At 38.4% G+C, this 72,089-nt stretch overlaps 2 protein-coding genes across 2 annotated transcripts; one reads left to right on the forward strand and one right to left on the reverse strand.

Moving 5' to 3' along the window:
* Window positions 1-11,430: 11,430 nt before the first annotated feature.
* Window positions 11,431-16,714, forward strand: LOC142172704 (uncharacterized). The gene is made up of 11 exons (XM_075236375.1): window positions 11,431-11,739; window positions 12,345-12,926; window positions 13,078-13,188; window positions 13,247-13,324; window positions 13,558-13,824; window positions 13,870-13,935; window positions 14,029-14,193; window positions 14,560-14,699; window positions 15,151-15,283; window positions 15,869-16,398; window positions 16,486-16,714. The coding sequence occupies exons 1-11, from the start codon at window positions 11,431-11,433 to the stop codon at window positions 16,712-16,714; spliced, it is 2,610 nt and encodes an 869-aa protein (XP_075092476.1).
* A 12,382-nt stretch (window positions 16,715-29,096) lies between these two features.
* Window positions 29,097-29,405, reverse strand: LOC142172705 (uncharacterized). Its single transcript, XM_075236376.1, has one exon. The coding sequence runs from the start codon at window positions 29,403-29,405 to the stop codon at window positions 29,097-29,099; it is 309 nt and encodes a 102-aa protein (XP_075092477.1).
* Window positions 29,406-72,089: the final 42,684 nt, after the last annotated feature.

Consider the following 72,089-nt stretch of genomic DNA (forward strand, 5'->3'; position numbering starts at 1 on the left):
TGCTAGGTATTGCCCTCAAGCTTCGAGCAGTTTTCCGCATCAGGATTCCCATGCTATGGTTCAGGCACCAGGTGTCCCACAGGCCTCCCAGCCAGCTAGAGGTGGGGGTGGATATGCTAAAGGTGGAGGTAGAGCTGCTAGAGGTGGAGGCCAGCCAGCTGCAGGCCGTCCCAGAGATATAGTTCAGGGTAGTGGGGTCCAGCCCCAATGTTATGATCTCCTAGCTAGGCCCGAGGCCGAGACTTCAGATGCAGTTATTATAGGTACTGTTCTGGTTTGTGATAGAGATGCTTTAGTGTTGTTTGATCCAGGGTCTACATACTCGTATGTGTCATCTTATTTTGCACCGTATTCGATCATGCCTAGTGATTCATTGAGTGTCCCTATTTATGTGTCTACACTAGTGGGTGATTCTATTGTGGTCGATCGAGTCCATCATTCTTGTGTTGTGGTGATTGAGGGTCTTGAGACTTGTGTAGATTTGTTGCTTTTAGACATGGTCGATTTCGATGTTATATTAGGGATTGACTGGTTATCACCTTACCACACTATCTTGGACTGTCATGCCAAGACTGTGACCTTAGATTTACAGAGTATGCCTCGTTTAGAGTGTAGAAGGACTCCTGATCATTCTACCTGTAGTGTTATCTCTTATGTGAAGGCTCGGTGTATGGTCGAGAAGGGGTGTTTGGCCTATTTGGCATATCTTCGTGATTCTAGTGCCGAGGTTCCTTCTATTGATTCTGTGCTCGTTGTTCGTGAGTTTTCTGAGGTTTTCCCTTCAGACACGCCGGGTATGCCACCCGACAGGGATATTGATTTCTGCATTGATTTGGCTCCGGGCACTCAGCCCATTTCTATCCCGCCATATCGTATGGCCCCGCCTGATTAAAAGAGCTGACGGAGCAATTGCAAGACTTGCTTGATAAGGGTTTCATTAGGCCGAGTGTTTCGCCTTGGGGTGTGCCGGTGTTGTTTGTTAAGAAGAAGGACGGATCAATGAGAATGTATATTGATTACCGGCCTTTGAACAAGGTTACAATCAAGAATAGGTATCCATTGTCGAGGATTGATGATTTGTTTGATCAGCTTCAGGGTGCCAAGGTATTTTCGAAGATTGAGCTACCATCGGTTGAGGATTAGGGCATTCGATGTCCCTAAGACAGCTTTCCGCACTCGGTATGGGCATTATGAGTTCTTGGTTATGTCATTCGAGTTGACAAATGCCCCAGTATCTTTCATGGATTTGATTAACCGATTGTTCAGGACTTATTTGGATTCGTTCGTGATAGTCTTCATTGATGATATTTTGATATATTCCCACAGCTGGGAGGAGCACGAGCAGCATCTTAGAGTGGTTCTTCAGACCTTGAGGGATAGTTAACTATATGCTAAGTTCTCGAAGTGTGAGTTCTGGTTGAGTTCAGTTGCATTTTTGGGTCATGTTGTATCAGCGGAGGGTATTTAGGTTGATCCGAAGAAGATTAAGGCAGTCAAGAACTGGCCTAGACTAGCATTAGCTACAGAGATTCAGAGTTTCTTGGGATTTGGCAGGCTACTATCGCCGGTTCGTGGAGGGGTTTTCATCTATCGCAACCCCGATGACTAGGTTGACCCAGAAGGGTGCCCAGTTCAGATGGTCGAACAAGTGTGAGGCGGGCTTTCAGAAGCTCACGACAGCTCTGACTACGGCACCAGTGTTGGTTTTGCCCGCAGGTTCAGGGCCTTATACAGTTTATTGTGATGCATCTCGTGTTGGGCTTGGTGCAGTGTTGATGCAGGATGGCAAGGTCATTGCTTATACTTCGCGACAGTTGAATATTCATGAGAAGAACTATCCGGTTCATGATTTGGAGTTGGCAGCCATTGTTCACGCATTGAAGATTTGGAGGCATTATCTGTATGGCGTGGCATGTGAGGTGTTCACGGATCACAAGAATCTTCAGTATTTGTTCAAGCAAAAGGAGTTAAACTTGAGGTAGAGGAGGTGGTAGGAGTTGTTGAAGGATTATGATATCACTATCTTATAACACCCGAGAAAGGCCAATGTGGTGGCCGATGCCTTGAGTAGGAAATCAGCCAGTATAGGCAGTCTTGCTTATATTCCGGTCGGTGAGAGACTGCTTGCTTTGGATGTTCAGGCTTTGGCCATTCAGTTCGGAAGGTTGGATGTTTTTTAGCCCAGTTGGGTGTTAGCTTGCACGGTTGCTCGTTCTTCTTTATTGGAGCGTATCCATGATCGGCAGTATGATGATCCCCATTTGTGTGTCCTTAGAGACACGGTGTAACACGGCGGTGCCAAGCAGGTTACCTTAGGTGATGATAGAGTTTTTAGATTGCAGGGTCGAGTTTGTGTGCCTAATGTAGATGGGATTCGAGAGTTGATTTTAGAGGAGGCCCATAGCTCCCGGTACTCTATTCATCCGGGCGCCGCGAAGATGTATCAGGATTTGCGGCAGCATTATTGGTGGCGTAGAATGAAGAAGGATATTGTTACATATGTGGCTCGGTGTTTGAATTGTCAGCAAGTTAAGTACGAGCATCAGAGGCCTGGTGATTTATTTCAGAGGATTGAGCTTCCCAAGTGGAAGTGGGAGCGGATCACTGTGAACTTTGTTGTTGGACTCCTACAGACTCGAAGGAAGTTCGACGCAGTATAGGTCATTGTTGATCGACTGACCAAGTCAGCGCATTTCATTCCTGTGGCAGTATCCTATTCATCCGAGAGGTTAGTTGAGATCTATAACCGGGAGATTGTTCGTTTTCATGGCGTGCCTATGTCTATTATTTCGGACCGAGGTACGCAGTTTACCTCGCGTTTCTGGAGAGCAGTTCAGCGAGAGTTGGGCACGCAGATTGAGTTGAGCATAACATTTCATCCTCAGACGGATGGGCTGTCCGAGCGGACAATTCAGATTTTGGAGGATATGTTCTGAGCTTGTGTCATTGACTTTGGAGGCTCGTGGGACCAGTTTTTGCCTTTAGAAGAGTTTGCCTACAACAACAGCTACCAGTCGAGTATCCAGATGGCTCCTTATGAGGCTTTATATGGTAGGCGGTGTCGGTCTCCGGTTGGATGGTTTGAGCCGGGGGAGGCTCGGTTGTTGGGTACGGATCTGGTTCAGGAGGCCTTGGACAAGGTCAGGATTATTCAGGATAGGCTTCGTACAGCTCAGTCCAGGCAAAAGAGCTATGCAGGCCGCAAGGTTCGAGATGTGGCTTTTATGGTCGGTGAGCGGGTATTTCTCCGAGTGTCGCCTATGAAGGACGTGATGAGAATTGGGAAGAAGGTCAAGCTTAGCCCTAAGTTCATTGGCCCGTTTGAGATTCTTGATCAAGTGGAAGAGGTGGCTTATAGACTTGCGTTGCCGCTGAGCTTATCAGTCGTGCATCCAGTGTTTCATGTGTCCATGCTTCGGAAGTATCACGGCGATTCATCCCACGTGTTAGATTTCAGTACTGTCCAGTTGGACGAGGACTTATCTTATGAGGAGGAGCCGATGGCTATTCTAGACCGACAAGTTCGTCAGCTGAGATTGAAGAGTTTTCCTTCTAATCATGTTCAGTGGAGAGGTCAGCCTCCTAAGGCATCGACCTGGGAGTCCGAGTCCGATATGCAGTCCGGGCGCATAGCCGGAAAGCTTAAATGTAAAAATCTATGAAAAATGATAAGTTTTGACTGTAAAATGAATAAATTTGATTTCGGTCAACGTTTTAGGTAAATGGACCCGGACTTGTGATTTGACGGTCCCAGAGGCTCCGTAGGAAAATATGGGACTTGGGCGTATGCTCGGAAATGAATTCCGAGGTCCCAAGCCTTAGAAATCAATTTTTGAAAGAAATTATTTTACTGAATTATCTAAGGAATAAAGAAAAGAATTAATGTTTGAAACCATTGTTATCGGGCCCGTATTTTGGTTCCGAAGCCCGGTACCAACTTGTTATAGTATTTGAAAGATAACTGTGAAATTTGGTGAAAAACGGAGTTTATTTGAGGTGAGTTGGACTTCCGGTGGAGAGTTATGAACGATGAGAGTTCTTGATGAATATGTTAAGTTTCGAGGTTGAATTCATGATTTTACATGTTATTTTGATAATGTGATCGCGCGAGTAGGTCCATACGATGTTTTTGAGGATTTTGTGTATATTTGGTTTGGAGCCCCGAGGGCTCGGGTGAGTTTCGAGTAGGTTCTGGGATGCCTTAGGCCTAAAAACATAGTTGTTGCAGGTTCAGAGAAATTTGCAGATCTCTGAACTCGCCAGTGCGGTCCGCACGAAAATGTGTGTGACCGCGGAAGGGGGCCAGTGCGGTTCGCGGTGAAGGCCTGTGAGGCCGCAGTCCATTTTGTATGGACCGCACAGGGCAATGGACCACAGTACCCTCAGGAAGGCCTGTGCGGTCGCAGTCCATTTTGTATGGCCCGCACTGGGGGTCTGAGAGGGGTATAAATAGACGAGATTTTCAGTTATTGTGCATTTTTCAAAACCCAAAAAAAAACATAAGAGGCGATTTTTCAAACAATCTTTCTTCTCCAAATCAACTGTAAGTCATTTTAAACTAGTTTTCTTCAATCATTAACATCTTTTAACATGATTTCAACTTCAAATCAATGATTTTCATGGGGGAAATTGAGTGTTTTGGGTAGAACCTAGGTTTTTCAAAAATTAGGGATTTGGACCTCGATTTGAGGTCCAATTTCAAAACAAATTACATATTTCAGCTCGTGGGGGAATGGGTAATCGGGTTTTGGTTCGAACCTCGGGTTTTGACCACGTGGGTCCGGGTGCAATTTTGACTTTTTGGGTAAAAACTTTTGAAAACTTATTTTCATGCATTCAAATTGATTAATTTAGCATTTATTGATGTAATTAAGTAACTTGTGGCTAGATACGAGTGAATTGGCGGAGGAATCAAGGGGTAAAGCTATAATTGAAACTTGAGTTGTATTCGAGGCATTGAGGTAAGTGTTTGGTCTAACCTTAGCTTGAGGGACTATGAGTTGTGTCTTATTTGCTACATGTTAATTGTGGAGTACGACATATAAGCATGGTGACGAGTATCTATACGTTGGTGTCAAGCATGCCCGTGAGTCTTGTATTATAGTTGTTATGACTCCGTTGTGATTTATTGCGCTTCATATGTTATTATCACCATTGTTCCCTTGCCAGGATGTTTGTTTGATATTAATGATCCCTTGCCGGGATGTTTGTTTTGATAGTATTGTTCCCTTGCCGGGATGTTATTGAAATATCATTGTTTCCTTGTCGGAAAATTGTTATATTGCTTTTGTTCCCTTGTTGGGATTCCTTGTGATTATTATTGGCTTGAAATGGGAGCGGGTGGTACGCCTACCACAAGATAAAATAAAATGAGAGCGGGTGGTACGCCCACCAAAAGATAAAATAAAATGGGAGCGGGTGGTACGCCTACCACAAGATATAATGAAATGGGAGCGGGTGGTACGCCTACCACAAGATATAATGAAATGGGAGCGGGTGGTACGCCTACCACAAGATATAATGAAATGGGAGCGGGTGGTACGCCTACCACAAGATATAATGAAATGGGAGCGGGTGGTACGCCTACCACAAGATATAATGAAATGGGAGCGGGTGGCACACCTGCCACGAGATAAAGGAATCGGGATCGAGTTGCACGCCTGCAACAAGATGTGAAAAGAAAGTGAAACCTGTCTTTGTTTTTCCTCATTCTTGTTAGGGGTTGATTTTGATTCCTTTATAATTCTCTTGATTTTCTATTTTACCTGTTATTCCCCGAAGAATGTTTCCCCCTCCTATCTTTATTTCTTTATTTGTGTATTTCTTATATATATATATAATTGCTCAGGTTTATCTGCAGTCTGGTCCTAGCCTTGTCACTACCTCGTCAGGGTTAGGCCAGACACTTACCAGCACATGGGGTCGGTTGTGCTGATGCTACACTCTGCACTTATGTGCAGATACCGGATTAGCACTGGGTCAGAAGCAGTAGCATGGGAGCCCGCCTTCAGTCCACCGAGATTCCGAGGTAGTCCTGCAGGCGTTCGCAGGCCTGGCGTCTCTTCTATCAGTTATTTTGTTCTGTTATCATTGTATCCGAGACAGACAGTGTTCCTTCTTTCAAACGTTTGTATGTAGTAATCATAGATAGTCCGTGAAAGTTGTGACACCAGTTTCTAGGTAGAGGCATATGTTGATTTTCGTATTATTTTGGTTTATTTTGTTTAATTCTTCCGTTTAATCTCATATTCCGCTATTATTTAACTGTTTATCACATGTTAATGCAAGTTGTTAAAAACGATTAAAACGAAGAAGTAAAGAATTTTCTAAATTTCGTGGCTTGCCTATCTTCTACGAGTAGGCGCCATCACGACTCCCGAGGGTGAGAAATCCGGATCGTGACAAGTCATAACATACAACTTAAATACAAATTTTATACAATATGTCTTTTGTATATTTTGTATCTAATTTATACATAGTAAAAACAAATTTCATACAACTAATTATATATTATACAACTTATCTATAATTTGTCTACAATTTTCATACATTATTTCTACTTAGTTATATACAACTACAATATCATACAACTTAAATATAATTTTTGTACAATGTTGTTCAACTTTCATACAATAGTTAAATAAATAAAAGAAAAATATATAAACAACAAAATATAATTTTCTACAATTTTACTACAATTTCTGCAGTTTAATGTATGTCATGTCTTCTTCTTCTTCTTCTTCTTCTTCTTCTTCTTCTTCTTCTTCTTCTTCTTCTTCTTCTTCTTCTTCTTCTTCTTCTTCGAATTTCAATCTGAAAGTCAACCAAAACCAAGTCTAATCTTCACTAAAATCCCTCAAAATTTAGATATAAATTCCAAATCATATTCCCAATTATTTGCAACAACACTCAATCCAAACAAATAATGATTTTTGAAAATCCAAATTCGAATTCAAAGCTTCAAAGTTTTTTAATGGTTGTCAATGGTAGAATTGCTGCTCTATTTTTCTTTGCTTTACATTACTGAAAGTTGGGATTGAGATATAGAGCGAGCGACGTAGAGAGAATTCTTAATTCTTACAGCAACATCCAATCCAAACAAACAATATTTTTTGAAAACCCAAATTCGAATTCAAAGTTTCAAAACTTTTTAATGGTTGTCAATGGTGGAATTGCTGCTCTCTTGTGCAAGATACGTGGGGAGGGGGTGGGATGTGGACAAAGAAACGTGGGGGAGTGGAATATATGTTAGAATAATTTTAGGACATTAATTATTATCATTAATTCCCTTAAATTGTACATAAATGATAATTGGGTATATAAAATATAATTATAGTAAAACTTGAGTAGGGAGGATAATAAAATTTTATATAGTGTATAGGAATGTAAAAATTCCTATTGAAAAACACAAAGGTCCTCACTCCTTTGAGCATACTCTTATTTTTGGAAATTTTTTGGGGTATTTTCGTTTGGATTTTTTTCTTATTATATTCTTTTTGTGTTTAAGGACATTCTTATACAACATTTTTCAAATAAATTCTTTGGGAATCGAACAAACATATTTTAATTCGATAAATACTCAAATATGCTATTGAACATCATGGGACACTGAAAAAATTTGTCCGTCATTAATATTTTGGCACCAAAATGCCTCTATCGTTCAACACTTGCTTCAAATAAAGCCCTTATTTTAAACAGCACCATATGAAGTATATAGGGGTGTTTATAAAAAAATAAACCAAACCAGAACTGTCACACCGATTAAAAAATTGATAATTTTTTAGTTTGATTTTGAATTATAAAAACCAACTAAACTTGGTTTGGTTTTAAGTTTAAACAAAAAATAACCAAAAATATCGAACCAGAGGAACTATAAAAATACATATTTAAAACTTGTTATTATCACACACACATATATCTTATGTGAAGTAAAAGGTTGTTACATGTTCATCATTTGTTAACCCCCTATTTATTTAAAAGAAATATTATTTAAATAAATTACCTCCTATAGATATGTTATATGATTTATAGCAAAATTTTTAATTTTGGTATCTCCTACACTTAAGCCATTTTACACGCTATATTTTATTTTCCTCTCTCCATTCTCATATTTTCTCTCTCATAGACACCTGTTTTCCATACAACTTCTCAATACAAGTTCACCCTCTCTATCTAAATTAATACAATATATTTTCATTCCAAATCCCCTGTAATCGTGCTAAAAATCAGAATCCACCTCACTGTCACAATCCTAATCCCCGAACCCGGTCGTGATGGCGCCTTTCGTGAAGACAAGGCCAGCCAGTCCAACACAGTACACTTTTTTAAGCAGTTAATTACCATAAAACAGTTTAAAGCATGATTTAATAGCAATAATTCGCGGAAATATAGATAACAATAGAAGAAATCATCCGACACAGCCCAAACCGGGGTGTCACAAGTCATGAGCAACTAATGATCCTGATACGAGTCTAATAGGTACGATATCTGGTACAATAGTTTGAAAGACTTAGAATTAATAAGATAGAGGGAGGCACGGGGCTGCGGACGCTAACAACTACCTCGTAGTCTCCGAAACACCGCCTGGACTGGAAGGATCAGCACTCAGGAGCAGGATCTGCTATGCCTGAATCTGCACACATGGGTGCAGGGAGTAAAGTGAGTACTCCAACTCAGTGAGTAACAAATATAAATAATGGCTGAAAGCAAGAAAGCACGTGAAAACACAAAGCAATCTATACCGAAGCAGTAAAATCACTTAAAACAGTAAATCAGTGAAATATAAAGTAAACTTCCTTTTTCCAACCAGTAAAAACAAGTAATTTGGCAGGTAATTAACAAATAGAAATCCGCCCCTCGGGCACAATGTCAATCACTCAGAACAGTATCAGCCCTTAGGCTCACTCTCAGTACAATATCAGCCCTTCGGGCTCACTCTCAGTACAATATCAGCCCCTCGCGTTCACTCTCAGTACAATATCAGCCCCTCGTGCTCACTCTCATATCATGATGGGTACCCGCGCTCACTATGGGTGTGCAGATTCCGGAGGGGCCCCTTACGGCCAAGCGCTATATCAAGCTACATCGTGGCATCATCTCTCAGCACTCGGCCTCATATCACTCATGCCACCTCGTGGCATATAAAGTATCTCAGGCCCTTGACCTCATATCACTCAGTGTATCCTCACATCTGGCCATTGGCCGCACTCAGTCAGAAAATCATCACAAGCCCCTCGGGCATTAGTAAAACAGTAGTTCTCAGCCCAAAAAATCATTTAGAAATATCATTTAAGTTTTCAAATCTGAGTAAAAGTGGCTGAGTTTGTAAATAGTAGATATCAACAGGACTGAGTTCAAATAATAAGTCAAAACAGTGAGGAGAACAGTGATAAAAATCCCCGAAGGGTTTATATAGTTTGCACGAAGCCCAAATATGGCAATCAGCCCAAATCATGATGATGACAAATAAGTTTCAGTCAAATACGTGGTAAAATCATCAATCGGGATGGACCAAGTCACAATCCCCAATATTACACGACCCCACGCTCATCATCAAGCGTGTGTCTCACCTCAATATAGCACTACGATGTGCAATCCGGAGTTTCAAACCCTCAGGGCATCATTTACAATCATTACTCACCTCGAACCGGCTAACTCTCTAGCTCGCGATGCCTTTTCCCCTCGAATTGGCCTCCATGCGCGTCGAATCTATCCAAAATCAGAACGAATACGTCACAATATGCTAAGGGAACAAAGCCCAAGCGAAAAAAATTGAATTACCACAAAATTTCAGAAATTGGTCAAACCTGACCCCTGGGGCCACATCTCGGAATTTGACAAAATTCACAAAACTAGAATCCTTATACTCTCACGAGTCTATCCATACAAAAATTATCCAATTTCGATAACATTTGGTCCTTCAAATCATCATTTTATATTTTGAAAGATTTCACAATTTTCTTCCCAAATTCCATCCCAAATCACGAATTAAATGATAAATTCAATGATAGATTCATGTACTCTAGCCAAATCTGAGTTAGAATCACTTACTCCGATGAATTTCTTGAAAAACCTTCGAAAAATCGCCAAAATCCGAGCTCTCTAGGTCAAAATATCAAATAAAACCCAAAACCTTGTATTTATAGAGTACTCCATAGATTTCCACCTCCACGGGCCGAACAAAATCGACCGCGGTTCGCCCAAAACCAGTGCGGTCCGCACAAAAACGACCGCGGCCGCACATGCTTTCCTCTGCAGTGATAGGCTTTAGTATTTTGGCCATAACGTTCGCTACAGATGTCCAAATTGTGATATCTTTACTTTTCTGGAAACTAGACACAAAGGGCTACAATTTTCGTTTTTAAATCATCTTTACATTCCTTGTATATCAAAAGATATGAGCTTCCGAAGTAGGACCAGCGGAATGTTCTTCACCGCGGTCGCACACCATTTTGTGCGGTCCGCACAACACCTACCGCGGCCGCACTTCATTTTGTGCAGTCCACACAGCACATACCGCGGCCGCACTTCTTTTTGTGCGGATCGCGCGGGTGAGTTTCAAGGCCTGCAACCCTTCTGGACCTGCTACAACTATGATTTTCGGCCTAACACATCCTGGAACTCCCGGAACTTCAAACCAATTGTACCAACACATCCCATGACATCGTTCAAACTTGTTCAAAACTTCGAAACGCTCACAACAACATCAATCACCAATTTAACATAGGATTCAAGCCTAAGAACTCCAAGAACTCTTAAATTATGTTTTCGATCAAAAAGTCTATCAAATCTCGTCCGAATGACCTAAAATTTTGCAACACATCCCAATTGACACAACGAAGCTACTGTCACTCTCGGAATTCCATTCCGACCCCTATATCAAAATCTCGCCTATCAATTGGAACCGCCAAAATATCAACTTCGCCAATTTAAGCCAAAATCTTCTCTATAACTCCAAAACTCATTCTGATCGCGCTCCTAAGTCACAAATCACCTCCCGAAGCTAACCGAACCATCGGAACTCACTTCCGAGCCTTCTAACACATAAGTCAACATTTGGTTGACTTTTCCAACTTAAGCCTTCTTAAAAGAGACTAAGTGTCTCATTTCTTACCAAATCCTCTCCGAACTCGAACTAATCACCCCGATCACATAAAACTCAGATAACGAAGCATAAAGAAGCTAAAATAGGGGAAAACAGAGTGGTAACTCATGAGACGACTGGTCGGGTCGTCACACTCACCCACAATGATGCTTCCTCCTTCCCCAATCTCGGGTAAACCCTAATTCGATCTTCATTGTACTGATTTGTTTCTATAAGTAGTACGGTAAGCAATTTTATTTTTTTGATTTTCGCCATTTTTGCTTATTCTCAACATCTCTACTTACCAAATTGTATCTAATCAATAGTACCCAAGTTGTATTCTCACAATGTCTGAGAGTACAACCCGCAAGTTGATTACTAGAGGTGTACCCACTAAAATTCTCAATTTCGATGGTCCCTCTTTCTCATTGCAAATCACTCAAGGGGAATTGGATGCAGGTTATGCCAAAAATATGGCTTTGGAGAAGAGAACAAAAGCTCGACATAAAAATCTCAAAGAAACCCAAGTCGAGAAATCAATGAAGGAGACAAGAATGACGAAAACGGAAAAGAGGAAAATCCATATCTCTGAAGCTTCATCTGTCAAGGGGAAGGAGGTTGAAGCAAGTAAAAGCTCAGATAAAGTTGAAGAAAAGGTAATTTTCTGACGTATTCTTCTTTATTATTAATGTATTCAGTTGTATTTATACATATGTATATGTATTCTGATGTATTTTTATAGTTGTATTTTTAAGGATTTTTCAAGGTTCCCATCATTGTTTTTTATTCTACTTTCAATGTATTTATTTGTTGTTTGCAAATGTTTAATTTTCCAGTATGTATTTAGTTGTATTCATATGTATTCATGTTAGTTATATTTTATGTCATGTGTGTTGTATGCAGTTGTTTTTATATGTATTTAGACTTGTCAAAGTTATATTCATATGTATTCATGTCAAATTTACTGTTAAATATGCTGTGTATTCAGTTATATTTATACTTCTAAGTGTTTGAAGTTGTATTCATATCTATTCATGTCAAATTTACTATGAAATATGCGTTGTATTCAGTTGTATTTATATGTATTTATTCTTGTGAAATGCAAGTAATTAAGTTTTTTGTGAAACACCAGCCAATATTTGCACCGCATATTAGTGTATATACTAACACTGACATAGTATCCGAGCTAAAAGAGAACCTTACTCCAGAGCAGTACAAATAGCTGGGTAATACTTGCTTTGGAAATTTTCTTCAAATGAAGCATTGTGAAGTCCAACTTCAACTCTTTAGATGCTTCATGGCTCTCCAGTTAAAAGGAACTCCTAACAATGTATTTGCAATACATGTCAATGGTACTTCATTACATTTCACATTAAGGGAGTTTGCGCTTGTGACTGACCTCAAATGTGTTGGTAATGATGCTGATTTTGAGTTTAGTGAAAAGGTTTCTAATCGGCTTATTGAGACTTACTTTGGAGGTGCTAATCTTGTCAAGAAGAAACATTTGATGAAATGCTTTGCTGACAAGAACTGGGGTCCCGACAATGATGGTGATGCCTTGAAGATATCTTTGTTGTATTTCATACATACCTTCATTTTTTCATCCGAGAAGAATAGTACAACCATACCAAGGCTACATTTTAACTTGGTAGAGAGTGGATGTTATTCTAAATATCATTGGGGTTTTAAAGCATTTAAAACGCTGACAAAATCAATTAACAAGAAGATGGATGCTAAGAAGAAGTATTATAGGATAGCTGGGATGCCCCTAGCTATGCAAGTGTGGTTTTATGAGTGTTGTTCAAATGTTGATCCCAAAATTGCACTCCGAGTTGATGACGTGGTCCCCAGAATACTCAATTGGAGAACCACATGAAATCAGCCAAACAATGCTTATCTAATGAACGGCATGTTCAATGACAACGAAAACATGGTAATATACAATTTGTATCATGGCTAGTTTAGATTTTATTAATAATTAATTCTGCATACAGAAGTATACAATTGCATACGGATACATTTTTTATGCTTTAATACCTACTGTAATACCTGCTGTAGTTTCTGATGTAGTTTCTGCTATAATATTTGTTGTCATATTCTCACATGTATGCTGCATACAATTGCATATAAATGCATACAGATTTTGCATACATTTGCATACAGGAGACTGCATACATTTGCAGGGGATGCATACAGCAGTATACAGTTGCATTCAATTGCATAAATATGCTGCATACACTTGTATAAAAATGCATACAGAAACTGCATACATTTAAATACAGCTACAGCATACATTTGCATTCATATGCATATAACAATATACAGCTGTTGTAGCTTTCATTATTAATTCTTCATACAATTGCATGTTATTTCCCAATCATTAGTGCTACCTTAATTTTAATACAAATTTTAGTTTGATTCCACATCTGCATGTGTCTGTTTGTAGTAAGACTTTGATTTATTTCGTTTTTTAGATTGTTTACAAGGACATCTATCCAAGCGATATAGAGCTTGTCGTTATTCAGATTCCTCCTGTAGGCGCTGATGTTGAGAATAGACCTACTCCTGCTCATTCAGACAAGTCGGGAGACGATTCAGATGACTTTTCTCCTACAACCGATCTTCAATGTAAGAAGAAACATGTTGCAAGTGTTGATCCATCTTCATCACCGCCCCATAAAAAGCGCAAGGAACACGAAAGGCATCATAATGAAACAGAGTATCAATCCAAGATTCCTCCTGTTTGTGTATCCGAATTTGGATAGAATGTTTTGCATGACAATCAGCTTCCAGATTCCAAAAATGATGAAGTATCTTCTTTGAGGAAAGACCTAAATTCATTCAAAGAATACGTGAGTATTTAACCACATATTAAACATTATAGTTTAGTGCTTAACATTCATATATTTTTGGGGCAATCTTCTAATTATTTCTATCTTGTTAAGGTTGTGGGAGAGTTCAAGTCTCTGAGAACATTGATCAATGATAAATTCAAGATGCTTTCTGACCATCTTCAACAAAATCAGCAAAATGAAAGTTTACACCAGAGAAAGGAACCCACAGGGAGACGTGATGATGGTATTGACACAGATGCCGGAGATAATGTTGAGGTTTAACATTTTTAACATCTTTAGCATTTGTTTATATCTCCTGTTTGTTGTTATAATTAAATAATTGTATTTTAAAAGTTGTATGTATTCGACAAGCATTTAACTGTCTCGCTAAAATGATAAATGTATTTGATCAACACATGTATTTAAATGTATGTTAACCTTAATATGTAATTAGAATTAATTGCTGTATTTAAATATATTCAGCCGTATTTTAATATATTCTGATTTGTTATTCTTGAATATGTGTGCTGTATTTCACTAAGATTTCCATTACCAAAATATGTTTTCTTACTGTAATTATATGTATTTAATTGTATCCTTAGACTAAGTTACTACACTAACAATGATACATACAATTAACAGAAACTAGTGGTTAATGCTCAATGTGTGGAGTCAAGAGGTGAGGGGAATACTACATCAGAGGTGCCGTGCAACATATCATCTACAGGTCAAGATGGTGTATCTACGGAATTCTATGTATCTCAATTTGAGTTGGACGACAAGTTTCTTCCCAGTCAAATTCCAGAAACTAGAATTGTGATATACAATAGTGCAAAAAAAGCTGAATCAACCCCAATACCATCTCATAGGAATCGGCAACCAAGTAGATGATATTCTTCGCCTTATGAGTCTAACTTCGACTCTGCAGGTTAGTTTTTTTATAAACTAAAGATCTATTTCCTCATGGTTTTTAAATTTAAAAGTCTCTACTCACGAATTCAATGAACAACAGGTACCTCAGTAAAGTTGACCTCCATTTTTGAAAAAGACACCCCTTTGAGGATGATTCAATAACGGGGCCACATCCTACATTAATCATTCAGGAATATGACATATGGGTTCGTGATGGTCTTCTCGCTAGACATGATCAGAGGTGAGTTTTCCCCCGGTAAGTGTATTAAGTTTTTATATTTTAAAAAATGTATATAATGTTTTTTTATATCATACTTGTAGAAGTAATTTGGAAGACCATTACAAGAAGAACAAGTCAACACTTCATATACCATTGGATTTTGGAGTTGATCAAGTTAATTCCAAAAATTGGTTTTACCTTCTATCGTTTGACGGGAAGCTATGGGATGACAACGTAAGTTTTTCCCCTAACTGACTAATTTTCTTTGAATAACAACATGCATTTGATTGTATTCTGTTGTAGTATTTTTACTGTTTTCAAATACTCTATATGTTGAAATGTATGATGAATGTAATGACATCATTATTCAGCTGTATTCAACTGTAGTCAGTGTTATTAAACTGTTTTAATTAGCTGTAGTCAGTTGTATTTTTCTTGCTTTTAGCTGTATTCAGTTGTTCTCACTGTATTATTCATATGTATTTCTCTGTATTCAACTGTATTATTCAGCTGTATTATTCAGTTGTAGTTTTCTTGCTTTCAACTGTATTTAGTTGTTCTCAACTGTATTATTCATATGTATTTCTCTGTATTCAGTTGTATTCAGTAGTATTCAGTTGTATTCAATGTTTTTAATCAGCTTTAGTAAGTTGTATTCAACTGTTTTATTCAGTTGTATTCAGCTGTATTCGACTGTATTATTCAGCTAAATTCAGTTGTACTCAATTGTATTATTCATATGTATTTCTCTATATTTAGCTATATTCTTTAATAGTTTGATTAATTGGACTCACACTATGTAATTAAATTTTTGTATAGCATATTAACGGCATATTCTACTATCTGAGAAAGAAGGTAAAGTACAATCAAACAAGCAACTTCAAGTATATAACTGTTGATTGTATATTCAAGACAAGAATCGCTGAAATCTTCGACAGGTATGCTGATACAAATAGTAATGCTAATGTAGCCAAAGAAGAGGATGTGGTATGTGAGTACATAAGGGGCTACAGATTGCTAGCTAATGTACCTTGGCATACTGTGGATAATGTCTTGATACCAGTCAACTTGAAGGACAAACTACACTGGGTATTGGTTGTTGTCTCATTCAAGGAGAGATGTATCAAAGTGTATGACTCGTACAGATCTGCAGGTCATGATGCTTATGTAGTTTCTGAGATTGATAAGCTAGCTAAGCTTGTACCTTTGTATCTATCAATCAGTGGCTTTTACAGAGATAGTCAAGGCATAGATTGGTTTACTTACTCAGCATACACTGACAAGTCACATAATGGTCCCTTTGAAGTTTTTTTCATATCAAATCTGCCTCAACAGAAAGCTGGGAGCATGTAAGTACTCAATCATCATTCTTGTATGTTATATACAAATCTAATTGTATGAATTATTTTTAATTGTTTCAATCAATTATTCTTTAGGGATTGTGGGGTGCATGTTGCGACATACGCAAAATTTCTGAGCACTATTGGTGAGATTCCACAAACAACATTTGATTCCAATCTACTCCGTCAAAGATATGGTGCTCTCCTCTGGGACTATGCTATGCGAAAGATAGACACTGATGCCATAAGCGAGAATGAAGCACCCTCAAAGATTGCTAGGCAAATCACGGAGTCAGATTCAAAGATGCAGATAGTGTTAGAGTAGCTTTAAGTTAATGTAGTTTTGGAATGTAGTTTGAAGAAGAATACTGTTTTGAGTAGTTTTTTTGGTGAAGATGGTATTTAGTTAGAAAAACTTATCACTTTATCAACAGTGTTCGTGTATGACAATTGCAACTTTTCAATCGCTGTTTCACTGGTTTGTTCATAAGTATTCATGCTTATTTTTCAGTTTGAATTCATATGTATCTTACAGGATTCAAGTATGTATTATTCAGTAACTTTGCTTGAACATGTTTTAGGTATTGAACATGTTAATATCAAAGTCAGAAACTTTATGTATTCTAATGATAGGTTATATTAAAGAATTCAGATGTATTTTTCTGGATTCAAGTGTATTCAGTTGTATTCAACTGTATTATTAAGTTGTATTCAGCAGCATTCATTTATATGTATCTTTCAAGTTCAGTTAATACATATTAAAGAATACAAATTCAGATGTATTAAATAGGTTATACGTATTTAGTTGTATTCAACTGTTTTATTCAGTAGTAGTTAGTTGTATTCAACTATGTTATTCAGCTGTATTCAATTGTATTTTTTTTGTATTCAGCTATATTTAGTTGTACTCAACTGTATTATTCATATGTATTTCTCTGTATTCAGCTATATGTAACGACCCGACCGGTCATTTTGAGCTTTTGCACTTTGCTAGTTAGTTCTCGGGCATGACTTGCCTCGTGTGATGTGTTATGACTTATGTAAATTGTTGGTTTTGGTTTCCAGAGTAATCGTAACGAATTTGGAAGAAAACAGTTCTCAGTTGAAGTTGAAATTTGAAAGGTTTGACCAAGATTTGACTTGTTTATATATGATCTCGGATTGGAATTTTTATGATTTGGTTAGCTCCGTTAGGTGATTTGTGACTTAGGAGCGCGATCGGAATGGGTTTTGGAGTTGTAGAGAAGATTTAGGCATGAATTGGCGAAAATGAGATTTCGGCATTTTCCCGGTTGATAGGTGAGATTTTGATATAGAGGTCGGAATGGAATTCTGAGAGTTGTAGTAGCTTCGTTGTATCATTTGGGATGTGTGTGCAAAAGTTCAGGTCATTCGGACGAGATTTGATAGACTTTTTGATCGAAAACATAATTTAAGAGTTCTTGAAGTTCTTGAATCCAATGTTACATTTGTGATTTAATATTGTTGTGAGCGTTCCGAAGTTTTGAACAAGTTTGAACGATGTCATGGGATGTGTTGGTACACTTGGTTTGAAGTTCCGGGAGTTCTGGGTAGGTTCCGGGATGTTTTAGGCCGAAAATCAAAGCTGTAGCAGGTCCAGAAGGGTTGCAGGCCTTGGAACTCACCCACACGGTCCGAACAAAAAGAAGTGTGTCCACAGTATGTGCTGTGTGGACCGCACAAAATGAAGTGCGACTGCGGAAGGTGTTGTGCGGACCGCACAAAATGAAGTGAGGCCGCGGTGAGGAAAAGTTTTACTGGTCCTACTTCGGAAGATCATATCATTTTATCTACAAGAAATTTTGAGATGATTCAAAATGAAAGTTGTAGCCCTTCGTTTCTAGTTTCCAGAAAAGGAAAGATATTGCAATTTGGACATCTGTAGCAAAGGTTATGGCCAAGATACTAAAGTCTGTCACTGCAGAGGAAAGACTGTGCGGCCGTGATCGTTTTTGTGCGGACCGCACTGGTTTTGTGCGGACCGCGGTCGTTTTTGTGCGGTCCGCGAAGGTGGACATCATTGGGGTATTCTATAAATACGAAGTTTTGGGTTTTATTTGATATTTTGACCTAGAGAGCTCAGATTTTGGCGATTTTTCGAAGGTTTATCTAGAAATTCATCGGGGTAAGTGATTCTAACTCAGATTTGGCTAGAGTACATGAATCTATCATTGAATTCATTATTTAATTCATGATTTGGGATGGAATTTGGGAAGAAAATTGTCAAATCTTTCAAAAATGTAAAATGATGATTTGAAGGACCAAATGGTATCGGAATTGGATAATTTTCATATGGTTAGACTCGTGAGAGTATAAGGATTCTAATTTTTTGATTTTTTGTCAAACTCCGAGATGTAGGCCTGGGGGTCGGGTTTGACCAATTTCGGGAATTTTATGGTAATTTAATTATTTTCGAATGAGCTTTGTTTCCTTAGCATATTTTGATGTCTTGGTACTGATTTCGGCTAGATTTGGAGCATCCGGAGTCCGATTCGAGAGGCAAAGGCATCGCGGCTAGAGTTTGGACCGGATAGAGGTAAGTAATGATTGTAAATACTGTCCTGAGGGTTTGAAACCCCGGATTACACATCGTTATGCTATGTTGAGGTGACTTACACGCTAAATGACGAGCGTGGGGTAGAGCACCGCTGTGGATTGTGACTTAGTCCATCCCGAACGATTATTTTAATGCGTAATTGATAGTTAACTGTTTGATGTTATTATATTTTGGGATGTATGCCATGTTTGGGGCCTTGTGCCGACTTGTTAAGACCCTCAGGGGCATTTTTACTATCTTTCCTCACTCTATTTGTTTGAAAGCATATCCTCAGTCATGTTTTACCTGTTTGTTACTCAAATCTGGCTTTACCACTATATTCTTAAAAATGTGGAAACTGTTTTGGGCTGAGTTCCCTATTTTACTGATAGTCCGAGTGATCGTGAGATTGATGACTGAGGTAGACTGAGAGTCTGATGGTGAGGTTAATGACTGAGAGAGGCCGAGGGCCTAGTTGTGAGAATTATATATCTATGGATCGGGTTGCACGTCGCAACAAATTTATATATATATGTATATATATATATATATATATATATATATATATATATATATATATATATATATATATATATGTGTGTGTGTGTGTGTGTGTGTGTGTGTGTATACGTTGGATCGGGCTGCACGCCGCAGCGATATAGCGCTTGGGCTGTAGGAGCCCCTCCGGAGTCTGCACACCCCCAGTGAGCGCCGTCGACGAGATATATGGATCGGGCTGCATGCCGCAGCGATATATGGATCGGGCTGCCCGCCGCAGCGGTTGCTATATGGTACCTATTGAGCGTGAGTGTAAGTACTGATTGGTAAGAGTTGAGTCACGAGTGACTGAGAGGCTTACCCGAGGGGCGATAGATATAAACATGTACATGAGTGATGCTTTGCCTGAGGGGCCTGTTTATGAACTTATTGATTTTCACTCCTCTTTAAAGTGAGTTTCTATTGAATATGTTGATTTATTTACTGTTTTCACTCACCTTTATACTGAGCCTCCATCGAAAATGTTGAACAAATATTTTTAAATGACTTTCATTTAAGCTGGAGTTTATGAGATGTTCAGAATTTAATCACTGATTTTGCTTTGTTATTTCCACTGAGATTTTCATGTTATGAGGTGATTACAAATTATGTTTTGCCCAAGGGGCTGCTTAAGAACTATGTTTTGCCCAAGGGGCTGCTTAAGAACTATGTTTTGCCCAAGGGGCCGATTATAATTTTCATCTCTTTTATTATAAATGGTATTGAACCCCTACTTAAACTGTCGGAAAGCATTTTCAAATGATTTTTACCAAAAGGCTGGATTTTAAATGAGACTATCAACTCGTATTCTGATTTGAAAACCCGTTGTGCTTATTGAGTTTATCATAAATGTGGATTCATTGTTTCATACTGCTCAGTCTTTATTTACTCTTATTACTTACTGGGTTGGAGTACTCACATTACTCCCTGCACCTCGTGTGCAGATTCAGGTATTTCAAAACTCGGTAGCGGGTGTTGATTGCTCAGACGCGGAGTCATCGGAGTTAGCAAGGTGGCTACACGACGTTCGCAATACTTCTTCCTTCTTCTCATTTCATTTCTATACTTAGTACACTTTGACTGTTTTGTAGTATTCAGACCTTGGTAGATGCTCATGGCTAGTGACACCCCGATGTCGGGCTTGTATGTTATTTCCGCACTGTTCATTCAGACTGATGTTATGAGATATTGTTTAATTAAAGGCTTAAAATGACTCTTAATGATTAAAGGGTTAATATGGGTGTTGTATCGGCTGGCCTTGTCTTCACAAGAGGCGTCATCACGACCAGGTCGGTTGGGGTCGTGACAAGTTGGTATTAGAGCCTAGGTTACATAGGTCTCACGAGTTATGAGCAGGTTTAGTAGAGTCTCGCGGATCGGTACGGAGACGTCTGTATTTATCATCGAGAGGCTGCAGAACCTTTAGGAAAACTTCACATTCTTGAATTCTTATCGTGCGTCCTTGATTCAGCTTGAAATGTAACACTTTGAATTCCTTCCACGCTTTCGTATGCGCGCATGAGCGCTCAATATCAAATGTGCATCGATGGCTTGTGATTCCCCGATCTAGGGGCGATATGTGATCTTTGTGAGTTGATGTTGGGCAGGTCTGGAAGACTTGAGGCCGGATCTTTGCCTATGGCTTGAGCACCGAGGTGCTGATTGTGTAAGCAAGTGTTTTTGAACTTATATGTTTGGTAGTGTCCCTACTAGTGGAAGTGACAGCTGGATGACTATGTGATGAGTATGTTATGACTGTGAGATGTATCCGTACGAATTGGAAGCGACGAGAAGGGTCTGATGGAAGATAGAAGAACTATTAGATGCTTGAAGTCCATCTTGATTCGAGGTATAGCCCCGAGTTTTGGGCGTGTGAAGGATTTTTTCATATTTCCCAGTTGTGAGTGAAGTAAATTTCATGTTTCGGTATGAGTTCAAAATCAGGAAGACTAAGTGACTGCGTAATATTTGTGACGGTGGAAGGTATACAGAAATGATAATTAAAGGTAAAGCAGGTGTACTATCTCCTGTGAAGTGTTCTGAGGTTGTGCGATCCTTATGTGTCTATTAGAAGATCTTATGTACAAGTGAAATATAAGTGTGGAAATTTGAATTTTGGGTCGCTTAAAAGAGTGGGCTTAGCTGTTGCGAGAGTGAATGCGAGATTTGCAGAAGATTTAAAGTACTAGATAATCTGTGTTTTCACAAGCTTATAAAAGATTTAAGTTTAATCTCACTATGGTATCATGGCATCAATAGAGTATAATCGATATAAGTTATTGAGTGTGTGTTTATCTATGGCTTCAAGCCAAGTGGGGGAGTCTGCTATTGATTAGGCGATTGCACGGTTAGGTGCTATGCTTGTTCTAGTTTGAAGCATGCTAGTGAATCAGTTATGGCTTGCAGAAATTGAAATCGAGGATGGATAAAGTAAAGGAAAATTTTGACAGAGGTTATATTATGCTTCATAGGGTATGAGAATCACGGAATGTCTTGAGTTGTTGTTGGTAAAAGATGCTCGTTTGATCAGACTTATTGCAATTTGAGTAGAGTGAATAACTCGTGGGAGCGGTTCTAATGTGTTCAAGATTCTACATGTAACAATAGGGTAAGTTAAAGTTGTATATGTGGTTAGGGACTGAATTTTCATTGGAAGATGTCAAGACTTGTGGTGTTTTCTATATTAATTGTGGGGTTCTATGTATCAGTATCAGGAGGTAACGAATTTAGATTCGCATGAAGTTCTTCAGAGTAAAGTATTTCTAATGTGGTGCTTTTGGGAATATTTAAGAGAGTATTCAGCAGCTTATGAGTCTTAGACATGGTGGTTTTAGGCTTGGGTCTCGTGTGGTAATCCTGCGTTGAGGAATTTTGGTGCTACAGCAAGAGGGAATATCAAGTTGAAGATAAATCAGAAGGAAACTTAGATAGATGGTATAGCTTGATAGTAGACCGGATCGGTATGGTAAGGATATGATTAGTTCCTTGTGTGTGTTTGAGGTAATGAGTTCCTACAGGTATTTCGCGGCAATGCTCTTAGGTTTTGATGGCTTGCGTAGCTTGGTCGAGTTAGAAGGATTCAGTCCTGGCAGGTCTGGTTTGTGCAAGGGGAACTCGGAGAATTCTTGATGGTTTCTACCTCGATTGGAGATGTATATTTTCTATAGGCATGAGGAGCATGGGATGCATAGTGATTTTCTTCTAGATGGGATTAATGGAAAGTTCTTGACTAGTGGAATTCATAGTTTCTTGCGATTCGGAAGGGTATAAAGTTCTCACGGTTATCCTAGAATGGTATGGGTCATGCGGTATGTTGTAAATGATTGAGAATTGCGTGTGTGAGGTTGCGGTTCAGTTCTGAAAGGAAGGTCATAAAATTCTTTGGCAGCACGGGGAGCTTCAGATGATTAGGGAGATGATCTTCAGATGATTAAGGAAATGGTATTGCAAATTGGAGTGATTTGACGAGGGTATATATTTCAGAAAAGGCAATGTGGTGCAGTTGATGGTACTTCGGTAGTATTGCGGCGCTTTCTTATTAGATCGAATGTTGATATTCGAGTGCTTGGTGGTACAGAAGAATTTTAGAGTATCTCTCATGGAATGATTGGGATCAGGTGTGGTGATTCGTGTGCTATATGGAGTTGGAGACTGGGAGTTCTCGTGTTTAGGTTATGTTGTGGTTGTGGATCACGTGTATTGGCACTGTTTGGTGACTATCGGGGTTTGGAGATCCGAGCGGATCTTTTGTTGCTTGGTATGTTAGATTTTGGATGTGATATTGGGTTTAGACTGTTTAGCTCCGGATTGTATTGTTGAGGGATACATTGATTCGATTGTTATTGAGTTTATTAGTAATCTGGGGAGATCTATGAGTTAACCTTTCTGTGTGGCGAGGTGTTATGATTTGTTGGTTATAGGCACATATGGTGCGGTTCTATTAGGGTCTCGTAGTGGAAGTTGAGTGGGAAGAGTAATTGGGTGTTGCTCGGTGAATGGCGTATCGGTTATGTCCTTTCGGGTTTGCATGGTGTATGTTATTTTCTTCACCGTGAGTATGATGAATTGCTTTCGTTCCAGACATCAATTGCGCGTGGTCGTCAATTTTGATAAGAGTGACTTGAGGTGTTCCATGTGGAGCAGTATTTGGATAAGGTCGCGCATTGCAGCGAATATATGTGGAGGTATGATCTTGCAGGTTAGATTCGTGTGTTCTATTCCTATGATATGAGACGGGTTCTCAGCCTTGTGTTGTGGTGGTACTGGTGAACCTGAGGTACAACTCTTTCATTTGAGTCATTTTCATGATTTAAGTATGTTCGGACTGTTGCTTATTGTGCGCGTATTGTGCAAGTGGTGGCTTAGGCCTAAATTGATGTGTCATGTCACCAGAGTAGTATGTTGGATTAGATGAGATCGTTGGGATCATTAATGAATACAAACGGATTTGATTTCAACATGTTGGAAAGATAATATCGAGCTTCGGCTCAGGAAAATTGCTATGGTCTTTTCCAAAGGAGAAGTGGAATCATGAATGGTTGATCTGAGGAATAGTTATGGTTTATTTATCATTGGCAGTATATGAAAGTGTGGGAATAAGACTTTAGTTGATAAGAGATTTTCTATCGGTATTCGGTTGTTATGTGCAGCTGCTGTGATTAGAAGTTATTGCTGCGAGTGTTTTGAGTTATGTGGTATATCATGTGATTGCACCTGAGATAGCAGATATGGTTTGTGACAGCTTGTTTGGACTTATTCACAGTATAAATGTGAGATTCTGATCATATTGAGGATGATAGAAGCAGAAATGTGGTTCTATGGTTTATGGACGAGGATGGATTGTGAAATTTCAGTTATATAGTGTTATCGAACCTATGTGAGATAGGGTGATGTGGGATCACCCTCGAGTTTGTGCATGGTGAGGTTATTCAGCGATTGATTGGCTTTTAGAACAACTCTGGGTACGTTCGAGGATGAATGTATGTTTAAGTGGGGGAAGATGTAATGACCCGATCGGTCGTTTTGAGCTTTTGCACAATGCTAGCTAGTTCTCGGGCATGACTTACCCCGTGTGATGTGTTATGACTTATGTAAATTGTTGGTTTTGGTTTTCAGAGTAATCGGAATAAATTTGGAAGAAAACAGTTCTCAGTTGAAGCTTGAAATTTGAAAGATTTGACCAATATTTGACTCATTTATATATGATCTCGGATCGGAATTTTTATGATTTGGTTAGCTCCGTTAGGTGATTTGTGACTTAGGAGCGCGATCGGAATGAGTTTTGGAGTTGTAGAGAAGATTTAAGCTTGAATTGGCAAAAATGAGACTTCGGCGTTTTCCCGGTTAATAGGTGAGATTTTGATATAGAGGTCGGAATGGAATTCCGAGAGTTGTAGTAGCTTCGTTGTATCATTTAGGATGTGTGTGCAAAAGTTCAGGTCATTCGGACGAGATTTGATAGACTTTTTGATCGAAAGCATAATTTCAGAGTTCTTGGAGTTCTTAGGCTTGAATACTATGTTAAATTGGTGATTTGATATTGTTGTGAGCATTCTGAGGTTTTGAACAAGTTTGAATGATGTCATGGGATGTGTTGGTACAATTGGTTTGAAGTTCCGGGAGTTCCGGGTAGGTTCCGGGTATGTTCCGGGATGCTTTAGGCTGAAAATCATAGCTGTAGTAGGTCCAGAAGGGTTGCAGGCCTCGGAACTCACCCACACAATCCACACAAAAAGAAGTGCGTCTGCGGTATGTGCTGTGCGGACCGCACAAAATGAAGTGCGGCCGCGGTGAGGAAATATTTCCCTGGTCCTACTTCGGAAACTCATATCTTTTGATGTACAAGGAATTTTGAGATGATTCAAAAATGAACGTTGTAGCCCTTCGTTGCTAGTTTTTAGAAAGGTAAGGATATCGTAATTTGGATATCTGTAGCGAAAGTTATGGCCAAAATATTAAAGCCGGTCACTGCAGAGGAAAACCTGTGCGGCCGCGGTCATTTTTGTGCGGACCGCACTGGTTTTGTGCGGACCGCGGTCGTTTTTGTACAGTCCGCGAAGGTGGAAATCAGTGGGGTACTCTATAAATACGAGGTTTTGGGTTTTATTTGATATTTTGACCTAGAAAGCTCGGATTTTGGCGATTTTTTGAAGGTTTTTCTAGAAATTCATCGGGGTAAGTGATTCTAACTCAGATTTGGCTAGGGTACATGAATCTATCATTGAATTCATCATTTAATTCATGATTTGGGATGGAATTTGGGAAGAAAATTGTGAAATCTTTCAAAAATATAAAATGATGATTTGAAGGACCAAATGGTATCGGAATTGGATAATTTTTGTATGGTTTCACTTGTAAGAGTATAAGGATTCTAGTTTTGTGAATTTTTGTCAAACTCCGAGATGTGGGCCCGGGGGTCGGGTTTGACCAATTTCGGGAATTTTATGGTAATTTAATTATTTTTGAATGGGCTTTGTTCCCTTAGCACATTTTGATGGTTTGGTACTGATTTCGGCTAGATTTGGAGCATCTGGAGTCCGATTCGAGAGGCAAAGGCATCGCGGGCTAGAGTTTGGACCGGATAGAGGTAAGTAATGATTGTAAATACTGTCCTGAGGGTTTGAAACCCCGGATTACACATCATTGTTCTATGTTGAGATGACTTACACGCTAAATGACGAGCGTGGGGTAGAGCACCGCTGGGGATTGTGACTTAGTCCATCCCGAACGATTATTTTAATGCGTAATTGATAGTTAATTGTTTGATGTTATTATATTTTGGGTTGTATGCCATGTTTGGGGCCTTGTGCCGACTTGTTAAGACTCTCAGGGGCATTTTTACTATCTTTCCTCACTCTATTTGTTTGAAAGCATATCATCAGTCATGTTTTACCTGTTTGTTACTCAAATCTGGCTTTACCATTATATTCTTAAAAATGTGGAAACTGTTTTGGGCTGAGTTCCCTGTTTTACTGATAGTCCGAGTGATCGTGAGATTGATGACTGAGGAAGACTGAGAGTCTGATGGTGAGGTAAATGACTGAGAGAGGCCGAGGGCCTAGTTGTAAGGATTATATATCTATGGATCGGGCTGCACGCCGCAACAATGTATATATATATGTATATGAGCGCAATCGACTATATATATGGATCGGGCTGCACGCCGCAGCGATATATGGATCGGGTTGCACGCCGCAGCGGTTACTATATGGTACATATTGAGCGTGAGTGCTGAGTGTAAGTACTGATTGGTAAGAGTTGAGTCATGAGTGACTGAGAGGCTTGCCCGATGGGCGATATATATAAACATGTACATGAGTGATACTTTTTCCTGAGGGGTCTGTTTATGAACTTATTGATTTTCACTCCTCTTTAAAGTGAGTTTCTATCGAATATGTTGATTTATTTAATGCTTTCACTCACCTTTATACTGAGCCTCCGTCGAAAATGTTGAACAAATATTTTTAAACGACTTTCATTTAAGCTGGGGTTTATGAGATGTTCAGAATTTAATCAATGATTTGGCTTTGTTATTTCCACTGAAATTTTCATGTTATGAGGTGTTTATGATTCCTCTTTTGCCCGAGGGGTTGCTTACGAACTATGTTTTGCCCGAGGGACCGATTATGATTTTCATCTCTTTTATTATAAATGGTATTGAACCCCTACTGAAACTGTCGGAAAGCATTTTCAAGTGATTTTTACCAAAAGGCTAGATTTTAAATGAGACGATCGACTCGTATTCTGATTTGAAAGCCCGTTGTGCTTATTGAGTTTATCATAAATGTGGATTCATTGTTTCATACTGCTCAGTCTTTATTTACTCTTATTACTTACTGCGTTGGAGTACTTACATTACTCCCTGCACCTCGTGTGCAGATTCATGTATTTCGAAACCCGGTAGCGGTTGTTGATTGCTCAGACGCGGAGTCATCGGAGTTAACAAGGTGGCTGCAAGACGTTCACAGCACTGCTTCCTTCCTCTTATTTCATTTCTATACTTAGTATGCTTTGACTGTTTTGTAGTATTCAGACCTTGGTAGATGCTCATGGCTAGTGACACTCCGATGTCGGGCTTATATATTATTTCTGCACTGTTCATTCAGACTGATATTATGAGATATTGTTTAATTAAAGGCTTAAAAATGACTCTTAATGATTAAAGGGTTAATATAGGTGTTGTGTCGGCTGACCTTGTCTTCACGAGAGGCGCCATCACGACCAGGCCGGTTGGGGTCGTGACACTATATTTCTCTGTATTCAGCTATATTCTTTAATATGTATCTTTCAAATTCAGTTAATATTTGTTAAAGAATATAAAATCAGATGTATTAAATAGTTTATTGTCTAGTTAGAGAATATAAATTCAGACTTATTGAAATTGTTATATTACAGCTGAGTATATAGATGTATTCCGATAAATTCTGACTAGTTATGTATATAACTCAGGCACTGTCTATAATAAACTGTCAAAGTATATGTGGACAAGGTTATATTCGATTGTATCCAACACATTAAGGCAACTATATGTATTCATAATCTATTCACGAAATTCATTTATGAAATTGTTACTTGACAATGAGAATTTATTACTTGAAAATGTCATCATAAGTATTGACAAATCATTGAAGCACCAATACATGTCAGAGTGTTAACTATTTATTACGTGGAGCATTTCTACACGTTCTCTTGTTATGTCTTCCCTGCCCACATATGCTACATGAACGTTGATTTTTCGGCTGCAGCAATTCACTTAAAGGTTTATCGCGCTTCTTCTTTGGCCTTCCAGGAGGTCTTTTTCATTTGGGTGGTAGTACAACCTCCTCTGCAACATGTGCTGGTCTACTCCAGTCATTTCTATCCGGTAGCGAGTACACAGGCACATCGTATGTCATTACAACAGTATTTGGTTTGTAATAGTTAGAGCAATATTCTTCTGGCATTAGAAACTTGCTCTGCAATACAACCCAAGCATGTGGACATGGCAATTCATCAACTTGGAACCTCCCACAAACACATTTTCTCTCTAACAGGCAGACTATGTAATTCCTCCCTCAATTGTTAACCGTATGTAAGTATTCAGTTGATGGTACCACCTACATTTAAAAATAGAAATATAAGTTTTGAGCATATATAACTGAATTACCATATGTATAATGCTGAATTACTCAGTTACATACAACTGAAATATTTGCATACAGATGAATACATCTTATATTTAGACCAACAGACTATCAACTGTAACTAGTACAAAACTTATCAAAAGTCTGTTGTACTTTAGGCAACAAGAGGCTAACAAAAACATTAGAAGGATACGTCATGACAATACATATTAAAATTATATATAATACATATTTATTAGTTGTATTCTGATGTATTCGAATAGTTTTTGCAGCATGTGTTTTAGTTATATTCAGTTGTATTCATATCAGATCTTTGGAAAAATATGTCTTGTATGTGTTTGAATTTAGTTGTATTCATGGTAGTTGTTTTTAAAAAATGATTGTATTCAGTTGTATTCATGCCATTAATTCAGAAAACAATTAAGCTATATACTACAATGACATTAAAATATAACTTACAGTCATACGTGTAGACATTGCCTCATTCAAAGTCAGCATCTACTGGTATTTTTTCCAATCGTCGTGTATGTTTGTGTAGCTTCTTTGCGGTTACTACAATTCCAACGTCCAAACATCTTCCTAACTTCTTCGAGGAAGTCGTATATTGGCAATTCCCTTGCTGAAACTAGTGCGACATTGATTGACTCAGCAATATTTGACGTCATTGTCCATCCCCTATTAACAGGTGCATACAACCTAGCCCACTTTTCGTATCCAGCTAACTCTAAGTATTCTTTCACCCTAATATCTACCTTCTCCATCAGACTGTCAAATTCAGCTTGTGTGTATGCTTTTGCCATCGAGAAGTATATCTCGCTCAACTTGGCACGGCTCTTTTTGAATTTCTTATATATGTTGTTCCATAGATGCCATATACAAGCAAAATGCGGTACATCTGGATACACTCTTCATACAGATTTAATGATACTCTCATTTCTATCTGAAATGATGCACATGTTTTCCCTGTCACCATATGCTATCTTGAATTGCTCAAAGAACCACGTCCAAGCAGCATCGTCTCTGAATCAATAACATCATATGCTAGTGGCAATATATGACCTGTAAATACAATTGAATACATATTTTTAAAACATGTATTTCAATATTTAAAATATTAACAGATTGTATTATAATTCAGATACTCACCTGCACCATCCAACGTGCTTGCCGAAACAAATGTCCCGATGTAGTAAGATTTAAGGTGACTTCCATCCACAACAACAATGGGTCTACAATGATCAAACCCCTTTTATAAAGGTATACAAAGATATATATACGTATATGAATTCATTTTTGGTGATTTTACCATTCTGATGTGGGAACCTGGATATGTCATATCCATTGTATATAAGTATCCTGGTAATTTTTTGTATGAATCAGCCGGTTCACCTCTCAAAAAATTCATTTGCCTTTTCTTTAGCCCTCCACGCCAACATGTAGCTAACATATACACCTAAATCTGATTTTACATCATCAATAATATCCTTTGGGGTGTATTTCCTATTATGATTAGTAAGCTTAGGCCTTATCATACCACATATAAGGCTGTTACTTGCCTGCCGCTGCTCATACACCTTGTCCTTCAGCGGACATGTATGGTTATCAATGAATTCTCTCACTTTGAATAGTTCTGATTTGTTAATGCTTGAAGCCTTAAACCTCCATTCACAATCTTCTGAAATACATAATAATGCATAGTTGCAAAGAATTAATCATTGTACATATGATTAGCATAAGTGTTTACAAAAAAATTCACTCATATACACACGAATACAATTTGATTATTTTACATACTGACATCTATATATAAAAAATTTTATACTACTGAATTCAATTATAGTTATATGCATTTAAATACAATGAATACAACTGAATACAATTTTGGGTATATGCATACACTTAAAACCACAATAGACAAAATAAGAAAATAATTAGAGCCACTGTAATGTAATTATACCAGTAAAATACATATGAATACATGTATTCAAGGACCATAAACAAACATATGTTAACTACATCTATGATAATCAAGAGGAAATCCAAAAATACACATAAATACAACAACGTTAAACTTACAACTCGAATCAATAATAGAAAATACAAAAAAAAAACTTAAATACATGCAAACCTGACAGCATTAGACCTATCAACCCGGAATTCAAACCTTTGAGCTATAGCATAATTCTCCATCACCTCTTTCAATGTAGCCTTATCCTTATACACTTGTCCAGCCATAACCTCCCTTTGATTAGTTTTTGAAATTATCAAATCCTTGTGGAGTTCGAACACTCCATTCGCTTCTCCTGAATTGACAAAATCTAGAGCCGGTGTATCATCTGTATCGGAATCGTACCTTTGAACTGCTTCGTCTATATGCACAATGTCACTTTGATTTAAACTACATCCGGATACAAGTTCTTTTTCAATAGTTGTTATGCACAAAGGATACGTACCAAATTCTCTATTCTCTTTTTTCAATTCTACATACTCTTTGTAACCCATATCATTGTGTATTTCTATTGGCGTGCAATTTCCTTCTACTTTGTATTGAATTTTAATGGACTTTGAGCTCAAATCTATACCCAGTTGATTAGAAATTGAAGCAACCAAATCATTAAAGGAGGCATACTCCTTTATCAATATTCCCTCAATTGAAAAATCGATGTAATTTCCCTCATCGTTCCACTTGACAGAATGACGCAACAATACTGTTAAACTTGCCATATGTATAAAAGGAACTATACCATATTTTGTATATAATTGTATCAATCTAATTTTCCGTGGTTGAATTGATATCTGCGAACAGAGAAAAAGAAGAAGTGAATGGAAGAACTTCGAACAGATGTTGCTCTGGTTTTCGCTGCTTTTTTTAGCTTGAATCGTGTATGGCAGAATACAGATTAATGGGTACTAGTTTTTGTTCGTTGAGTTAAATTAGGAGAATATCATGTGATTTGATTTCCTTATGTTATTAACTAGTTTAACCTTCCAGATTTTGCGCAGATACGTTACTGTATTCACGTTAATGTCGCGTGAATACAGTTAAATACATATCAACCTTAGCTGGAATTCCCTTTTTAACGCCTATTTTTTCTATTGTATTAATGAATACAATAACTTAAATACATAAAATATATTGTATAAAAACATAAAAGATATCTATAACACGTAATATAGCAAAATATATCTATAAATGGCTAATTAGACCTAAAAGATGGTGCTTTATGAAAAATTCTCAAAAATAAATTACTTACTTGATACTCGCTTCATATAAACATGTGCACTTTGCTTAGAAATAAGGAGAAGCCTGGCTTAGGAACACAGGAAAGCAAAGTGTAGAAAACATGGTTTAAGATTTACGGAAGGAAAGCAATCGATTTTCGGAGAATTTTATCATTACAAACTTTTATTATATTGTCATAAAATAAACAAGACAAGTCAATAACGTAAAAGCTTAAGAATTTTAATAGGCCAAATATGCTCTCATAGGATGTGCATGAAATCAAATATGCTTTCTACAGGGGACAATTTAAAATAAGAGTATATAATTTGGATCAAGTATTGGTCGACACGGGTACGTTTGTGATAAAGTATTAACGAGGGGCAAGTTTTCTGAATTTCACATAATTCAACATATTTAAATTATTATTTTTTTTTTCCAAAAATTCTCCACAATTTTTCCCCAAAAGAGCATTTTGTTAAAGCTGTCCAAACGAGAGTTATGATCCATGCATCCTACTGGCAAAGATTTATAAAAACAGTACAATACTCCGAAAATGCGGAACCTTCTTTCTGTTGAAAATGATATTGCCTTTAAATGAGCTTCTTCAAAAGAGGTTCCACCAACTTACTTGGCCTACACATTAAAAAAAAAGTTGTACTATATGTGCATGTTAGCTTTTCTCAATAAAGTGAGACAAAGATAGCCAATATAATATAAGTCTTCATAGTTTTATCATTTATGGAAAATATGCTATGAAACCAATCCCCAAAATAATAACATTCCTTAGGTTTCATCAAATATTTTAATTTTTTTTTAAAGAAAATCGTATAGTATATATATTATACATGTTTGAAGAAGTACAATCTATGAATCATGAGAATCTATTTCAAGGTTAAGAGAATTAATAGTACTAATCTCGAACTGAAATGGATTTCACGTAGCTTATGAACTTTGTTTTCATTATTTGAATCAGTTAATAATTGTAGATTATAATATCCTTTGGTTATAAACATTGAGTTTATATATGCTAATTACAACTCCTAAATGTTACTAGTAGTACTTTACCAAAAATCATTTAATATTTAATTTGGTGAAAACATGTAGTACTATTTTGATATTAATTAAGTCTCAGGGACATCAGATTCTTTTTTACCCCTTTGCAGGAGTAGTGATACGACCCACAAACAAGATAAGTATCTGTACGGTAAAATGGGGGGTAATGTTACCTCCGATTTTCCCATCCGGTAAAGAAATAAAAGGAAAGCATGATCTGACGCAACCTCAAGTAAAGTCGAAGGGTTCCTCGTTTTTAAAACCGGAGAGGACGGACTGTGCATTCGAGATCAGATACGGTTGAGCATCGTGTCCGAGCGAAGTGCAGGTTTGAGACTAAGGAAAAAGAGAAACGGTTAAGTACAATGAACGGAAAACCGTAACATCCATCCTCAACCAGATATTACAGCGCAAATTCCATCTAATATCAATTGCAAATCGACATTTACCGATTTTTTTTTTACTTATTTAATGTTGTTCAAAAGTGTTCTTCAGTTTTCCTTTTCTTTAGTTACAACCGAGCCCATATCAAGGGTTTCGATCGGAGCCGATTTCAGTGATCACTTCAACGCTAGGTTTAATTGTTCCATTGTCTTTGATTTGATCGCTATATCCCTCTTTAATTTAATTATTTCTTGTTCTTATATCACTCGCGTGTTAAATTAAATCACGTATCCTTTAAACCACGAAAATTTTAATTATTACTCATTTTTAAGGATAAACGGTTTGATGTCCACCATGGGGCAATAATAATGGAGATTTAATACGAATCTCCGTAACACACCCTATTTTACACTTATTCTTTGAAGTTTGATTTCAAGTTAACCTAAGAATGCAAATTCTCAATCTGGTCACTTCAACGTTGACGTTGTGTCAAGCTACCACGATAAAAATGATAACTTGGTACCTAGCAATGATGTGCCCCCTGTTCATCTCAATGGTATCTTAGTCGATGACCCGATCGACGCTAACTCACATATGGCCATCAACATCAACTTGCCAACTGACCCTAAAAACAGCATTTGCGGGACACCCCGACCATCGGCTCGAGAAGCACCCGAAGAGAAAGGAGATGGGGTCTGCTTGCGGTTGGTTTTCGAAATGTTGGCAATAGTGCAGTTGCAGACCCAAAGTGCACGTCCCTAACAAGATCGAGCCCGAGCGGGTTAGGGAAAACACTCGAAGGGATGAACAAATTGCGGTGGAATCAGATAAATTCGAGCCTGGGGAAACTTCCGAGATGATGAAGATGCTCGAACAACTGACAAAACGGATGGAGTCTGGTTAGAAAAGATAGAGGTCAACGACAAGAAAGTGAAAACTTATAATTTTAGGGTAGATCAGATCCCAAGAGTACCTCCAATATTGAAGGGCTGGGTTCTAAAAAATTCATTCAGAAGCCTTTTTCTCCGAGCGCGGTGCCGAAGCCGACCCAAAAGAGATTCCGAACGGGAAATTCAAAAATTAAGAAAAAACTGTACTTAATTATTAATCTAACAAGTTAAGAAGTCAAATTTACTTTCCATCTAAAGATTAAAAAAAACCTCACGTGGTCTTTTTATCCTGAAAATGGAAATTTAGGTAAATGCATAGACCTACTTGGCAAACCACTGTGTACACTGCTGGTTATTTGATTGTGATAGTAGTAGCTGTGGAGTATTTTTCACCATTAACCATTACTATCCAAAACCTCTAATCGAGAAAACTGACAATTTCCCATCTTTTCTTTCTGTTCCTAGTCATTCCATTCTTTTCTTTTCTTTTACTACTTCTCACTATCCCCCATAAAGAATATTAAATCTCCCCTTACGTACACACTTTCTCTCGATTTCTTCACCTCTAGTCCCTCCTACATATACTCCCTACCGTCCGATTTCCTTCATCCTACGGTTGGGGTATTGAGATTTAAACAGTGATATCATCATCTACAACTTATCTTAAATTGGAAAAGAAAAAATAGTGAATTTTGCAGGCTTTTTTACTGAGGGGAATGAGAATTAGCAGCTTTATTTTTTATTGGTAATTGTTAATATGGCTACTACACTGAAGCAAAAGATCTCTATGATTTTGGTAAGAGAAGTATAGTACTAACTTCTACGTGTAAAAGCAAAGAAATATAACAGGTGACGCAATCATTAGTAGCCCTGCTATTTGCTAGGTTGTCCTCTTCTGATTTTCTTTTTAGCAGAGAATATATTTTGCTACTATCAATGGGTATTAATTGGCTAATAAGCAGTGTGAATTTCTGTAAAACTTTTTTGCACGAAGATAAACAGTCACTTTCGTCCTTTGTTTGAATTGAAGAATTAATCTCGTTAAATTATATCGAGTATTTCTATATATCAAGACTTACTAGAATTTAGAACCTACAACTTTTTTATTTTTCTCACTTTATTGATTAGCAGGTCTCACTAGGGGTGTCGATGGTTTCGTTCGACTAATTATTTTATAAAAAATTATATTATATTAATTTTTCAGTTATTCTATTAGGTATAAACAAAATTAGACTTTTCAAAACAATCTCAATAATGTCGGTTTCTCTTTGTTATTGGTACTGTTCGATAATATTCGATAATTTTTTTAAATGTTCATTTAAAAGTAACATACGTACTTTTATAGGAATTAGCAAAATTCTCTAGACATTTTTACAGTTTAAAAGATGGTGAATTAAGAAAATATTAAAGATGACTAGCGTATAGATCCATCAACTATTCTACATCAACGTGAAAGAAACTAAGCAAATACAAAAAAAAAAAAAAATAACATGAGTGGAGAGATATTAACCAAGCTGGGATTCAAGAATAAAGTCTATAGAAGATTAAATATTCAAAAAGATAAATCTAAATCATACGAAAGGAAACATAATCAATACATTGTAGTTTGCTACTCATATCGCTATAATACCTTGTGTCTTGCTATACCAAAAATAATTTAGTTTCAATAGGAGTAACATAATATGTTTGAGAATTAGAATTTTGAGTTTAATTACTTGTTGACTTGTAACTATTTCATAATTCCAAAGCCCCAAAAAAACTTAATATTTTATTATTTTTAAACTTAATATATAAATATATTTTTTCCATTGTATATTTATTCGGTCCGATTCGATATTTTTTTTGGTTTATTTCATAAAATAAAAATTGCTACTTTAGTCTTTTATACAAGATTCTAATTTAAAACGGCTTCGTCTTTTATACAAGATTCTTCAGTCGTGCAACTTTTAATTTTTGAAAGCGCCTTCTTGCTATTATTTGCTACTTTTATTGGATGAATCTTTAGATTTTTGCAGAATATTATTAGCTTCAATAGCAGCAACGTGATGGTTAATATAGGCATGAGGTTGGTCAAAACCCTTCTCCAATTTATGTTCAAAAACCTAAAAGAAATCAGTTATGGAAAAGAATCCTTTTAGGATTTGGTGTTCTTATTTATTTTTAACTCTTCAAACATTTTACTTTCATACAAGTATTTTTATAATTGCTGAATTCCTTCGGCTGATATTTTTCTTGTAGCCCACAAATTTAATTTCAATGAATCCTACTTTCATTAGGATTTGACTTTTTTTTAAAAGACTTCTTCATATGCTTTTTCTTTCCAAGCAAGTATTCCCATAATTAATAAATCCATCTTAACCACGAATTTCTCTAATTATTACCCGACTTTCAGCCCATGAAAAACTTCTTCAAGGAATCCAAATAGCAACTTAACTCTAGTTCAACTGACTTGCACTAAGAATAAGCTTCCATCTTCTGATCAGTGTCTTGTTCTTTCGATATTTGTATGACACATCTACAATCATGTATATCAGCACATCACATATCCTCACGAGATCTGGTTTGTTGTCAGCTGTTGGTTAATCATTAAAATCACTTTTATGCACATATTTTTTTAGATTTTTGCTTCAAGGGACACGGTTCTTCATTGACGATATTATATATGTACGCCAGTGAAGTAGTATAGTAACCTATTCATGAAACCTGATTCTTTCAACATAATCAATCCTCATTTAATAATCATCAAAATATAGTACTATTTTATTTTAATTTATGTGAATCTATTTTCTTTTTAGTTTATACAAAAAGAATGACCTCTTTCCTTATTTTTAAATATTTTACATTTATACAATAATTTATAGTCATGCAAAATATATGTGTTTCATTTTACACCACAAATTCAGAAATCTTCTCATTTTTTCTTAAACTTTGTGTCAGTCAAATGAGTTCACATAAATTGAAACGGAGTTAGTACGTGCTCAACTCAACATTTGATATTGCACTTGACTAATCTAAAATTCTAAATTGGTATCGTATTACATCCATTTCCTCATGAATATGCTGAGCTCCACATGAAAGTTGCATTGGAAGTGATTAAATCCTCTAATTATATAAAATTTCTATTTTGCCTCCATATTCTTTAAAAGTCCTTATGTGCTTAATGATTAACTATTTATTTTTCTTTTTCCCCTTTTCCCTGCTAACATGTACCTGTGCAAAAGGAAAAGAAAAACTCAAATTAGTGGATTTGACAGCAACAATGTTGAGAAACTATGGCCCCCGTATCCGCACTTGTATTTCTCGTTTTTATCTAGTTTAATAACATGTTTGGCCAAGTTTTTTTTGGGTCAAAAATACTTTTTTTAGCCAAATTTTTTTTCCTTCAAAAATTGAGGTTTTTGGTCAAGCATTTGGAAGAAAAAATAGTGATTTTGAAGAAAAACATAAGCAGTTTTGGGGAAGCAAAAAAATAGTTTCCTTCCGAAAGCACTTTTTTTAAAAGTACGTTTGAAAAAATACATTTAGGAGTAGTTTTTAAAGCTTGGCCAAATACTAATTATTACTCAGAAGTACTTTTCAAATTAATTAGCCAGATATTGTTCTGATTTTTACAGCTTGGCCAAACAGGCTATAACTTTTTTGAAAACAAAATTTGTGTTTTGCTCAATGTCTAATACTTGTATTGATGTTCTAATTAAGATTTGCAACGCGTAATATATATTCAACTATTAAAGTGAATCGCTCCTTGCAAGTTTTTTATATTCAAGGCTTACTCAAAATTTCAAGTCTAGTAGGAACAAATCTATTCATCACACCTAAATCCTTAATTGTTGTTTTTGAGGTCTTTGATTGAAATAATCAATTAGTGAAATAATTGATCTAATTAAAAACAAAAATAGTAGGGATATTTTAAATATTAGTTGGAAAAGTGAAATAATAATAGAAATGGAAAAAGAGAAAAGAAGAAAAAGTGCAAAAAAAACAATTATAAAAGACTGTAAGGGTACTGACGACTGCGATAAAATGGCGTCATAATTTCACGTCACAAGCAGAAACCCTACAAATGGTGCCCTAACCTCCTAACACTTCCCCTTATTCCCCAACCACTTTTTCTTTATGAAGTTACGAGTAATTTATTATATTAAAAAAAAAAAAAATCTTGCTTTACATAATTGCACTTGGGATTTCAGGAAAATATCTTTATCATTATGTAGCTTTCTGTATTTGCTTTCAAAATAACACCCGCTACACGGAAATTTTATTATGTGGCAACCTTTTTTGTCTAACAGTTTTGTGGACCCAAAAGTGTAAGATTGGGGTCCGCAAATTTATAAGACAAAAAAAAACTTCATGCAACTAGTGTAAGTTGTATGAGACACAAAATAAAATTTCTCCCGCTACACTGTTCTTGCGATTTTATACTTAATCATTATAATGTCACTGATGTGTTGAGTTATCTGTATTTTATATTAGAGTTTGTTCATAAATTTGGTTGAAATTTGAATTTATTTTTTTAAAAAAAGTTATGTTTGAACTAATTTTTAAAAGTTAAATTTATGTTTCGATATGTATTTTACTAAAAAAAAAAGTTATAATTTTGTGAGTGAAAAAAAATTCATTCAAAAATTGGCTCAAACCAGTCTTTATTACTCAGAAATTGTTCTTTATTTTTTTTTAAAAAACTGATCAATTTTCACGAGAATAAAATAAACTATGTCCAAACGGGAGCTTTATTTTTAGGAATTCCCCTTGTAACTTCTTTTTTTGTGTAGCTTAACTTTTAGGTTTAGGTTCTAATTCCTTGAAGTTACTGAATTTTAACTTAATAATTTTTACATAATTCAATTAATTTTTAAAATATAAAATTTAAATTAAAGCAACTTTGTTTTTTATGGTATTTATGTTATGTTATGGATTTTATGTTGTTTTATTATGAGTCTATTGATAGTACTAATATAGTGTCTTTTGTTGCCTCTTTTAGCCGAGGGTCTCCTGGAAACAGCCTCTCTGCCCCTCGGGTAGAGGTAAGGTCTGCGTACATATTACCCTTCCCAGACCCACTTGTGGGATTACACTGGGTTGTTGTTGTTGTTGTTGTTGTTGTTAAATTAAAGCAACTAGATTGTAACTCGCATTTTAGCTCCGCCTTGCGAATAATCCAGGAAACTTTTATTTTCAAACTTTGCTGCGCAAATCAGGTCACATTCAACTTTTTTTTCTTGACTAATACACTACTAGAATTTCGGATAAAAATGACCAAATTTTAGTGACCAAAGTTGGTCGCTAAATTGGCGAAAATAATAAAATAATTATTTGATATACATTAGCGACCAAGGTTGGTCGCTAATTTCGTCAAAATATTGACCGGACTGGTCAGACTTGCTTGGTCAAATTTATACTGAGATTAGCGACCAACGTTGGTCGCTACAAGAGGACCCACTTATAAAATTATAATAATTATAATATTATTTAAAAAAATTATAAAATATAAATAAATATAATTTAAAATTAGCGATCAAAGTTGGTCGCTAATTAAGGGGTAAGCAGATAGCGACCAACTTTGGTCGCTAAAATGGGACCTAGTTATAAAATTTTAATAATTATATTTTTATTTAAAAAAAATTATAAAATATAAAAATATATAATTCAAATTTAGCGACCAAAGTTGGTCGCTTACAAAAATAGAGACCAACTTTGGTCGCTAATCTGGGACCCAGTTCTAACGTTTAACAATTATATTATTATTTTAAATATTATATAAAATATAAATAAATCTGATTTAAATTTAGCGACCAACTTTGGTCGCTAATTTAAATTTATGTATATTTAGCGACCAAAGTTGGTCTCTTTTCAGGTCAACAATGGTCAAAATTAAAAATCACTTTTGTATTTACTATCTAAATAATATAAATGTAATCCGTTAACACTTTTGTAATACAAAGGATAAATAGACTAAAATATACTCTAACATGCTATATATGCAGTTAAGCAGTACTACGAAGCGTGCGTATATATATATATATACATATATATATATATATATATATATATATATATATATATATATATATATATGAACATGAAAGCGCTCGGAACATAGGGACGGGTTCTTTTAGGTATTGATACACTTGTAAACTGATTCATCGACTTATAACTTACTCATATGCATGTATATATAACAATAAATTAAAACGTCTCTACTTATATCAATTAATAAATGTATGTATGTATGTATGTATGTATGTATGTATGTATGTATGTATATAGCTAATGCACTAATACTTAGTGTATAGTATAGTATAGTATATATATACTAAGTGTATTATATGACATATATTCGATATATATAGTATAATATAGTATATAGTATATAAACTATATATATATATATATATATATATATATATATATATATATATATATATATGAAGCGCTTGGAACACAGGGACATGTTCTTTTAGGTATTGATACACTTGTAAATTGATTCATCGACTTATAACCTACACATATGCATATATATAAGAACATGAAGCGCTCGGAACACACGGACAAGTTCTTTTAGGTATTGATATACTTGTAAATTGATTCATCGACTTATAACCTACTCATATGCATATATATTTATAAGCTATATTCGATATAATATTAGCTAATGCACTAATACTTGGTGCATAGTATAATATAGTATATATATACTAAGTGTATTATATATAAAAAGTGTATAGTATAGTGTATTATATAATACACTATACTATATATATAATATTGTGTATTATATATCAAGGTATATTCGATATATATAGTATAATATAGTATATAGTATATAAGCTATATGTATATATATAAAAACATGAAGCGCTCGGAACATAGGGACGGGTTCTTTTAGGTATTGATACACTTGTGAATTGATTCATCGACTTATAACCTACTCATATGCATATATATATATATATATATATCTCGACTTATATCAATTAATATATGTATATATATAAGCTATATTCGATATAATATTAACTAATGCACTAATACTTAGTGCATAGTATAGTATAGTATATATATACTAAGTGTATAGTATAGTGTATTATATAATACACTATACTATATATATAGTATAGTGTATTATATATCAAGGTATATTCGATATATGTAGTATAATATAGTATATAGTATATATATATAAGAACATGAAGCGGTCGGAAAACAGGGACGGGTTCTTTTAGGTATTGATGCACTTGTAAATTGATTCATCGACTTATAACCTGCTCATATGCATATATATTAACAATAAATTAAAACGTCTCGACTATATATATATATTATAGTATATTATATATCAAGGTATATTCGATATATGTAGTATAATATAGTATATAGTATATAAGCTATATATATATATATATATATATATATAAGAACATGAAGTGCTCGGAAAACAGGGACAAGTTCTTTTAAGTATTGATACACTTGTAAATTGATTCATCGACTTATAACCTACTCATATGCATATATATATATATATATATATATTCGATATAATATTAGCTAATGCACTAATACTTAGTGCATAGTATAGTATAGTATATATATACTAAGTGTATAGTATAGTGTATTATATAATACATTATAGTATATATACTAAGTGTATTATATATCAAGGTATCTCTCTCTCTCTCTCTCTCTCTCTCTCTCTCTCTCTCTCTCTCTCTCTCTCTCTCTCTCTCTCTCTCTCTCTCTCTCTATATATATATATATATATATATATATATATATATATATATATATATATTAACAATAAATTAAAACGTCTCGACTTATATATATATATAAAAAGCTATATTCGATATAATATTCGCTATTGCACTAATACTTAGTGCATAGTATAATATAGTATATATATACTAAGTGTATATTCTGTGAAAAATGTTAAGTCTTGACTTTAAAATGAATAAATTTGACTTCGGTCAACATTTTGGGTAAAGGACCCGGACCTGTGATTTGACAGTTCCGGAGGGTCCGTATGAAAATATGGGACTTGGGCGTATGCCTAGAATCGGAATCCAAGGTCCTAAGCCCGAGAAATGAATTTTTAAGTGAAATTATTTTCAGAAATTGATTAAGGAAATTTGAAGTGAAAACTGATTAGAAAGCAATGGTATCGGGCCCGTATTTTGGTTTCGGGCCCCCTATAGGTCTTATATATGACTTGAGTCATTCTTGTGAAATTTGGTTAAAAACGGACGTCGTTTGACGTGATCCGAACCTTAATTTTAGAAATTTTATGTTTAAAAGAGTTTTGAGAAATTTTATTGATCTCGAGGTTTAATTCGATGCTCGTGATGTTATTTTGGTAATTTGAGTACACGAATATGTCCGTAGGATATTTTTGAGGTTGTGTGTATACTTGGGTTGGAGCTTCAAGGGCTCGGGTGAGTTTCGAGTAGGTTCTGGGATGCCTTAGGCTTAGAAAGTCAGGTGTTGCAGGTTCAGGAAGCCACAGTCTCTGAACCCTCTAGTGCGGTCCGCGAAAAATCGCGTGCTACCGCAGAGGGGCCATCACGGCCGCGGTCGCCTTTGTGCGGTCCGCGATGGGAGCTGTGCGGCCACAGTCGCCTTTGTGCGGTCCGCACAGGGTGCTCAACTGTAGGTCTTCAGGGAGGGACCAGCGCGGCCGCAGTCGCCTTTGTGTGGTCCGCGGTGGAGACTGCGGTCCATTTGATGCGGTCCGTACTGGGGGTCTGAGAGGAGTATAAATAAATGGAAATTTCAGTTATTTTTTACTTTTCAAAACCCCAAAACATAAGAGGCGATTTTTCAAACAACCTTTCTTCTCCAAAATGTTGGTAAGTGATTTCTAACTCATTTTCTTCACTCCTTAACATCTTTTAACATGATTTCAACTTCAAATCAAAGATTTTCATGGGGGAAATTGAGTGTTTTGGGTAGAACCTAGGTTTTCTAAAATTGTGAATTTGGACCTTAATTTGTTCGATTTTAAAACAAATTATATATTTGGATTCGTCGGAGAATGGGTAATCGGATTTTGGTCCGAACCTCGGGTTTCGACCACGTGGGTCCGGGGGTGATTTTTGACCTTTGGGTAAAACTTTGGAAAAAATTCATTTTCATGCATTGGGGTTGATTCATTTAGCACTTATTGATGTAATTAAGTAACTTGTGACTAGATTCGAGCGGATTGGTGGTGGAATCAAGGGGTAAAGCTATAGTTGAGACTTGAGTGGTGATCAAGGCATCGAGGTAAGTGTTTGGTCTAACCCTAGCTTGAGGGAATAAGAGTTGAGTCATACTTGCTACTTGCTTCTTGTTGAGTACGACGTATAGGCATGGTGACGAGTATCTATACGTTGGTGTCAAGCATGACCGTGAGTCTTAAATTGAAAGTTGTTGTGTTCTTAAATGACACTTGGGGGCTTTACTTAATGATCTTTGATGATTGAGCATTTTCAATAATTGAACTGAGTACAAGTTGAGTTGAGATTGGTTATAGCTGATTCTCCCTTGCCGGGATGACTAATTCAATATTGTTTTTCCCTTGACGGGAAAATCATAATATTGTTGTGTTCCTTTGCCGAGAAGTTATTATATTATTTATGTTCCCTTACCGAGATTTCTTGTGATTGTGTGATGAAATGTAAAAGGGAGCGGGTGGTACGCCTACCACAAGATATTATGAAAAGGGAGCGGGTGGTACGTCTACCACAAGATATTATGAAATGGGAGCGGGTGGTACGCCTACCACAAGTATTATGAAATGGGAGCGGGTGGTACGCCTACCACAAGATATTATGAAATGGGAGCGGGTGGTACACCTACCACAAGATATAACGAAATGGGAGCGAGTGGTACGCCTACCACGAGATATGATGAAATGGGAGTGGGTGGTACGCCTACCACAAGATATACTGAAATGGAAGCGGGTGGTATGCCTACCACAAGATATACTGAAATGGGAGTGGGTGGTACGCCTACCACAAGATATGAGAAATGGGATCGGGTTGCACGCCTGCAACAAGATGAAACTGAAAATGAAAGTTGCCTTATTTCTCTTTATCCGTGTTAGAAGTTAAATTGGAGTTTCCTTACTATTCTTTGATATTCTGTTTTATCTGCTACCCTCGGAGAATGTTTCCTCTTTCCCAGCTTTGATTGCTTATTACCCGTTTACTTTTCTGCCATATAGTATATAACTGCACAGGTTTATCTGGAGTCTGATCCTAGCCTCGTCACTACCTCACCGGGGTTAGGCCAGACACTTACTAGCACATGGGGTCGGTTGTGCTGATACTACACTCTGTGCTCTTTTGCACAGATCCAGGTCTTGGACAGCAGCAGTAGCACGGGAGCCAGCTTTCAGTCCAGTGAGACACCGAGGTAGCCTTGCAAGCGTACGCAGGCCCGATGTCTCCTCTATATTTATTTCAGTCTGTTATCTCATGTATTCGAGACAAACAATTTATATTTTTCTTTCAAACAGTTGTATTTAGTACTCTTAGAAGTTCGTGAGTAATGTGACACCAGTTCTTGGGTAGAGGCATATGTTGATTTCCGTCTTATTGTTCAGTTTCTCTAATTTAAGTCTTCTGTATATTCATTAAATTCCACTGTTTTCATGTTATCACTGATAATCGTTAAAAGAAGTGATTTGTTAATGAAGTAAGCTGTTAAGGATTGGCTTGCCTAGATCACATTAGTAGGCGCCATCACGACTCCCGAGGGTGGGAAATCCGGGTCATGACAAGTTGGTATCAGAGCTCTAGGTTATATAGGTCTCACAACTCACAGACAAGCTCAGTAGAGTCTGAGGGATCAGTACAGAGACGTCTGTATTTATCCCCCAAAGGCTACAGAGTTAGGAAAATCTCATATTTGTTCTTTCTTGTCGTGCGGATTTGTTCCTCAAATGCTAATTGAATTTCTACTCTGTTCCCTCGCAAATGGCGAGAACACGCGTTTACTCATCTACGCTCAGCAGCCTGAGCCCCTAGCAGCAGCTCCCACTAGGGGCAGAGGCAGAGGCCGTGCTAGAGGCTGAGGTAGGGACAGAGCTCAGCCCCGAGCAACAACGCCAGTTGTGGAGCCTCAGGTTGATTTTGAGGAGGAGGTTCCAGCCTCAGCAATTCCGGTGGGCCCAGCTCAGGTCCCAGAGGGGTTCATTGCCACCCCAGTTCTTCAAGACGCTTTGGTCCGATTGGTGGGCCTCATGGAGAGTTTCACCCGAGCGGGTTTGCTTCCCGTAGCACCAGCCACTTCTCAAGCTGGAGGAGGGGCTCAGACTCTTGCTACGCGCACTCCAGAGCAGGTAGTTCCCTAGGTTCGGGTTCTAGCAGTTCAACCAGCTGTGGCAGTTCAGCCGGGTGTAGTGGCTCAGACCGGCGATGGAGCGGCTATGTCCGCCGATGCTTTGTGGAGACTGGATAGGTTCACCAAGCTCTTCACTTCTACATTTAGCGGTGCATCTACTGAGGATCCCCAGGATTATCTAGATAACTGTCATGAGGTTCTTCGGAACATGGGGATCGTTTAGACCAATGGAGTTGATTTTGCTACCTTTTATCTGTATGGATCCACCAAGACTTAGTGGAGAGATTATTGCTTAGCTAGACCAGCTGGGTCACCATCTTTGACTTAGGAGCAGCTTGCAGTATTATTTCTGGAGAAGTTTCTCCCTGTGACTCAGAGAGAGGCTTATTGGAGGCAGTTTGAGTGCCTCCAGCAGGGTTCCATGACGGTCACCCAATATGAGACCAGGTTCATCGACTTAGCTCGCCATGCTCTTGTCATACTTCTTACCGAGAGAGAGGGTGAGGAGGTTTATCGACGGTCTTATTCAGTCGATTCATCTTCAGATGGATAAGGAGGCCGGGAGTGAGATCACTTTTCAGGAGGCGGCCAATGTGGCCCACAGAGTTAAGATGGTTCTGTCGCAGAGAGGTGGTCAGGGGTCGGATAAGAGGCCCCGCCATTCAGGAAGATTCAGTGGTACCTCGTCTGGAGGTAGAGATTCATATGGTAGAGACCATCCTCCTAGGCCCTTTCAGTCAGCTCTTCAGGTTTCTCACGGTGCTTCCAGTAGCTGTGGTCCTCCGATGCAGTACTCTGACCAGCAGTCCTTCAGTGCACCACCATCACCTATCAGTGCACCGCCGCTTCAGAGTTTTTAGGGTCGTCAACCCCAGCAAGAGTTTTACTTGTAGCGACACAAGGCATATTGCTAGGTACTACCCTCGAGCTTTGAGCAGTTCTCTTCATCAGGGTTCCCGTGATATGATTCAAGCACCAGATGTTCCACAGCCCCCCAGTTAGCTAGAGGTGGGGGTAGAGGTTCTAGAGGTGGAGGTAGAGGTACTAGAGGTGGAGCTCAAGCCGCCAGGGGTAGAGGCCAGCTAACTGCAGGCCATCCCAGAGAGGTAGTTCAGGGTGGTGGGGCCCAGCCCTAATGTTATGCTCTCCCAGCCAGGCCCGAGGCTGAGGCTTCAGATGTAGTTATTACAGGTATGGTTCTGGTTTGTGATAGAGATGCTTCAGTGTTATTTGATCCAGGGTCTACATACTCGTATGTGTCATCTTGTTTTGCACTGTATCTGGTCATGCCTAGTGATTCGTTGAGTATTCCTGTTTATGTGTCTACACAGATGGGTGATTCTATTGTGGTAGATCGAGTCTATCACTCTTGTGTAGTTTTGATTGGGGGTCTTGCGACTCGTGTGGATTTGTTGCTTCTAGACATGGTCGATTTTGATGTCATATTGGGGATGGACTGGCTATCACCTTACCAGGCTATCTTGGACTGTCATGCCAAGAATAGTGACCTTAGCTTTACCGGGTATGCCTCATTTAGAGTGGAGAGGAACTCCTGGTCATTCTACCCATAGCGTTATTTCTTATGTGAAGGCTCGGCGTATGGTCGAGAAGGGTACTTGGCCTATTTAGCTTATGTTCGTGATTCTAGTGCGGAGGTTCCCTCTATTGATTCTGTGCCTGTTGTTCGTGAGTTTCCTGAGGTATTCCCTTCAGATCTGCCAGGTATGCCGCCCGACAGGGATATTGACTTTTGCATTGATTTGGCTCCGGACACTCAGCCCATTTCTATTCCGCCGTATTGCATGACCCTGCCTGAGTTGAAAGAGTTGAAGGAGCAGTTGCAGGACTTGCTTGAGAAGGGTTTCATTAGACCCAGTTTTCGCCTTGGGGTGCGCCGATATTGTTTGTTAAGAAAAAAGATGGTTCGATGAGAATGTGCATCGATTACCGGCAGTTGAACAAGGTCACCATCAAGAATAAGTATCCACTACCGAGGATCGATGATTTGTTCGATCAACTTCAGGGTGCCAAGGTATTTTCAAAGATCGACTTGAGATCTGGCTACCATCAGTTGAGGATTTGGGCATCCGATGTCCCTAAGACAGCTTTTCGCACTCGGTACGAGCATTATGAGTTCTTGGTCATGTCATTTGGGTTGACAAATGCCCCAGCGACTTTTATGGATTTGATGAACCGAGTGTTCAGGCCTTATTTGGACTCATTCGTGATAGTCTTCATTGATGATATTTTGATATATTCCCGCAGCCAGAAGGAGCACGAGCAGCATCTCAAAGTGATTCTTCAGACTCTGAAGGATAGTCAGTTATATGCTAAGTTCTCGAAGTGTGAGTTTTGGCTAAGTTCAGTTGCATTTCTGGGTCATGTTGTATCAGCAGAGGGTATTCAGGTTGATCCGAGGAAGATTGAGGCAGTCAAGAACTGGCCTAGACCAACATCAACTACAAAGATTCGGAGTTTCTTGGGTTTGGCAGTGTAAGCACGTGATTTTTGCCCTATATGAGAATTACTCCCAAAAAATTCAAAATAAAATAATTTTCCTTGGTGTGCAATTTTGAGAATTTTTGTGACATTTTTGGATAATTATTTGTATTTGTCTGTGCATGTTTATTTGTTAAATTAATAAAAAAATACAAAAATATATCGCATTTTGCATGTAGAATTTAATTTTACAATTAGGAGTAATTATGTAAGTTTTACAAAAATTAAAAAATCACAAAAAATAACGTACTTCGCATTTTAATGTTTAATGTCAAAATTATGTGATTTCTTTTAATTTGATATTTAATTATTTGTGATAATTACTACTTAGAGTTAATTAATATTTTTAGGATAATTTGGTTGAGGTTAAATTTAGCTTTTTATTTTTATTTTAATTGGGAAAGAAAATTGACAAGGAAAGGAAAATAAGAAGAGGAAAATCGGATTTGGGCCAATTCCTATTCAATTCACCCAAGCCCAAACCAAAACACCCTTATACCCAACCAAAATACCCACAAACCAAGCCCAACCCCTTAAAAATCTGATCCACCCCATCTCCCCACTCAATCTTGACCATTGATCTATAGTAGATCCAACGGTCCGGAACTCACCCATTTTTTAATATAAACACTATTAAACCCCCCCTCATTTCTAAACTCCCCATTCTTCCACTTCTCTCACATCTCTCTAAACTTAAAACCTCTCTACATCCCTCTTCTCCCTCCACCGCCGCCGCCGCCGCCGCCCATCGGAATTCTTTTCCGGCGGCGGTCTATCTCTAAATTCGCTCAAATTCACACAATCTTCTCCTCTTCTCCTCATCTACCTCATCTTATCAACCAAACTCTCAAATACCCAACCAAAATTCGTAGATCTTAGATCTAAAAAAGCCAAAAACCTAGATCTACCCTTTTTTTTGTGTGCATTTTCCTAGCCGTTAAAAAATTCTCCGGTCAAGACCTCCCATAAAGGATCTTAGATCCAAGACGAGAGTCTTGATTTGAGGATTTTTTCACGGTTAGACCCATGTAATTTTGTTATTTAATTTCCACCTTCCTTAATTTATTTATGCATTTATATTTTTCGTATTTTTATTCTCTTATGTATGTTATTTTCTGTATTTTTGTTTTATTTATTTATTTTTTTTTGTTTTTTATTTTATTTATATTCTGAATATTTTTTTAATATATTTATTTTTGTCCGAATTTTATTTATTTATTTTTCTGTTTAACGCATATTTTAAACCTCTGTTATAATTAATTAATTACTTAAGTCATATTTAACTAAAATATATATAAAAAAAGATGTGTAGATAGATTTTAATTAGATAAAAATGATAAATAAAAAATTATTATTAAAAATGTAGTATTTATATTCCGTTTTTATTTTTATTTTATTTACATCTCATCATTTTAATTACTGTTATTCTATTTAATATATTATGTAGTTATTAATGGGTTGTATTACTAATAACAAGTAGTGGTAGGGTAGAAATTGCATTGCTTTTAAATAACAAGTAGTGGTAGGGTAGGAATTGCACTACTTAATTTAAATAATAGCACTAGCTTAGTGGAAAATTTAAAAATGAAAAGATAATTTGATAATGGAGGATGCATTAACAGGAATTGTCTATAAAAATGCTGGTTTTGAGAGATTAAAAAAAAGAGGAGGACAGATACAGAGAATAGAGGAGAATATGGGACAGAATAAAAGAGAGACAGAAGACAGAAAAAAGATTTTAACAGAATAAAAAGAGAGGAAAATACAGAACAGAATTGGAGAAATTTCAAAACTAAAGGAGAGAACAAAAACTGAAAAAAAAATCTTATACTTTCCTTCATTGTTTGAAATCAGCATTAATTGTTGTTGTTTCATCGAAGCTTGAAGCTTCTTTTTTGGGATTACTACTCCACCGGTTTGCAAACTCTGTTCCTGGGTTGTTACTGTTGCTGGGCTGTTGTTGCTGTGCTGTATTGTTATTACTGCTGCTGATTCTCATCTTCATCTTCTTTTGTTTCCAATACCAGGTACACGACTGTAATACTAGCTATTGCAAGCTAATAATGTGGAAGCATGAATACATATGAAGAATGAAATTTTGAAGTTTTAATTTCGTTTTTTTGTTCCTTTTATTGATTGTATTTAAGCTATTTCATGTATTACTGAATAATAATTGGAATAAGAAAAGAATAACATAAGTTAGTCTTTAATGAATCGGTTTGACAAAACGGGTTAATTCACTAGTTATGAAGGTTTCAAGATTATCAACAGTAGGTTAATCATGAACAAGTAGCTAAATTTAGCTAAGACATGAATTTAAATTAAATTTCGTAAATTAGGCATTAAGGCATGATTTGAGTTCAGGCAAGATTACAAGAATGTTTAAGTCTAATAAACTTTCTAATAAGCTTTAGTAATTATGGTTAAATCTAGTTTCAAATGGTTGTGAATAATTAATCTCAATATTTTTTTTAACAATGCTGAGTTTTAATCTAGCTGTATTTGATTCTTTTGAATATTAGTTGTCGAATTTTTATTTTATTTATAATTTCGAATTTTTTGAGTAAAATTCCTTTTCATCAATATTTGTATTAATCTCGCAATTAGTATGTCATTCTTTCTTAAATAAATAAAATAAAAACTCGTAATTAATTAGGATTTTCTTTATTTATTTTAGAGACTAATTTTAATAGGAAAAATGTAGTCGCTTTAGGATTTGTCCATTTAAAATAAATGAGACGAGCATCGCCAAATAAAATACACAGATTGCGGGGCCCTCACAAATGCATGCGTTAATTTCTTAGAATTCGGGATCGGCCGCTTAGCAAACTCCACGGCCTTATCCAAAATAATAAATACGCTAATTGCTTTAGGCGCACATTTTAATAATATTACATTCTTAAACTCGGGTGTGCATTTCATGCGACCCAAATCCAAATCCCAAAACATTGAATAAAAATGTGTTCCGGATTGCGGGTGCATTTCATGTTACGCAATCCAAAGACATGTTTCTAAACGATGTTCACATTCTTTTGAAATATAATAATAAAAGCGGCTAAGGGATAAAATTTGCACATAAGTTTATAATATGTATTATATCAGATAATCAAACCGAATATAACAGTTGAGCGACCGTGCTAGAACCACAGAACTCGGGAATGCCTAACACCTTCTCCCGGGTTAACAGAATTCCTTATCCAGATTTTTGGTACGCAAACTGTAATATGGAGTCATTCCTTTCCTCGATTCGAGATTAAAATTGGTGACTTGGGACACCCTAAATCTCCCAAGTGACGACTCTGAAATAAATAAACAAATCCCGTTTCGATTGTCCTTTAATTGGAAAAAACTCCTTCACCCCTCGCGGGGCGGAAAAAGGAGGTGTGACAGGCAGGCTACTATCGTCGGTTTGTGGAGGGGTTCTCATCTATTGCAGCCCCGATGACCAGGTTGACCCAGAAGGGTGCCCAGTTCAGATGGTCGGACGAGTGTGAGGCGAGCTTTCAGAAGCTCAAGACAACTCTAACTACCGCACCGATGTTGGTTTTGCCAACATGTTCAGGGCCTTACATAGTTTATTGCGATGCTTTCCGTATTGGGCTTGGTTCAGTGTTGATGCAGGATGGCAAGGTCATTGCCTATGCTTCGAGGCAGTTGAAGATTCATGAGAAGAACTATCAGGTCCATGATTTAGAGTTGGCAGCCATTGTTCACGCATTGAAGATTTGGAGGCATTATCTGTATGGCGTGGCATGTAAGGTGTTCACTTATCACAAGAGTCTTCAGTATTTGTTCAAGCAAAAGGAGTTGAATTTGAGGCAGAGGAGATGGTTGGAGTTGTTGAAGGATTATGATATCACCATTTATATCACCCGGGAAAGGCCAACGTGGTGGCCGATGCTCTGAGTAAAAAGTCAGCTAGCATGGGCAGTCTTGCTTATATTCCAGTTGGTGAGAGGCCGCTTGCGTTGGATGTTCAGGCTTTGGCCAATCGATTTGTGAGATTGGATATCTCTGAGCCTAGCCGAGTATTAGCTTGCACGGTCGCTCTATCTCCATTATTGGAGCGTATTTGTGATCGACAGTTTGATGATCCTCATTTGTGTGTCCTTAGAGACACAGTGCAGCGTGGAGGTGCCAATCAGGTTACCTTAGGTGATGATGGAGTTTTGAGATTGCAGGGGCATGTTTGTGTGCCTAATGTTGATGGACTTCGAGAGTTGATTTTAGAAGAGGCCCATAGTTCCCGGTACTCTATTAATCCAGGCGCCGCGAAGATGTATCAGGACTTGCGGCAGCATTATTGGTCGCGTAGAATGAAGAAGGATATTGTTGAATATGTGGCTCGATGTTTGAATTGTCAGCAGGTTAAGTACGAGCATCAGAGGCCTGGTGGACTATTTCAGAGGATTTAGCTTCCCGAGTGGAAGTGGGAGCGGATTACTATGGACTTCGTTACTGGACTTCCGCTGACTCGAAAGAAGTTTGACGCAGTTTTGGTCATTGGTGATAGGCTGACCAAGTAAGCGCATTACATTCCTGTGGCAGTCTCCTATTCATCCGAGAGGTTAGTTGAGATCTATATCTGGGAGATTGTTTGTCTTCATGGTGTGCCCGCATCTATCATTTCGGTCCGAGGTACGCAGTTTACCTCGCATTTCTGGAGAGCAGTTCAGCGAGAGTTGGGCACCCAGGTTGAGTTGAGTACAACATTTCATCCTCAGACGAACAGGCAATCCGAGCGGACTATTCAGATTTTGGAGGATATGCTCCGAGCTTGTGTCATCGATTTTGGAGGTTCATGGGATCAGTTTTTGCCTTTAGCGGAGTTTGCCTACAACAACAGCTACCAGTCTAGTATCCAAATGGCTCCTTATGAGGCTTTGTATGGTAGGCGATGTCGATCTCTGGTTGGATGGTTTGAGCTGGGGGAGGCTCGGTTGTTGGGTACAGATCTGGTTCAGGAGGCCTTGGATAACGTCAGGATCATTCAGGAGAGGCTTCGTACGGCTTAGTCCAGGCAAAAGAGTTATGCAGACCGCAAAGTTCAAGATGTGGCTTTTTTGGTTGGTTAGCGGGTATTGCTCCGAGTGTCGCCTATGAAGGGTGTGATGAGATTCGGGAAGAAGGGCAATCTTAGCCATAGGTTCATTGGTCCATTTGAGATTCTTGATCGAGTGGGATAAGTGGCTTATAGACTTGCATTGCCGCCTAGCTTATCAGCCGTGCATCCAGTATTTCATGTGTCCATGCTTCGGAAGTATCACGGCGATCCATCCCACGTGTTAGATTTCAGTACTGTCTAGTTGGACAAGGACTTGTCTTATGAGGAGAAGCCGGTGGCTATTCTGACTGGCAGGTCCGTCAGTTGAGATCGAAGAGTTTTCTTTCGGTTCGTGTTCAGTGGAGAGGTCAGCCTCCTGAGGCATCGACCTAGGAGTCCGAGTTCGATATGCGGAGCCGTTATCCTCATTTATTCCCCGACTTAGGTACTTCCTTCTTCTGTCCATTCGAGGACGAATTGTTGTTTTAGAGGTGGAGAATGTGACGACCCAAAGGGTCATCACCTATTTTCTTACCCATTATGTGCTTTCGAGGCCTTGAAAACCTCATTTAGAGTCACTTCGATTTGCGTGCGCAGTCCGGGCGCATAGCCGAAAAGCTTAAATATGAAATTCTGTGAAAAATGTTAAGTCTTGACTTTAGAATGAATAAATTTGACTTCGGTCAATATTTTGGGTAAACGGACCCGGACCCGTGATTTGACGGTCCCGGAGGGTCCGTAGGAAAATGGGACTTGGGCGTATGCCCGGAATCGGAATCCGAGGTCCCAAGTCTAAGAAATTTATTTTAAGTGAAATTGTTTTCAGAAATTGGTTATAGCTGATTCTCCCTTGCCGGGATGACTAATTCAATATTGTTGTTCCCTTGACGGGAAAATTATAATATTGTTGTGTTCCCTAGCCGGGAAGTTATTATATTATTTATGTTCCAATGTCAGGATTTCTTGTGATTGTGTGATGAAATGTAAAAGGGAGCGGGTGGTATGCCTACCACAAGATATTATGAAAAAGGAGCGGGTGGTATGCCTACCACAAGATATTATGAAATGGGAGCGGGTGGTACGCCTACCACGAGATATAACGAAATGGGGAGCGGGTGGTATGCCTACCACGAGATATAATAAAATAGGAACGGGTAATACGCCTACCACAAGATATAATGAAATGGGAGCGGGTGATACGCCTACCACGAGATACGATGAAATGGGAGCGGGTGGTACGCCTACCACAAAATATACTGAAATGGGAGCGGGTGGTATGCCTACCACAAGATATACTGAAATGGGAGCGGGTGGTACGCCTACCACAAGATATGAGAAATGGGATCGGGTTGCACGTCTGCAACAAGATGAAACTGAAAGTGAAAGTTGCCTTATTTCTCTTTATCCGTGTTAGTAGTTAAATTGTAGTTTCCTTACTATTCTTTGATATTCTCTTTTATCTGCTACCCTCGGAGAATGTTTCCTCTTTCCCAGCTTTGATTGCTTATTACCTGTTTACTTTTACGCCATATAGTATATAACTGTACAGGTTTATCTGGAGTCTGGTCCTAGCGTCGTCACTACCTCGCCGGGGTTAGGCCAGACACTTACCTGCACATGGGGTCGGTTGTGCTGATACTACTCTCTGTGCTCTTTTGCACAGATCTAGGTCTTGGACAGCAGCAGTAGCGCGGGAGCCAGCTTTCAGCCCAGTGAGACACCGAGGTAGCCTTGCAAGCGTCCGCAGGTCCCACGTCTCCTCTATCTTTATTTCAGTCTGTTATCTCATGTATTCGAGACAAACAGTTTATATTTTTCTTTCAAACGGTTATATTTAGTACTCTTAGAAGTTCGTGAGTAATATGACACCAGTTCTTGGGTAGAGGCATATGTTGATTTCCGTATTATTGTTCAGTTTCTCTAATTTAAGTCTTCCGTATATTCATTAAATTCCGTTGTTTTCATACTATCACTGATAATCGTTAAAATAAGTGATTTGTTAATGAAGTAAGTTGTTAAGGATTGGTTTGCCTAGCTCACATTAGTAGGCGCCATCACGACTCCCGAGGGTGAGAAATTCGGGTCGTGACATATATATAGAGAGAGCTTAAATTGAATTAAAATCCTAAATTTATACTACATATGTACATAATTTTATATTGAATTAAAAGTAATTTAATTTTTCTTAGAAATAGCGACCAACTTTTGTCGCTATTTTGGTCAAACGGTCAAAAAATAGCGACCAACTTTGGTCGCTATTTTGGTCAAAAAGTCAAAACTTATTTAGCTGCCAAAATAGCGAGTAAAGTTGGTCGCTATTTTTAATTCCAGTGTCAAAACCGGGTTTCCCCTCCCATTCTTTCAAAAAATTTCCCCAAAATCTCTCTTTTCTCTCTCATACTCAACCCCCCTCCGACTCCCAGCAGCAGCGGCGCCACCCACGCCACCGACAACCACCGACGGCAGCAGCTCCACCGCCGGCGACCTCCATTCCCAAGGTAGGTTTCTCTCTCCTTTCTTTGTTTTTTTTTTGAAATACACTGATTTTGTTTAATTTCTCCATGTTAGGGTTCAAAGTTATATATTATTTGTTCAACCATGTTAGGGTTCAAAGTTAATTTCTCCATATTAGGGTTTAATTTCTCCATGTTAGGGTTCAAAGTTAGCTCAACCATGTTAGGGTTCAAAGTTATATATTATTTGCAATTTTTAGGGTTCTTATTAATACATTTAGTCCAAAATATTTAGTTTTACCTACTAATTTGGGGAAGAAATTGTTTGAAGAGAAGAAACCCTAAGAGTTGCACCTTTAGGATTATGTATTGGAATTTTAGTTTATAAATTAAAATTTTAGGATATGACTTGAACTTTTGTGGATATAAGTTAAACCTTTAGGATATGAATTGAAATTTTTGGTTTATGTATTGGAATTTTAGTTTATAAATTGAAATTTTAGGATATGACTTGAACTTTTGTGGAAATGAGTTGAACCTTTAGGATATGAATTGGACTTTTAGTTTGTGTATTGGAGTTTTAGTTTATAAATTGAAATTTTAGGATATGACTTGAATTTTTGTGGATATGAGTTGAACCTTTGAGATATGAATTGAAATTTTTGGTTTATGTATTGGAATTTTAGTTTATAAATTGAAATTATAGGATATGACTTAAACTTTTGTGGATATGAGTTGAACCTTTAGGATATGAATTGAACCTTTAGGATATGAATTGATATTTTTTGTGTATGAATTGAATCTTTAGGTTATGAATTGAAATTTTTGTGTATGAATTGAACTTTTAGGATATGAATTGAGCCTTTAGGATATGAAGTGAACTTTTGTGGATATGAATTAAAATTTAGGATTGCGGGAGGATTTTGTAGAAGGGGTTGATGACTTTATTAGACATGAACTTTCACCAAGAATAACTTAGACACAGTACCTGACAGAGTGTGCCTTTAATTGTTGTTCTCATTAGCGACAATGATGATGAGAAGACAATGGCATGTGTTTCAAACAGTGAAGGTGTAGGTAGGAATTTAACATTTCCTAAGTAGATAAAAGAAGAGGTTATAGAGGAATTCTCTACTTCATTTTCCAAGAGGAAAATAAGTTTAATTGAGAGTGACAAGGTTGATGGTAATGGAAAGAATTGGACTATGAATTGGACTTCTTTTCCTCTTGACAAATGAAGTAGAGAATTCCTCTATAACCTCTTCTTTTATCTGCTTAGGAAATGTTAAATTCCTACTTACACCATCACTGTTTGAAACACATGTCATTGCCAATTCATAGTCCAATTCTTTCCATTACCATTAACCTTGTCACTCTCAATTAAACTTTTTTTCCTCTTGAAAAATGAAGTAGAGAATTCCTCTATAACCTCTTCTTTTATCTGCTTAGGAAATGTTAAATTTCTACCTACACCATCGCTGTTTGAAACACAAGCCATTGCCTTCTCATCATCATTGTCGCTAATGAGAACAACAATTGATCAAAGACACATCCTGTCGGGTACTGTATCCAAGTTATTCTCTGTATCCAAATTCATCCCGAGTAATAGTACCACGAGGATAATCACCAAAGCCACCAGACAGCTTTATAATGCCAATGAAGCAAGATGAGCTATTCAATGAGACTCGTATTGTAAAAAAGAAGAAAGAGACTGATCCAGAAAGGTGGGTCGTGGGTCGAGCCTCGACTATACATGTAAGTTTTTTACTTTTCATTAAGTATTTTGATTTAATTTTATATAAATTTTGAAATATTAATTCAATATAATTTTTCTTATAGGTTCGCTTCACAATTGATGTGGGGGAATTCATACGTGGTCAGCCACCTAATGAGTCGGGCGAGACAATCCAACTTTCGAACGAGGATGCTGAAAGAACACTCCTTGAGTACTTTATATACTTTGAACTAGACAATAGAACCAGTTTTCGAATGGGCTTGTAATAAGCGTTAACTTAGTTTTGTTAGCTTAATGTGTTAGTTCTATTGAACTTTATACTTTGTTGCTTTTTATTGTTGTTGTTGTTGTTGTTGTTGGCATAAAATACATGTTTAGGATTTTTGGTAAGCTGGCAGGTGGTTTAGCTGCCAAAACAGGCATTTTCTGGCAAAAATATACCAAGAAAAGTGACCAACTTTGGTCGCTAGTTGGTCGCTTTTCCCTTAAAAAAAAATAATTTTCTGAGCAATAGCGACCAACCTTGGTAGCTATTTAACCCAGATTTCTCAAAAGCGACTAACTTTGGTCACTATTCCATTTTAAAAAAATAATTTCTGGAAATATAGCGACCAAAGTTGGTCTCTTATAATTAAAAAAAAATTATTTCTTGAAGTTAGCGACCAACTATGGTCGCTTATTTTTTAAAAAAATTAATAAAAAAGCGACCAATCTTGGTCTCTATTTTTCAGATTTTAAAATATAATATTTGGATTAGAGACCAAAGTTGGTCGCTTTTTTATGATTAATAAAAAAAAATGTATTTTACATTTAGAGACCAACTTTGGTCGCCAAAATTATATTATTAAAATAATAAAGCGACCAAAGTTGGTCGCTATAGTCTTTACCCGGAATATTTGGTCCTTTTACCTTAGAGACCAAAGTTAGTCACTAATTAACGACCAACTTTGGTCCCTAAAATAAAGGGACCAGCAATATTGCGACCAGGCATGTTTGGTTGCTTTTTGGTCGCTTTTAGGCCTATAAGCGACCAACTTTGGTCGCTTTTTGTGGTCGCTTTTTACCGGATTTCTAGTAGTGATACTATGTATTAATTGGAGCGTAATAATTTGGGAGCTCCTCCACCCTGCACTTAAATAAAAAAATAAAGCGATAATCTGCTATTATTAAGTGATAATAATCTTAAGTGTCCATATTGTCGAATTTATTTATTGTGTAAAACTAGTCAAGTGAAGGAAGGGATTACTAGATGACTACGGAAAATTTGTCCACCCTCTACCTTTCTTTAAAAATAAAATTTCACTAAATCTTAATTACCACATTTCTATGGAAGCTCCAAAGAGGATTTTCTACCAAAATAATTCATGGCCTACAAGATGCAAATCAATTAAATCGCCCAAACCCCATATTAACCTTGTTTACAGTAGGTCAAAGTTAACCAAAGGATGCTAAATTATGGAAAGTTATCCTCGTTTACAGTAGGTTTAAATAGGGTTTATCTTGCTTAAGGCCAAGTTCTTTCCAATAAAGAAAGAAATATTATAAATACAATTCTATTTAAGGTGAATATCTATATTTTAGAGAGATATAGAGATTTTACTTAGTGGCTAAGTCACTCTGTGATGACCCGAAAGGTCATCTTATGTTTTAGAACCCAATTAGGGGTTTTGAGGCCTTCAAAACCTCATCTTATTTCTCCTCGATTTGCATGCGCAGTCCGAACGTATTTCCGGAAAGCCTTTATGTGGAAATTTGAGAAAAATATAATTTTTGCCTTTAAAAGTTGATTTTAGTTGACTTCGGTCAATATTTTGAGTAAACGGACCCGGACTCGTGTTCTAACGGTCCCAGAGGGTCAATAATAAAATATGGGACCTGAGCGTACGCCCGGAATCGAATTCCGAGGTCCCTAGCTCGAGAAATGAATTTTTGATGAAAATTGTTAAACTGGAATTTTAAAAGTTTTAAGAAATTGATTAATAAGTGCTTTTTGTTGATACGGAGTCTGTATTGTGGTTCCGGGGCCCGGTACAGGTCCGTTATAATATTTATACACTATTTGTAGAATTTGGTGAGAAACGAAACTGATTTGACTTGATTCGGACCTTTGGTTGAGAAAATGGAAGTTTTGAAACTTTCTTGAAAATTTCATGCAATTTGATGTTATCGTAGTTCTAGGTGTTATTTTGGCGATTTGATCGCGCGAGCAAGTCCGTATTATGTTTAAAGACATGTGCATGTTTGGTTTGGAGCTCCGAGGGCTTGGGTGAGTTCCGGATAGGCTACGGGATGTTTTAGACTTAGAAATTTGGTGTGTTTTGCTGCAGTCAGTTTCTGGTTTTTCTTCTTCGCGTTTGCGAAGATACTCTCGCGAACGCAAAGTGTAACCTGGGTCGGGGAGGGAATTTTTCACCACGAACGAGAAGCCATGGTCGCGAACGCGGAGCATTGGGGGGCACTTCGCGAATGCGACCGGCATCACGCGAACGCGTAAAGCAAAATGGAGGTGGGCTGGGGAATCATTGAGTTGCTCTTCGTAAACGCGATCGTCAGGGGGGACAAACCATCACGAACGCGAGCAGCTCTTCGGGAACGCGAAGGCCCTTCTGGCCGCAATGCATCGCGAACGCGACGGTCCATCCCGAACGCGATGAAAACATGTCCAGTGTTTTAAAAATAGAATCAAAAACGGGATTTGGCCATTCTTTCATATTTTAAAAAATTAGAAGGCATAGAGGCGATTTTGAAGAGACAATTTCTTTATCAAAGTGTTGGTAAATGATTTTAAACTACTTTCTTTCAATTATCCATTGCATTTCATCAATTTTTAACCTAAAATCTAGGGTTTTCATGGTGGAAATTGGGAGTTTGGGTAGAATTAGGGATTTTCTTTATAATTGAAATTTAGACCTCGATTTGGGGTCAGATTCCAAAACTAATTACATATTTGGGCTCATGGGTGAATGGGTGAACAAGTGTTGGTCCGAACCTCGAGTTTTGATCTAGCGCGCCCGAGGTCGATTTTTGACTTTTTAGGAAAAATATTGGAAAACTTGTAATTGTGCATTGGGAATGATTTCTCTAGCGATAATTGATATTATTAAGTTAATTATGACTAGATACAAGTGATCCGAAGGTGGAAACTAAGGAAAAAGCGGTGATTCAGGCTCGAGTTCGACCGTAGAATTGAGGTAAGTGTTGTGGCTAACCTTAGCTTGAGTGATTATGTGTTGTTGCCTGATTTGCTATGTGTTTGGCTGTTGAGTACGACGTATAAGTGAGGTGATGAGTACCTATACATTGTCGTCGAGTCATAGCATGTGCGTGAGTTTTATAATTGTGACTGTTGTATTCTTTATTCGTACCGTTTATGCTTAAACTGGTTATTCTTCATGTTAAACAAATCTATTCATGTTTTCGTGGAATTAAATATTGATTGAGTATTGACTCAAGTTGAGATTTATATTGTGAAGTTAAATATCGAAACGAGGTTGGTTATTGATGATTCCCTTGCCGAGTTGTTATTCTTCTGTTGTTTGGATGAGGAAGAGTGTAAAGCACGAAGGTGATGCCGTGCAATGTATTGTGAGTGAGTGATAATGCACGAAGGGTGATGCCGTGTCGTATTCTTTGAGTGATAATGCACGAAGCGTGATGTCGTGCCATGTTATGAGAGAGTTAATGCACGAAGGGTGATGTCGTGCCATGTTATGAGAGAGTTAATGCACGAAGGGTGATGTCGTGACGTTTCTATTGTTTCTTATTGTGAGAATGAGAGTAAAAACACGAAGGGTGATGTCGTACACTTGTTTGCTGTATTGTTACTTTCTAGGTGCAAGGCATGTTACTTACTGCGTTTCTTTACTGTACTATTTCAAGAATGATATTCCCCTCAGCATGTTTCTCCCCCTTCCCGTTAATATCTGCTAAATTTTTATTTGTTGTTATCTTCTCGTATATTATTTAACTGTATAGATTCATGTTATTGTCGTGACCTAGCCTTGTCACTACTTCTCCGAGGTTAGACTTGACACTTACCAGTACTCGGGGTCTGTTGTACTGATACTGCACTCTGCACTTTTTGTGCAGATTTCGGTACTGGACCTCGTTGATTAGAGTTGGGTTGATGCCTTCAGTCCATCAGGAGGCCCAAGGTAGATCTGCCGGCGTTCGCAGACCCTGGAGTCCCCTTCCATTTATCCTAGTCTTCCCTGTTTTCTTTTATTTCGAGAACAGATGTATTTTCTTTAAACTAGTATTTGTAATGATTCTTAGAAGTTCGTGGATTTTGACACCAGATTTTGGGTAGTCGTGTATTAGTGTTTAGACTATTATAAATTTCTGCACTTCTTTACATTGTTTCGGTTTAATTATTATCATTTATTGTTTTGGATAATAGTTAGCATATTAGATCTTTTCCTGTTGGCTTGCCTAGCATTTTGAAAAGTTAGGTGCCATCATGATCTCGATGGTGGGAAATCCTGGTCGTGACAAGGTGGTATTAAGGCACTAAGTTGCCTAGGTCTTACAATTCACGAATGTGCTTAGTAGAGTCTGAGGGATCGGTACCGAGACGTATGGGCTTATCCCTTAGAGGCTACGGAGTTTTAGGAAACAAATTCATTTTTATTCTTCTCTGTCGTGCGATTTGATCTCTCAATGCTAATTGAACACTCTATTCTTGTTCTTTCGCAGATGACAAGAACATGTACCACTTCATTGGCTGACCAGCAACCCGAGCTCCCAGTGGCAGCTCCTACAAGGGGCAGAGGACGAGGACGAGGTCGTGCTAGAGGCCGAGACAGGGGCATGGCTCATCCTAGAGCTCGAGTAGCAGCACCCGTAGTAAAACCTCAGGTAGAATTTGAGGATGAGGTTCCGGCCTAGACAGTTCTAGCAGGGCCAGCTCAGGTCCCAGAGGGGTTCATCGCCACCCCGGTACTCTAAGATGCTCTGGTCCGTCTAGTGGGCCTTATGGAGAGTGTCACTCAAGCAGGCATATTCCCTATGGACCAACCGTCTCTCAGGCTGGGAGAGGAGCCCAGACTCCCACTACCCACAATCCGGAGCAGATGGCTCCTCAGATTCAGACTCCAGCAGCTCATCTAGTGGGAGTAGCTCAGCTGTTTGTTGCAGCTCAGGCCGCTGGTGGATCCACTATGTCTTCCGAGGCTTTGCTGAGATTGGACAAGTTCACCAAGCTTTTTCCGGTTCATTATAGTGGGGCAGCTTTTGAGGACCCACAGGATTATCTTGACCCCTTCCATGAAGTGTTGCGGAACATGGGGATAGTGGAGACCAATAGGGTCGACTTTGCTGTATTACAGATGATAGGGTCCGCCAAGAGATGGTGGAATGATTTTGTGTTGACTAGACCAGCTGGGTCGTCTGCCTTGACTTGGGACCAGCTCTCTCAGCTATTTCTCAAGAGGTTCCTTTCTATTACTTAAAGAGAGGACTATCGCAGGCGGTTCGAGCATCTTCAGTAGGGTTCTATGACTGTTACTCAGTACGAGACTAGGTTTGTTGATTTGGCCCATCCTGCTCTTCTTATACATCCTATCGAGAGAGAGAGAGAGAGAGAGAGAGAGAGAGAGAGAGTGGTGGTTTATTGAGAGACTCGCTCAGTCTATCATATTGCAGATGGCTAGGGAGACAGGAAGCGAGATTTCTTTTCAGGATTCGGCCAATGTGGCCAGGCGAGTTGAGGTGGTTTTAGCTCAGGGGAGTGGTTAGGGGTCTGACAAGAGGCCCCGTCTTTCTGGTAGGTTTAGTGGTGCCTCATTTGGAAGCAGGTATTCTTTTGGTAGAGGCCACCCTTCCAGGCCGTTTCATTCAGCACTTCAAGCTTTTCACGGTGCTTCAGGTGGTCGTGGCTCTCATATGCAGTATTCTGATAAGCTATCCTACAGTGCACCACCAGCTCCTATCAGTGCACCTCGGCTCCAGAGTTTTCAGGGTGGTTACCCAGGCTGTCAAGGTCGGTTTCAGAGTCAGCAGTCTCAGTAGCCGAGGTCTTGTTATACTTGTGGCGATCCGAGGCAAATTGCAAGGTATTGCCCTCGAGCATCGAGCATTTCTCAGCATCAGGGTTCTCGTGCCATGGTCCCGACACTAGGGGTTCCACTGCCCGCTCAGCCAGGCAGAGGTAGGCGTCACACAGCTAGAGGTGGAGTCGAGGTATTAGAGGTGGAGGTCAGGCTGCTGGAGGTGGAGGCCATCCAACAAGAGGCCATCCTAGGGATGCAGTTCAGAGTGGTGGGTCCCAACCCCGATGTTATGCATTCCCAGCCAGACCTAAGGCTGAGGCATCCGATGGCGTTATCACAGGTATAGTTTTTGTAATGATCTGACTGGTCATTTTGAGCAATTGCGCCCGGTTCGACAGTTTGAGGTCACAAGCAGTTTCATATTATGTGTATCGACTTACGTGCATGGTTGGATTCTATTTTCGGATGAATCAGAGTCGAATTGGAAGAATGAATGTAGTTTTAGAATGGAATTTGACTTTTGAATAAACGGCTCCGGAATAAATTTTGGATGATGTCAGTAGCTTTGTATAATGATTTTACACTTAAGCGTGCATTTCATTTGGAGACCCGTAGGGTAATTTGAGGCATTTCGGCGAAAGTTGGAAAAGTTGAAGTTTGGAAAATGGAGAAGTATGACCCATAGTTGACTTTTGTGTTATCGAGGTCGGAATGCGATTTAGAAAGTTGGAATAGCTCAGTTATGTCATTGTGGACTTGTCTGCAAAATTTGGTGTCGTTCGGAGTTGATTTGATATGGTTCGGACGCTTGGTTGCAATTCTAGAAGTTCTTGAAGTTCATGGTGATTTTATGTATTTTGGCATTCGATTCGTGGTTTTAGAAGTTATCTTGATGATTTGAGAACGCGAACAAGTTCATGAGGTATTTTTAGACTTATGTGCATATTTGGTTTGGAGCCCCGAGGGCTCGAGTGAGTTTCGGGTTGGTTTTGGAATAACTTTTCATAGTCTTTCATTTTTGGTTCTGGTGTCATCGCATTTGCGATGTTTATGTTGCAAATGCGACTATCGCAATTGCGAAGTAGCCTTGTATTTACGAAGCTGGGCTGCTAAGGAATGGACTCGCATTTGCGAGGAAATTGCCGCTTTTGCGAGGCCTGTTGAGTTGCATTTGCGGACTCAGTATCGCATTTGCGATAAAGGCCGGAGTTGAGTTAGTTGGCATTTGCGAACATTTGGGCCGCATTTGCGATGGCCTTGCTTCGCATTTGTGAAGTGTCTCATCGCAATTGGATGGAGACAGGATTATTCAGGCTTCGCATTTGCGAAGTATTCTTCATTTTTGCTAGTTTGCATTTGCGAACCCAGTGTCGTAAATGCGACATCTGCAGTCTGCTAAAAGCTGAGTATTCCGAGTTTTTGCTCATTTTTCATATTCTTTGAACCATAACTCCGAGAGTGGGCGATTGTGAGAGAGGATTTTCATACCAAATTATTGGGTAAGTGTCTCTAACTAACTTCCAACTATATTTTGTGATTATATCTTAGATTTAACATCAAATTCATGAGAATCTAAAGGAAAATTTGAAAAATTGTGAAATCTTTCAAAAATGTAAGAAAATGATGATTTGAGAGACCAAATGGTATCGAAATTAGATAATTTTTGTATGGGTGAACTCGTAGTGAAATGGGTGTTCGATTTTTGTAAATTTTATCGGGTTCCGAGGTGCGGGCCCGGGGATTTGACTTTTGCAAATTGTATTAGAATTATAGTTTTGTTAATTGAACTTGTTTTCTCTTGAATTGTTTGATGTATTCAAGTCGTTTTGGCTAGATTGAGCCGAGCGTTGGTGAATTGGTAAAGGAAAAGCTAAATTGAGTATTGAATTGGCCAGATTGAGGTAAGTATCTTGCCTAGCCTTGTGTGGGGTACTTCTCCTTAGGATTTGAGTCTTCTATGCTAATTGTAGCCCGTGCACGCAAGGTGACGAGTGTGTGCTTGGACTTATTTATGGGAAAGTTGCCTTTAGGTTTCTTAGGTCCTTATGTTCATTAAGTGAGAAGTTTTACGATATAAGTGGGTTTCCTAATTGCTTGTTTTACCTCTATATGCTCCATACAATGTTGTTAGCGTTCCTCTAACTCTTACTTGTTACTTGGCCCTTATTTGCCTTAATTGAAGTGATTGTTCTCCTTATTGTTTTGTTACTCTTAATTGTGAATTCCTTTATGAACAAGTGCATATATGTTATGTGTCTAAATTGTTGTGGTTGCCGTGTAGTTATCATGTGCTTGTTATGTCCTATTGTTTTGTTGTGATTATTGTGCTTCTTGATTTTTCCGTGATTCTCTTGTTGCCGTATACTCATACTCTTGGTTGAAATCCTTGTGATTGGGTTGTTGAATTGTTGTTGTTGTTGATTTTAGACTTTGTTTGGTTGTTGATATGCTGAGGAGAAATAAGAGAGAATTGATGTTATCCAGTGGGATCGGGTTGCACGCCACAACAAAGAGTAATTAGGGTGGACATCTGGGATCGGGTTGCACGCCGCAACAAGGAGTAATTGTCACAACCCAATTCCCCAAACCTGGTCGTGATAGCGCCTCTCGTGAAGACAAGGTCATCCAGACCAAAACAGACCACCTCTTTTTAAATAGTTAAATACCATAAGTAGTCCTAAAACATGATATAATAACCGTAATTTGCGAAATTAACGATAATAACAGTAGAAACCATCCCGACACAGCCTAAACCGGGGTGTCACAAGTCATGAGCAACTAAGAAATCCGGATACAAGTCTACCGAACACTAAATCCGATACAATAGTTCTAAAACATGAAAATGATAAGATGAGGGAGGCACGGGGTTGCGGATGCCAATAACTACCTCGTAGTCTCCGAATCATTGCCTGAACTGGGAGAATCAGCACTCAGGAGCAGACTTTGTGATGCCTGAATCTGCACACATGGTGCAGGGAGTAATGTGCGTACTCCGACTTAGTGAGTAATAATTATAAATAATGGTTGAAAGTATGAAAATACGTAAAACCTCAACCAACATCAAATTACCCAAAACACATCGGATTCAAGCCTAAGTTTCTAAAATCTTCCGAAATACGCTTTCGATCAAAAACCCAACCAAAACACGTCCGATTGACCTGAAATTTTGCACACACATCCCAAATGACACAACGAAGCTACTGCAATTCCGACCCTTATATCAAAATCTCACCTTTCAACCGGAAATCGCCAAAATATCAACTTCGCCAATTCAAGCCTAATTCTACTCCGGACCTCCAGAACCCATTCCGATCACGCTCCTAAGTCACAAATCACCTCTCGAAGCTAACCGAATCACCGGAACTCACATCCGAGCCCTATAACACATAAGTCAACATCCGGTTGACTTTTCCAACTTAAACCTTCTTAAAAAAGACTAAGTGTCTCAAACCTTATCAATATCATTCCGAACTCGATCCGACCAATCCGATACCACAAAACATGGATAACGAAGCGTAAAGAAGCAGAAATGAGGAAAACAAAGCGGTAACTCATGAGACGACTGGCTGTGTCGTCACATCCTCCCCAACTTAAACAAACGCTCATCCTCGAACAAGTCAAGAAACATACCTGAAGCTTCAAATAGGTGAGGATATCTGCTCCACATCTACCGCTCGGTCTCCCACATAGCCTTCTCCATGGTCCGACCTCTCTACTGCACTTTCACTGAAGCTATATCCTTTGTCCTCAACTTCCGAACCTGACGACCCAAAATAGCTACTGGCTCCACATCATAGGTCAGATCACCATCCAACTGAACCGTGCTGAAATCCAAGACATGAGACGGATCTCTAATATACTTTCGGAGCATAGAAATATGAAATACCGGATGCATACTCGACAAGCTGGGTGGCAAAGCAAGCTCATAAGCTACCTCCCCAATCATCCGAAGCACCTTAAAAGGCCCAATGAACCGATGACTCAATTTCCCTTTCTTCCCAAATCTCATAACACCCTTCATGGGTGAAACCTTCAACAGAACCTTCTCGCCAACCATGTAGGGCACATCTCGATCCTTCCTATCAGCATAACTTTTTTGCCTTGACTACATTGTACAAAGCCTTTCCTGAATCACTTTCACCTTCTCCAAAGCATCCTGCACCAAATCCTGATACATCTTCGCTACACCCGGGTGAATGGAATACCACGAGCTATGCGCCTCCTCCAATATCAACTCTCGAAGCCCATTCACATTGGGAACACAAATCCGGCCCTGCATCCTAAACACTCCATCATCACCGATGGTCACATCTCTGGAATCATCATGCTGAACTCTGTCCCTAAGGACAAGCAAATGCGGATCATCATATTGTTGCTCTCTGATGCGATCATATAAGGAAGACCGAGAAACCACACAAGCCAATACCCGACTGGGCTCTGAAATATCTAACCTCCTGAACCAATTGTCCAAGGCCTGAACATTAACTGCAAGAGGTATCTCCTCAACTGGGATATATGCCAAACTCCCCATACTCACTACCTTTCGACTCAAAGCATCGACCACCACGTTGGCCTTTCCCGGATGATACAATATAGTGATATCAAAATCCTTAAGCAACTCCAACCATCTCCGCTGCCTCAAATTAAGATCCTTCTATTTGAACAAATGCGAAGATTGCGATGATCAGTAAACACCTCACAAGATACGCCATACAGGTAATGCCTCCAAATCTTCAATGTGTGAACTATGGCAGCCAAATCCAAATCATGAACGGGGTAGTTCTTCTCATGGGGCTTCAACTACCGAGAAGCATAAGCAATAACTCTACCCTCCTGCATCAACACACAACCAATCCCAACTCTTGAAGCATCACAATACACGGTATATGAACCTGAAGTTGATGGCAAAACCAACACTGGAGCTGTGGTCAAAGCTGTCTTGAGCTTCTGAAAGCTCTCCTCACACTCGTCTGACCATACAAATGGAGCACCCTTCTGAGTCAACTTGGTCAAGGGCGATGCGATAGATGAGAATCCCTGAACAAATCGGAGATAATAATCTGCCAAACCAAGAAATCTGCGAATCTTTGTGGCTGAGGACGGTCTGGGCCAACTCTGGACTGCCTCTATCTTCTTCGGATCAACCTGAATACCCTCGTTGGACACCATGTGCCCCAAGAAAGCCACTGAACTAAGCCAAAACTCACACTTGGAGAATTTTGCATAAAGCTTCTCCTCCCTCAATCTCTGCAACACAACTCTCAAATGCTCCATGTGCTCCTCCTGACTACGCGAATACACTAGACACGAACGAGTCAAGATAAGGCCGAAACATACTGTTCATCAAATGCATGAACACTATTGGGGCATTGGTCAGCCCAAAAGACATCACCAAGAACTCATAATGACCATATCGGGTCCTAAAAGGCGTCTTAAGAACATCCGAGTCCCTGATCTTCAACTGGTGATAACCTGAACGGAGATCAATCTTGGAGATCACTCTCGCTCCCTGAAGCTGGTCGAATAAATCATCAATACGAGGGAAAGGATACTTGTTCTTAATTGTTACCTTGTTCAATTGCCTATAATAAATGCACATTATCATGGTGCCAACCTTCTTCTTCATAAACCAACTGGCACACCCCAAGGTGACACACTAGGCCGAATGAACCCTTTATCAAGGAGTTCCTGAAGTTGTTCTTTTAATTCCTTCAACTCCACTGGTGTCATACGATACGGCGGAATATAAATGGGTTAGTGCCAAGCACCAGGTCAATACCAAAATCAATATCCCTATCCGGTGGCATGCCCGGCAGGTCTACAAGAAACACATCGGGAAAATCCCTTACCACTGGGACAAAATCAATACTGGGAGTCTCAGCTTCGACATCCCTCACAAACGCTAGATATGAAAGGCAACCCTTCCCAACCATATGCTGGGCTTTCAAGAATGAGATCACTCTACTGGGAACATAATCAGTCACACCTCGCCACTCGATCCGTGGCACACCCGGCATAGCCAATGTGACTGTCTTAGCATGACAATCCAGAATAGCACGACACGGAGATAACCAATCCATGCCCAAAATGACATCAAAATCCACCATGCTCAATAGTAAAAGATCCACACGGGTATCCATACCCCAAATAGTCACCACACACGACTGGTACACACGGTCTACAACAATAGTATCGCCCACCGAGGTAGATACATGAACAGGTGCAGCAAGAAACTCACGGGGCATACCCAAATAATGAGCAAAATATGAGGACTCATAAGAAAAGGTGGAACCGGAATCAAATAATACAGAGGCATCTATGTAGCAGATTGAAACAATACCTATAATGATAGCATCTGAAGCAATGTCATCGGGTCTGCCTAGGAGTGCATAGAAACGGGCGTAACCGCCCCCTGATCGACCTCCCCTCTGGGGCGACCCCTGGCTGACTGACCTCCACCCCTAGCTGGCTGAGCTGGTGGTGGTGAAGGAATTGGCGCTGAGGCCGAAGACTGACCCCTCTACTAGGACGAACTAGCAACACGACGAGGACACTGCCTCCACATGTGGCCCATCTCGACCACACTCATAACAACTCCCAAGTGCTGGAGAAGAGGACTGAAGGGAACCCCTCGCACCAGAGTGACTAGTAGATGCACTCGGCATAGAAGAACCCTGAACCGACGGAGCACGAGATGCACTCTGAGCTGGAAGGGCGCTGAGTGATGACTGGACCTGCTGAGATCCATGGTAACTATTGTAAGCACGTGATTTTTGCTTCGCGGACAATCACTCCAAAAAGAAATCAAAAATAATGGCAAATGGCCTCGCTATACAATTTTTCAATTTTTGCGTGACACGTGTTGACAGTCATTTTGTTGGTTCTGTCCATTTTTTGTTTAATCTTACCAAAACGAAATACAAAATATGTATGTCATGTGTAATTAAATCGTAATTCGATCATTAAAAGAAAATCCAAAAAATATATATGCATCTTTTATTCTAGGTTGGGATTTTAACCTACTTAAATATTTCCATATGTGTGTGATAATTATGTTAAGGTGTTACAATATTGGTTGTTTTAATTTCATTTTTTTTAGTCATTTATTTTTATTTTTATTTTTAGTTCATTTAGATTAAAACTAGAAAACAAAAGAAAGAGTGCTGAAAATTGTTTGGGCCAAGAAATGAAACAAAAATAGGCCCAAGACCAGGACCCCGATCCAGCCCAAACAACAGGCTGCCCGGACACGGTCCAAACGGCGTCGTTTCTGTCCCATCTAAGCTGGGCCGTTGATCTCAAACGAATCAACGGCCAGGATCACATCCCCTAGACCCGTCAAATTTAACCCGATCCAATCCCCACCCGGTCTCAACCCACTATCAGCCCCTGAACGACGTCGTCCCCCTTTAATGAATAGATCATGGCCCTGGATCTCACATGATCCGACGGCCAGGATCTAAACCCCTAGATCATATATAAGTCTTCTATCATACCCCACGCCCCCTATCAGAACCCCCTTCACTGTCTTCTTCACCAAACCCTGAACCCCCCCGAAACCCTAGCAGCCGCCATGGCCTCCCTTTCACCAGAACCCGGCGGCATGAACGCCGGTGACCACCCCCTTAACACCCCTGAAGCATCTCACCACCCGAACCTAAATATGTTACCCCCTAGCCTCAAATCCTCTCCCACCTTCTCGAATCTTCATTTGAAGATTCGAGACAAGACTCGATCTATACCAAACCACCCCAGATTCACACTAGACAGTCCCCTGACCTCCCTCGTGACCAAACCAAGCTTGGTTTGGTCCGAATCTACCCACAACTCCTAGAATCTCAAATCTGAGAATCCAAACCTTAGAACACAAGGACCTGAGGAATTCGGCCAGTCTTAACAGGGGTTTGAGGTCTAATAGACCTTAATCAAGGTGTTCTCGGTTGAGAACACCCCGATTAAAGTTTGTTCGGCCTCAAATGGTCAAAGCTGAGTCATACTTGGGTCAGTTTTGTTTAAACATTTTCAGTAAGTTTTTCTTTGCCTTCCTGTTTTATTCGAGTGCTAATTGAGTTTGTTAGCATGTTCTGTTATGATTTCTGGTATTTTTCATTCCAATTTCTTCCGTCTTTGTAAGGCCTTTTATTGGGTCGTTGGTTTTCTGTGTGTGTTTTGAATGTATTCTGTGACATACATGTTCGATTAGATTAGTCGTCATATAAACAATTCGTATGGCTTCCCAATATTGTGCAAAGTTAGCTGAAGTTATTCAGGACCCCGTACGTATTGTTTATTTTAGCGATTCGTTATATCTGGCTATAATTAGTATAGTCGACTTGATAAACGTCGTCGATTAGTTTCCTATAGCTGAAGGGTCAAATATTCTAATTCATACAACTTCACGTAAGTAAACGAACCCATTGTTGTTAATTGATTGTCTGACATTGTTTGAGAGTAGTTTGTAACTGCATTCTAAAACAATTAGAAGAACCAGGCCAGGGCAGTCTTGAATTTGAACTTACAGAAGTTCAAAAGGCCCTGATGCTGCAATGGTTTAGGACAGTAATAACCAAGGATTAACAGGGGTAGTCTGGGGTTTGAAAAGAACAGAAAAGATTAGTTTAAGTAAGCTGACAAGCAGGGTACTGAATTAGGATTAAATTAATGTCAATGAGGAACAAGACATAAGAGCATGGGAATTAAAATGAATATTTAAATGAACCCATAACTCTTGAACAAAAGGAATAAGCCAGGTGTGGGGAACAAAATGGCTGGCATCAAGAAGATGCTTAGGCATGGGGTTTAATAGGTATGGGCAGTCTGCAATTGGCAGAATCCAGGCAGCTTGACTGCACTAGGTTGTTGGCTTATAAATAAGCTGTTTTCAGAACTTA

This window comes from Nicotiana tabacum, chromosome 18 (assembly GCF_000715075.1).
Source record: "Nicotiana tabacum cultivar K326 chromosome 18, ASM71507v2, whole genome shotgun sequence".
Classification (NCBI taxonomy): Eukaryota; Viridiplantae; Streptophyta; class Magnoliopsida; order Solanales; family Solanaceae; genus Nicotiana; species Nicotiana tabacum.

Bases quoted from the DNA above. Each gene is read 5' to 3' on its own strand.
- LOC142172704 (XM_075236375.1), top strand. From the start codon at position 11,431: ATGTCTGAGAGTACAACCCGCAAGTTGATTACTAGAGGTGTACCCACT. The intron at 13,825-13,869 runs GTTTGTGTATCC...CATGACAATCAG, and splicing joins ATCAATCCAAGATTCCTCCT to CTTCCAGATTCCAAAAATGA. The intron at 13,936-14,028 runs GTGAGTATTTAA...TATCTTGTTAAG, and splicing joins TAAATTCATTCAAAGAATAC to GTTGTGGGAGAGTTCAAGTC.
- LOC142172705 (XM_075236376.1), bottom strand. From the start codon at position 29,405: ATGGCAAAAGCATACACACAAGCTGAATTTGACAGTCTGATGGAGAAG.